Consider the following 72,089-nt stretch of genomic DNA (forward strand, 5'->3'; position numbering starts at 1 on the left):
TCCTCTTCCTGGTGGGAAATGAGCGTTAAATATGCCCGTGCAGACACCTAGAGCTAGTCTCTCATTCGTTCTCCCTATTCCTTTTCATCTTGCGCAGAAATTGCAAACTGTGCCCAACAGGAGGTTAAAGGCACTGACTCTCCAAGTGGGGAGAGTGTTCGTAAAGGGTCTGGAATGGTGAATCCGAGTAAAAGGGGACGAAAACTGAGATGCATTTGAAAACGTTTGCCAGTCACACGGTGCACCATACTGTGGGTTTCCCATGCATGTTTTAGCTGAAGGAAGAATCCCTTAAACTTGGAGAGTTGGGACCCATGGAATGGGTACCATGCTGTATGACTTCAAAGGGTCTGCATTTGCTCATCGAACCTCACCAATGCTATCAGCCCGAAGTGCCCAACCTTATGTCTCACTCAGCTCTGGGTGTAGATGTGGTAAATCCAGGTTGCATCACAAGCCCTGTATGAATTATTTAAGAATTACTCTCTATTTCACTGTCCTTGGGTTTTGTTTGTGTAATTCATTTTGATAATGGGATTTATCGGATTTTCTCTGCTGCATTCATGCCGCTGTACACAAGCTTTATTCTCTTACGGAGACATATAAATCCATGGGTTTGAAGATTCTTACTAGTCAGGTGTATTACTAGGCGTTGAATATGGGGTGTTTAGTCCATTTCGTTGAGCAAGGTGTAGGTCTTGACTATTACATATTTGGCTTATGGAAAGGTATCTGTGCTAATTTCTATCTCTGGTTTTATGCAGCACCCCAACTCACCTTTCCCCTTAAGCAAGCATAAGTTGGTTTTCTAAATTTGAGACCCTGTTCTGTTTTGTAATTCAATTCATGTGTAGCCAAGTTTACATTCCGTGTAGTAGTGATATCTTATGATGTTTCATTTTCTGTGTGACTTATTTCACTTAGAATCATCGTACCTGAATCCACTCATTATGCCGCGACGGGCCTGATGACATAGATTTCATTGGTGAGTGATATTCCATTGTACGTACGTACCACAACTTCTTTATCCATTTTTCACATTCTAGGATATTTAACTTGTACGGTAGACGAGGTTCCTGTAAACAGAGCCGCCCGAGACTTTTGAGTGGCTGTGTGTTTTTCATTTTAATTTTCCTAAGCTATAGGGCCATAAGGGGAAGTGCCGCAGGCTCCGTTGCTTTGTTTTTTAGATGTTCCAGGAAACACCATACACTTCTCCAGAGTGGCTGTTGGCAATTTACATCCCGCCCATCAGCATAACAAGGCTCACTGTTCTCCATGGCCTGTGCTGCCTTTCTGGATTTTACACTTTTTTCAGATGGCCCTTTTGACCGGGGGGCAGTGAGACTTCATTGTAGTGCAGATTTCTTTAACATGCTTGCTTGGTTGGCCAAAAAGGGCGTATGCGTTTTTTCCTGAATATATTCAGGAAAAAACGCATATGCCCTTTTTGGCCAAGTGCATCATTGTCGTCGTTCTGCCTCTTTTCCCATGATTTAAATGCAATTCCAGTCTACCCCCTGAAATCGATTTCCTGCAATTCTGCCCCGCTTTCAAGTCCTCTTCGCAGCCTTCCTTCCATATATTTTTGGACGATACCTGTCATTTATAACTCTGCAGGTTTGTGAATTACAGTGCCCCTGAGCTCCTTTCTTCAAATCGCTTTCTTTTGAGCTGGCCGCAAACCCGCAGGATTGCTTCAGGCCCTAATCTTGTTGCTGCTCGGCATGCTGAGCCTTTGGTTAATTCTTCTTCCTGCTGGGAAATGAGCGTTAAATTTGCCCGTGCAGACACCTACAGCTAGTCTCTCATTGGTTCTCCCTATTCCTGTTCATCTTGTGCAGAATTTGCAAACTGTGCCAAACAGGAGGTTAAAGGCACTGACTCTCCAAGTGGGGAGCGTGTTAGTAAAGGGTCTGGAATAGTGAACCCAAAAAAAAGGGGACGAAAACTGGGATGCATTTGAAAACGTTTCCCAGTCACACGGTGCACCATACTGTGGGATTCCCATGCATGTTTTAGCTGAAGGAAGAATCGCTTAAACCTGGAGAGTTGGGACCCATGGAATGGGTACCATGCAGTATGACTTCAAATGGTCTTCATTTGCTCATCGAACCTCACCAATGCTATCAGCCCGAAGTGCCCAACCTTATGTCTCACTCAGCTCTGGGTGTAGATGAGGTAAATCCAGGTTGCATCACAAGCCCTGAATGAATTATTTAAGAATTGCTCTCTATTTCACTGTCATTGTGTTTTGTTTTTTAATTCATTTTGATAATGGTTTTTATCGGATTTTCTCTGCTGCCTTCATGCAGCTGTACACACGCTTGATTCTCTTTTGGAGACATATAAATCCATTGGTTTGAAGATTCTTACTAGTCAGGTGTATTCCTAGGCGTTGAATATAGGGTGCTTAGCCCATTTTGTTGAGCAAGGGGTAGGTTTGTCTATTACGTATTTGACGTATGGAATGGTATCTGTGCTAATTTCTATCTCTGGTTTTATGCAGCACCCCAACTCACCTTTCCCCTTAAGCAAACATAAGTTGGTTTTCTAAATTTGAGACCCTGTTCTGTTTTGTAATTCAGTTCATGTGTAGCCAAGATTACATTCGGTGTATTAGTGATATCTTATGATGTTTCATTTTCTGTGTGACTTATGTCACTTAGAATCATTGTACCTGAATCCACTCATTATGCCATGACGGGCCAGATGACATAGACTTCATTGGTGAGTGATATACCATTGTACGTACGTACCACAACTTGTTTATCCATTTTTCGCTTTCTGGGATATTTAACTTGTACCGTAGACGAGGTTCTTGTAAACAGAGCCGTCTGAAACTTTGGGGTGGCTGTTTGTTTTTGATTTTAATTTCCCTAAGCTATAGGACCATAAGTGGAAGTGCCGTAGGCTCCGTTGCTTTGTTTCTTAGGTGTTTCAGGAAACACCATACACTTCTCCAGAGTGGCTCTTGGCAATTTATATCCCACCCATCAGCATAACAAGGCTCCCTGTTCTCCATGCCCTGTGCTGCATTTCTGGATTTTACACTTTTTTCAGATGGCCCTTTTGATCGGGGGGCAGTGAGACTTCATTGTAGTGCAGATTTCTTTAACATGCTTGCTTGGTTGGCCAAAAAGGGCGTATGCGTTTTTTCCTGAATATATTCAGGAAAAAACGCATACGCCCTTTTGGCCAAGTGCATCATTGTCGACGTTCTGCCTCTTTTCCTATGCTTTAAATGCAATTCCAGTCTACCCCCTGAAATCGTTTTCCTGAAATTTTGCCCCGCTTTCAAGTCCTCTTCGCAGCCTTCCTTCAATATATTTTTGGACGATAGCTGTCATTTATAACACTGCAGGTTTGTGAATTACAGTGCCCCTGAGCTCCTTTCTTCAAATCGCTTTCTTGTGAGCTTGCCGCAATCCCGCAGGATTGCTTCAGGCCCTAATATGGTTCCGGCACGGCATGCTGAGCCTTTGGTTAATTCCTCTTCCTGGTGGGAAATGAGCGTTAAATTTGCCCCTGCAGACACCTACAGCTAGTCTCTCATTGGTTCTACCTATTCCTGTTCATCATGTGCAGAAATTGCAAACTGTGCCAAACAGCAGGTTAAAGGCACTGACTCTCCAAGTGGGGAGAGTGTTAGTAAAGGGTCTGGAATGGTGAACCCGAGTAAAAGGGGACGAAAACTGAGATTCATTTGAAAACGTTTTCCGGTCACACGGTGCACCATACTGTGGGTTTCCCATGCATGTTTTAGCTGAAGGAAGAATCCCTTAAACCTGGAGAGTTGGGACCCATGGAATGGGTACTATGCAGTATGACTACAAATGGTCTGCATTTGCTCATCGAACCTCATCCATGCTGTCAGCCCGAAGTGTCCAACCTTATGTCTCACTCAGCTCTGGGTGTAGATGAGGTAAATCCAGGTTGCATCACAAGCCCTGAATGAATTATTTAAGAATTGCTCTCTATTTCACTGTCATTTTTTTTGTTTTTGAAATTTATTTTGATAATGGGATTTAGCTGATTTTCACTGCTGCGTTTTTGTCACTGTACACACGCTTGATTCTCTTATGGAGACATATAAATCCATAGGTATTAAGACTCTTACTCATCCTGTATATTCCTAGGCACTGAATATGGGGTGTTGAGTCCATTTCGTTGACCAGGAAGTAGGTTTTTTCTATTACATATTTGGCTTATGGAACGGTATCTGTGCTAATTTCAATCTCTGGTTTTATGCAGCACCCCAACTCTCCTTGATCCTTAAGCAAGCATAAGTTGGTTTTCTAAATTTGAGACCCCGTTCTCTTTTGTTATTCAGTTCATTTGTAGCCACGTTTACATTCCATGTATTAGTAATATCGTATGTCTTTGTCTTTTTGAATTATGTGACTTCAAATGATCATACGTAACTCCTCTGGGGTTGTTACAACTGGCCATGTTTCATTGATTTTCAGGCTGAGTAATATTCCACTCTACATAAGTGCCACACCTCTGTCCATTTTTTCCCTCCAGTGACATATAAATTATAACCTAATCGAGGATATATTAAACAGAGAGGCGGTAAACATTGGGGTGCCTGTGTCCTCTCGATTTTTCTTTTTCCCAAGATATACGTCCATGAGTGCAAGTGCCCTGTGCTCTGTAGCTCATTTTTTAGATGCTTTAGTAATCACAATACACTTTTCCAGAGTGACCGTTGGCAATATACATTTCCACTATAAGCCTCACAGGGCTCCCTTTTCTCCTTGCCCTGTCCTGCATTTCTGGTGTTTACACTTTATGAGGAAGGCTCTTCTGACTGATGCGAAGTGATATGTTTTGTAGTATTGATTTCCAGTGCCCACCTGTTTGGTTGGCTAAAAAAGTGTATGCCCTTTTCTTGAATATATACAGAAAATGATGCATACACCCTTTTTGGCCAACTGCAATGTTGGCAATGTTCAGCCCCTTTTCTTGTGCTTAATGGCGAGTCCTTTCTACCTCATCCAATCCCTTTCCTGCCATTCTCCGTTGCTTACAAGTCCTTTTCTCTGACTTTCCTCAAGACATTTTTCAGTGATAGATATTTTCAACTCTGCAGTTTCGTGAATTTTAGTGTCCCTGAGTTCCATTTTTCAACTTGTGTTTATGGGAACTGGCCACAAAGCAGCGGGATTTCCTCAAGCCCTATTCTGTTTCCATGGGCAACCCTAGCCTTTGGTCAATTCGTCTTCCTGATTGGAAATTAGAGTGACATATGTCTGTCCGAAAACCTAGGACTTGTCTCTCATTGTTCCTCCTCCTTCTGCTTCATCCTTGGACAAATTCCAAACTGTGTGCAACAGGATGTTGACAGTGCTGACATCTCCAAGTGGGGAGACTGTTAGTAAAGACGCCGGAGTGGTGAACCCGAGCACCAGGAGATGAGGAGATGAGATGCCTTTTCCAAACTCTTCCCGATCAGACGATATACCATCCTCTGGGTGTGACAGGCATGTTTTAGCTGTAGGAAGTGTCCCGTTCATGTGAGGAGAACACCAGGGCTTTTTCAAAATCAGTGTCTCTCCGCTACCCAAACTGGGGAATTTTTTAAGCTACGGCTACACATATGTTCATTAAGGGCCTTGGGAAGTAGGCAGAGTCCAAACTTTAGATGATTGAAGTCTTCAGGGTCAGAAGCACTGACCACCGGCTTCCCTTAGGTTCCATTTTAACTGTCATTGATAGATGATGTCAATAAAAATATCTATTCTTTTTCAGATTATTTCCCCTTATAGGTTATTGCAAAATATTGAGTGTAGTTCCCTGTGCTATAGAGTAGTTCCTTGTTGACGATCTATTTTATACATAGCAGTGTGTATGTGTTAATCCCAAACTGTTAATTTATCCCTCCTCCCACCTTTCCACTTTGGTAATAATAAATTATAAGATTTTATACTTCTCAGAAATGGGGGAGCTGAATGAGAGGTATCATTTTCAATGGAAAAGCATTTAAAACAAGATTGAAGATTTAACCAAGATTATTAGATGTACATCCTTGGAAAGAAATCACTTTGCTTCTCTAATATTGACCTGACAAATAAGACAAACCTTTTCACTGAACTTGCTTATAATAAAGTGATGGAAATATCAAATGGAAGTGTTAGAAACATCTTATTTTACCCGAGCCTTATACACTGTTCTATGTTAATTATAGTTTGGCTCACACATCTGTTCATTGAAGTTACAGCGTTCTCAATTTCTGTTACTGATCCTCCAGAGTGGACCCCAACAAGTGTCCCCACGCCCAGTGTCATTGGAGCCAAAAGATCGAGACTGAGTTTGGTTCAGAAGCAAAGGAAACTTTATATTTTGATCAGAGAATGGAGAGGTGAGAGCATGTGCTACCCCGTGGGCTGTGGGCTGGGCTGCTGTGTAGAGATCCTGTCAGATTCAGTGGGAGGGAGGGGGCAGAGCTCTCGAGGGCCCTGTTGGCTGCAGCTCAGGCTCTATATCGCGGAGTCTGCACTGGGCCCCAGGACCTGATGTGTCGACCCAGCCATTCTGTACTAGGAAATCTGGTCTGAAGTGCCGGGTGTGGAACCTCTGTATGCGGGACCCTAGGAGCACATGAAATTAGACAAAGCACAAAGGATAAAAAAGGTTAGACTTTATTTTATTGCCCAGATTCTATTTTTATCTCCCAGGGATTTTTAATGGGCTTTGCCTGGGACAAACCCCTCTTCTGCCTTTTGTCCTCTTCCTCATTCTTGGAGTGCTGAGGGTGCAGACCCTTCTTCTGTAACTGCTGAGTGCTGAGTTAGGAGCCCTTATACCCGTGGGCGAGGGTCAGAACTTCTCCCCAGCAGCCTCTAGGTGACGTTGATTGTCCCCAGGCCTCCAGCCTCCCTGTTCATCTGCCTGAGCACGAGCATTGGAAGTGTTATAGATTCTAATGACCTTTAAGGGTCCGGGAAGGAAATGTGCAGTGACGCTGTGAGGTCCACTTTCACCCCGCCACACATTTGTTCAGACACTTTAGGCTGACCGTTTCTGCCAGCCTAGATGCTCTGACTAGTAGTCTGCACTTTCTTCAATTAGGCCTCTGAATTAACGTAAAAACAGCACCAGGTGTCAGGACCCTGCCTGCTCAACTCCCGGACAGTCCAGGGTCAGTTGTGATGAAGGACCATGATGGCCACTGAGTCAACAGCCTTTTGAAGTAAACAGGAGTCCAGCCGGTCTTACTGGTCACCATCATCACGGTGTCTGTAGGCTTTTCTATGGTGACAGCGTGATATACGGTTCCCCTGCCAAGATTATTACCTCCCCTCTGGGTGCAGTAAGTCCTGCAAGCAGTAGTCTACTCTTTTGTGACACACTCTTGTTGTTTTATGAGAGAAACTCCAGGTCAAGTGATGGTCACATGTGTCGTCATGGTGCCCCGTTGCCCCCGGATATCTCTCTGGATGTTGGAGTAGGAGGGCTTCCTCACTGGAGGTCAGTGTGCCCACGGAGCAAACCCTGCAACTTCAGGGCATGGTTGGGGGTTAGGAACACCACGTGGGGTCCTTTTCCCTTAGGAGGGAGGTGGCCTTTTGGGCTGCTGATTTCCAGGTTTTTAGATACCGCCAGTATGTTGCCCAGATGTTGCAGTGGGCCAAGCCCCTTGGTGACTATAGTTTATCCTACCTGGATGGCATTCTTGCATTGTTCCATTTCAAGTGGTCCCAGGTTTTGCACTAATACTCCAATGGCAATTCACCTTTCACCAGGAATGTAAAGGTCAAAGGGTTTAGCTAAATTAGGGAGTTCCAGGGCAAGGGTCTGAATTGACTGCTCTTTCCATTCTTGAAAGGCCACTTCTGGATTCTATTCAAAAGGATCATCATCTTTTCCTTTCAGTGTTTCATATAGAGGCCCAGCTAGTAGACTGTAGTTAGGGATCCAGAAGCAGCAAACTCTGGCCTCCCCAGGAACCCCTAAGCTGTCTTCTAGTTTTAGAAAGGGGTAAGGCTGTAAATTGTTTCTTCCCTTTCCTGGGATGAGCTTCTCCGACCTTCTGTGAGAATGAAGCCCAGGCAGGTCACCGTAGTCTGTGATATTTGAGCTTTTTCTTGGACAACTTCTATCCTTTATTGGCTTGGTAGTTCAGAGGCCTCCTTAGTAGGGCTGGTGATCAGAATGTCGTCAGCATATTGAAGGAGTGTTTCCTTTTCCAGAGGTAGAACTTTTACGTCTTTAGCTAAGCTTTCCCCAAAGATGGTGTGGGAATTTTTGAACACTTGGGGCAAGACGGCCTGGATGTATTGTTTTAGTTGTATGTTGAGTCCTGCCACTTACAAGCCAAAATTTCTTGTGACTCTGGGACTAATGGCATACAAAAGAAGGCATCATTGAAGACTAATACAGAATACCGTCTCCTGGTGGTTGGTAGAATGACCAGCAGGGTGTAGGAATTAGGAACTACTGGAGGTATATACTCGGTGGCTTCACTGACGATCCTGACATCTTTACCAGGCCCCTGGCAGCCCATGGGGCTCTCGTGGTCAGGCCAATCTAGGATATGGAGCTCACCTGGGCAGGTACCCCACCTCCACACCAGCCCATGGGGCTCTCATGGTCAGGCCCATCCCAGGATATGGGGTTCCCTGGGCAGGTCCCCTGCAGCCCATGGGGCTCTCGTGGTCAGCTCCCTCCCAGGATACAGAGCTACACTTGCAGGTACTGTGGCAGGGCAGGGCACACAGGAACCGTGCACATTGCCCTCATTGCAGAGCACTCTCAGCTCACCTGTCACTCAGATCTGACACAGAGCACCTCAGAGCAGGACTTGAACTAACAAATAGCAACTCCGACAGGTCTGTGACCCTGGGCATCACTCTGTACGGCCTGCCACCACCTGGTCTTCCAGAGACTTCCACTGCACCCGGGGCACCAGGCCTCTGTCTCCACCCACCACCCACCACCCACCACCCACCCCTCCTCTCCCTGACTCCTGGGGTCCTCTTATTAGGCCAGGGTTTTCTTGAAGCTGTCTCCCACTCATGGGCCAGATAAAATGATTAGAATACAAGCCAGAGCTGCAGCCCATTGTCTATCCTGACTCTCAAGAGCCCACACCTGTTCCTTGGACCTGGCCGATTCAGCAAGTTCCATTTTCTGCAACTGTGAGACCCTGAGGGGTGATGATTGGCTGACCTGGGCAGCCTGACCATGCCGGCCAGCCCTCCCCAGGTGTGCCTGTTTTGAGATCAATATAAACACCGCTCCAGGCAGCAAGAACCCCTGCAGCTGTGCCTGACGCCATTTTCTCTGCCCTGTCAGCAGTCTCGGGGCTGGGCTGGTGGGAGGGAGTGACAGGTCACGGCGTTGTGGGTGGCCCAGTGTGAGTGGGGCTCTGCTGGACTTTCTGCAGCAGTTGTCAAGATGCCACCTGCTAAAGAAGAGGATGTGTCACCCATACCTGGCGCTGGAATTTCTCCCTGGGCAGACGTGAGGAAGGAAGAAATCAGTGGGGGCCGGGACAGGAGGGGTATCTCAGGCAGGGAAATGGAAAGCTTCCAGAAGAGCACCCAGGGCCAGGACCATCCTGGCTGGCCTGCAGGCACCAAGTTGGCTGGCATGCAATCACTCGTGTGGCTCCATTGCCCTTCCTCTAGGCTTTCAAGTCCTTGAACATATTCAGGTGTTTTATCTGGGAAGGGTGGGAACATTTCAGCAGCAGCTGGCCTGGGGCTCGGACCACGTTTACTCACAGATGCCTCAGCACGGTCCCCCAGCTTTGCAATGAGGACGCTTGTTGCGTGGGGCCTGCTGGCTGTATGGGAGATGATTCCCCACCACTGACCAACTTCAGAATTGTTTACAACTGGAGCAAGTGTCCTGATACGGTTTTCCTCTGTGTAACTTGTGGATTCTGTTTGTTTTTTTCGTTTTTGGTTCAAGGTAGATTTCATTCCTCTTTTTTGCATTTACAAATATAAGCATAGAAATAATTTATTCATATAAATACATGTATGTGGAGGGAAGAATATTTTTTCTGTTTTACTTTTTAATTTTATTTTTTTTAATTTTTAATCTTATTTTTTATACAGCAGGTTCTTATTGGTTATCTATTTTATACATATAAATGTATACATGTCAATCCCAATCTCTCAACTCTTCACACCACCATCCCCCCAACAGCTTTCTGCCCTTGGTGCAGATTTCCTTTACAGGCTTGCTTGGTTGGCCATCAAGGGTGTATGCGTTTTTTCCTGAATATATTCAGGAAAAAATGCATACGCCCTTTTTGGCAAAGTGCATCATTGTCGACATTCTGCCTCATTTCCTATGCTTTAAGTGCAATTCCAGTCTACCCCCTGAAATAGTTTTCCTCAAATGCTGCCCCCCTTTCCAGTCCTCTTCGCAGACTTACTTCAATATATTTTTGGACGATAGCTGTCATTCATAACTCTGCAGGTTTGTGAATTAGAGTGCCCCTGAGCTCCTTTCTTCAACTCGCTTTCTTGTGAGCTGGCCGAAAACCGCAGGAATGCTTCAGGCGCTAATCTGTTTCTGGCAGGGCACGCTGACCCTTTGGTTAATTCCTCTTCCTGGTGGGAAATGGTCGTTACACTTGCCCGTGCAGGCACCTACAGCTAGTCTCTCATTGGTTCTCCCTATTCCTGTTCATCTTGCTCAGAAATTGCAAACTGTGCTGAACAGGATGTTAAAGGCATTGACTCTCCAAGTGGGGAGAGTGTTAGTAAAGCGTCTGGAATGGTGAACCCGAGTACCAGGGCACAAAAACTGAGATGCATTTGAAAACGTTTCGCAATCACATGGTGGAATATACTCTGCGTTTCTCATGCATGTTTTAGCTGAAGGAAGAATCCCTTAAACCTGGAGAGTTGGGACCCATGGAATGGGTACCATGCAGTATGCCTTCAAACGGTCTGCATTTGCTCACCGAGCCTCACCAATGGTATCAGCGCGAAGGGTCCAGCCTTATGTCTCACCCAGCTCTGGGTGTAGATGTGGTAAATCCAGGTTGCATCACAAGCCCTGAATGAATTATTTAAGAATTGCTCTCTATTTCACTGTCATTGTGTTTTGTTTTTGAAATTTTTTTTGATAAAGGAAGTTATCCGATTTTCACTGCTGCGTTTAGGCCACTGTACACACGCTTGATTCTCTTACGGAGACATATAAATCCATGGGTTTTAAGATTCTTATTGTCAGGTATATTCCGAGGCGTTGAAGATGGGGTGTTGAGTTCATTTCGTTGAGCAAGGAGTAGGTCTTGTCTATTATATATTTGGCTTATGGAAAGATATCTGTGCTAATTTCAATCTCTGGTTTTATGCAGCACGCCAACTCACCTTTCCCCATAAGCAAGCGTAAGTTCGTTTTCTAAATTTGAGACTGTGTTCTGTTTTGTAGATCAGTTCATGTGTAGCCAAGTTTACATTCCATGTATTAGTGATAACTTATGATGTTTCTTTTTCTGTGTGACTTATTTCACGTAAAATCATCATACCTGAATCCATTCATTATGCCACTACTGGCCTGATGACATAGATATCATTGCTGAGTGATATTCCATTGTACATACGTACCACATCTTCTTTATCCATATTTCGATTTCTGGGATATTTAACTTGTATCGTAGACGAGGTTCTTGTAAACAGAGCCGTCCCAAACTTTGGGGTGGCTCTGTGTTTTTCATTTTAATGTCCCTAAACTATAGGACCATAAGTGGAAGTGCCATAGGCTGTGTTGCTTTGTTTCCTACGTATTTCTGGAAACACCATACAGTTCTCCAGAGTGGCTGTTGGTGGTTCACATCCCGCCCATCAGCATAACAATGCTACATGTTCCCCATGGCCTGTCCTGCCTTTCTGGATTTTACACTTTTTTCAGATGGCCCTTTTGACCGGGGGGCAGTGAGGCTTCATTGTAGTGCAGATTTTCTTTACACGCTTGCTTGGTTGGCCAAAAAGGGCGTATGCGTTTTTTCCTGAATATATATATGGGGAGAGTGTTATTGACGGGTCTGGAATATTGAACCCTAGTACCAGGGGAAAAAAACTGAGATGCATTTGAAAACGAATCCAAATCACAAGGTGGACCACACTGTGGGTTTCCCATGCATGTTTTAGCTGAAGGAAGAATCCCTTAAACCTGGAGAGTTGGGACCCATGGAATGGGTACCATGCAGTATGACTTCAAATGGTGTGCATTGGCTCATCGAACCTCACCAATGCTATCAGCCCGAAGTGTCCAACTTTATGTCTCACTCAGCTCTGGGTTTAGATGAGGTAAATCCAGGTTGCATCACAAGTCCTGAATGAATTATTTAAGAATTGCTCTCTATTTCACTGTCATTGTGTTTTGTTTTTGTAATTGATTTTGATAATGGGATTTATCGGATTTTCTCTGCTGCCTTCATGCAGCTGTACACACGTTTGATTCTCTTATGGAGACATATAAATCCATGGGTTTGAAGATTCTTACTAGTCAGGTGTATTCCTAGGCGTTGAATATAGGGTGTTTAGCCCATTTCGTTGAGCAAGGTGTAGGTTTTGACTATTACATATTTGACGTATGGAATGGTATCTGTGCTAATTTCTATCTCTGGTTTTATGCAGCACCCCAACTCACCTTTCCCCTTAAGCAAACATAAGTTGGTTTTCTAAATTTGAGACCCTGTTCTGTTTTGTAATTCAGTTATTGTGTAGCCAAGATTACATTCGGTGTATTAGAGATATCTTATGATGTTTCATTTTCTGTGTGACTTATTTCTCTTAGAATCATCGTACCTGAATCCACTCATTATGCCACGACGGGCCAGGTGACATAGATTTCATTGGTGAGTGATATTCCTCTGTACATACGTACCACAACTTCTTTATCGATTTTTCGCTTTCTGGGATATTTAACTTGTACCGTAGACGGGGTTTTGTAAACAGAGCCGTCTGAAACTTTGAGGTGGCTGTGTGTTTTTCATTTTAATGTCCCTAAACTGTAGGACCATAAGTGGAAATGCCGTAGGCTCCGTTGCTTTGTTTTTTAGGTGTTCCGGAAAACACCATACACTTCTCCAGAGTGGCTGTTGGCAATTTACATCCCGCCCATCAGCATAACAAGGCTCCCTGTTCTCCATTGCCTGTGCTGCCTTTCTGGACTTTACACTTTTTTCATATGGCCCTTTTGCCCGGGGAGCAATGAGACTTCATTGTAGTGCAGATTTCTTTAACATGCTTGCTTGGTTGACCAAAAAGGGCGTACGCGTTTTTTCCTGAATATATTCAGGAAAAAACGCATACGCCCTTTTTGGCCACGAGCATCATTGTTGACGTTCTGCCTCTTTTCCTATGCTTTAAATGCAATTGCCGTCTACCCCCTGAAATCGTTTTCCTGCAAATCTGTCCCGCTTACAAGTCGTCTTTGCAGACCTCCTTCAATATATTTTTGGACGATAGCTGTCATTCATTACTCTGCAGGTTTGTGAGTTACAGTGCCCCTGAGCTCCTTTCTTCAACTCGCTATCTTGTGAGCTGGCTGCAAACCCGCACGATTGTCAGGCCCTAATCTGTTTCAGGCACGGCATGCTGAGCCTTTGGTTAATTCCTCTTCCTGGTGGGAAATGAGCGTTAAATTTGCCCGTGCAGACACCTAGAGCTAGTCTCTCATTGGTTCTCCCTATTCCTTTTCATCTTGCGCAGAAATTGCAAACTGTGCCCAACAGGAGGTTAAAGGCACTGACTCTCCAAGTGGGGAGAGTGTTCGTAAAGGGTCTGGAATGGTGAACCCGAGTAAAAGGGGACGAAAACTGAGATGCATTTGAAAACGTTTGCCAGTCACACGGTGCACCATACTGTGGGTTTCCCATGCATGTTTTAGCTGAAGGAAGAATCCCTTAAACTTGGAGATTTGGGACCCATGGAATGGGTACCATGCTGTATGACTTCAAAGGGTCTGCATTTGCTCATCGAACCTCACCAATGCTATCAGCCCGAAGTGCCCAACCTTATGTCTCACTCAGCTCTGGGTGTAGATGTGGTAAATCCAGGTTGCATCACAAGCCCTGAATGAATTATTTAAGAATTGCTCTCTATTTCACTGTCCTTGGGTTTTGTTTGTGTAATTCATTTTGATAATGGGATTTATCGGATTTTCTCTGCTGCATTCATGCCGCTGTACACACGCTTCATTCTCTTACGGAGACCTATAAATCCATGGGTTTGAAGATTCTTACTAGTCAGGTGTATTCCTAGTCGTTGAATATGGGGTGTTTAGTCCATTTCGTTGAGCAAGGGGTAGGTCTTGACTATTACATATTTGGCTTATGGAAAGGTATCTGTGCTAATTTCTATCTCTGGTTTTATGCAGCACCCCAACTCACCTTTCCCCTTAAGCAAGCATAAGTTGGTTTTCTAAATTTGAGACCCTGTTCTGTTTTGTAATTCAGTTCATGTGTAGCCAAGTTTACATTGCGTGTAGTAGTGATATCTTATGATGTTTCATTTTCTGTGTGACTTATTTCACTTAGAATCATCGTACCTGAATCCACTCATTATGCCGCGACGGGCCTGATGACATAGATTTCATTGCTGAGTGATATTCCATTGTACTACGTACCACAACTTCTTTATGCATTTTTCACATTCTGGGATATTTAACTTGTACCGTAGACGAGGTTCTTGTAAACACAGCCGTCCGACACTTTGGGGTGGCTGTGTGTTTTTCATTTTAATTTCCCTAAGCTATAGTACCATAAGTTGAAGTGCCATAGGCTCCGTAGCTTTGTTTTTTCGGTGTTCCGGGAAACACCATACACTTCTCCAGAGTGGCTGTTGGCAATTTACATCCCGCCCATCAGCATAACAAGGCTCCCTGTTCTCCATGGCCTGTGCTGCCTTTCTGGATTTTACACTTTTTTCAGATGGCCCTTTTGACCGGGGGGCAGTGAGACTTCATTTTAGTGCAGATTTCTTTAACATGCTTGCTTGGTTGGCCAAAAAATGCGTATGCGTTTTTTCCTGAATATATTCAGGAAAAAACGCATACGCCCTTTTTCGCCAAGTGCATCATTATCGTCGTTCTGCCTCTTTTCCTATGCTTTAAATGCAATTCCAGTCTACCCCCTGAAATCGTTTTCCTGCAATTCTGCCGGGCTTTCAAGTCCTCTTCGCAGCCTTCCTTCAATATATTTTTGGACGATAGCTGTCATTTATAACTCTGCAGGTTTGTGAATTACAGTGCCTCTGAGCTCCTTTCTTCAAATCACTTTCTTTTGAGCTGGCCGCAAACCCGCAGGATTGCTTCAGGCCATAATCTTGTTGCGGCACGGCATGCTGAGCCTTTTTTTAATTCCTCTTCCTGGTGGGAAATGAGCGTTAAATTTGCCCGTGCAGACACCTACAGCTAGTCTCTCATTGGTTCTCCCTATTCCTGTTCATCTTGCGCAGAAATTGCAAACTGTGCCAAACAGGAGGTTAAATGCACTGACTCTCCAAGTGGGGAGAGTGTAGGAAAGGGTCTGGAATAGTGAACCCGAATAAAGGGGACGAAAACTGAGATGCATTTAAAAACGTTTCCCGGTCACCCGGTGCACCATACTGTGGGATTCCCATGCATGTTTTAGCTGAAGGAAGAATCGCTTAAACCTGGAGAGTTGGGACCCATGGAATGGGTACCATGCAGTATGACTTCAAAGGGTCTTCATTTGCTCATAGAACCTCACCAATGCTATCAGCCCGAAGTGTCCAACCTTATGTCTCACTCAGCTCTGGGTGTAGATGAGGTAAATCCAGGTTGCATCACAAGCCCTGAATGAATTATTTAAGAATTGCTCTCTATTTCACTGTCATTGTGTTTTGTTTTTCAATTCATTTTGATAATGGGATTTATCGGATTTTCTCTGCTGCATTCATGCAGCTGTACACACGCTTGATTCTCTTATGGAGACATATAAAACCATGGGTTTGAAGATTCTTACTAGTCAGGTGTATTCCTAGGCGTTGAATATAGGGTGTTTAGCCCATTTTGTTGAGCAAAGGGTAGGTCTTCACTATTACGTATTTGACGTATGGAATGGTATCTGTGCTAATTTCTATCTCTGGTTTTATGAAGCACCCCAACTCACCTTTCCCCTTAAGCAAACATAAGTTGGTTTTCTAAATTTGAGACCCTGTTCTGTTTTGTAATTCAGTTCATGTGTAGCCAAGATTACATTCGGTGTATTAGTGATATCTTATGATGTTTCATTTTCTGTGTGACTTATTTCACTTAGAATCATTGTACCTGAATCCACTCATTATGCCATGACAGGCCAGATGACATAGACTTCATTGGTGACTGATATTCCATTGTACGTACGTACCACAACTTCTTTATCCATTTTTCGCTTTCTGGGATATTTAACTTGTACCGTAGACCAGGTTCTTGTAAACAGAGCCGTCTGAAACTTTGGGGTGGCTGTGTGTTTTTCATTTTAATTTCCCTAAGCTATAGGACCATAAGTGGAAGTGCCGTAGGCTCCGTAGCTTTGTTTTTTCGGTGTTCCGGGAAACACCATACACTTCTCCAGAGTGGCTGTTGGCAATTTACATCCCGCCCATCAGCATAACAAGGCTCCCTGTTCTCCATGGCCTGTGCTGCCTTTCTGGATTTTACACTTTTTACAGATGGCCCTTTTGACCGGGGGGCAGTGAGACTTCATTGTAGTGCAGATTTCTTTAACATGCTTGCTTGGTTGGCCAAAAAGGGCGTATGCGTTTTTTCCTGAATATATTCAGGAAAAAACGCATACGCCCTTTTTGGCCAAGAGCATCATTGTCGACGTTCTGCCTCTTTTCCTATGCTTTAAATGCAATTCCCGTCTACCCCCTGAAATCGTTTTCCTGCAAATCTGTCCCGCTTACAAGTCGTCTTCGCAGCCTTCCTTCAATATATTTTTGGACGATAGCTGTCATTTATAACTCTGCAGGTTTGTGAGTTACAGTGCCCCTGAGCTCCTTTCTTCAACTCGCTATCTTGTGAGCTGGCGGCAAACCCACAGGATTGCTTCAGGCCCTAATCTGGTTCCGGCACGGCATGCTGAGCCTTTGGTTAATTCCTCTTCCTGGTGGGAAATGAGCGTTAAATTTGCCCGTGCAGACACCTAGAGCTAGTCTCTCATTCGTTCTCCCTATTCCTTTTCATCTTGCGCAGAAATTGCAAACTGTGCCCCACAGGAGGTTAAAGGCACTGACTCTCCAAGTGGGGAGAGTGTTCGTAAAGGGTCTGGAATGGTGAACCCGAGTAAAAGGGGACGAAAACTGAGATGCATTTGAAAACGTTTGCCAGTCACACGGTGCACCATACTGTGGGTTTCCCATGCATGTTTTAGCTGAAGGAAGAATCCCTTAAACTTGGAGAGTTGGGACCCATGGAATGGGTACCATGCTGTATGACTTCAAAGGGTCTGCATTTGCTCATCGAACCTCACCAATGCTATCAGCCCGAAGTGCCCAACCTTATGTCTCACTCAGCTCTGGGTGTAGATGTGGTAAATCCAGGTTGCATCACAAGCCCTGAATGAATTATTTAAGAATTGCTCTCTATTTCACTGTCCTTGGGTTTTGTTTGTGTAATTCATTTTGATAATGGGATTTATCGGATTTTCTCTGCTGCATTCATGCCGCTGTACACACGCTTCATTCTCTTACGGAGACATAGAAATCCATGGGTTTGAAGATTCTTACTATTCAGGTGTATTCCTAGGCGTTGAATATGGGGTGTTTAGTCCATTTCGTTGAGCAAGGGGTAGGTCTTGACTATTACATATTTGGCTTATGGAAAGGTATCTGTGCAAATTTCTATCTCTGGTTTTATGCAGCACCCCAACTCACCTTTCCCCTTAAGCAAGCATAAGTTGGTTTTCTAAATTTGAGACCCTGTTCTGTTTTGTAATTCAGTTCATGTGTAGCCAAGTTTACATTCCGTGTATTAGTGATATGTTATGATGTTTCATTTTCTGTGTGACTTATTTCACTTAGAATCATCGTACCTGAATCCACTCATTATGCCGCGACGGGCCTGATGACATAGATTTCATTGCTGAGTGATATTCCATTGTACGTACGTACCACAACTTCTTTATCCATTTTTCACATTCTGGGATATTTAACTTGTACCGTAGACGAGGTTCTTGTAAACAGAGCCGTCCGACACTTTGGGGTGGCTGTGTGTTTTTGATTTTAATTTCCCTAAGCTATAGGTCCATAAGTGGAAGTGCCGTAGGCTCCGTAGCTTTGTTTTTTCGGTGTTCCGGGAAACACCATACACTTCTCCAGAGTGGCTGTTGGTAATTTACATCCCGCCCATCAGCATAACAAGGCTCCCTGTTCTCCGTGGCCTGTGTTGCCTTTCTGGATTTTACACTTTTTTCAGATGGCCCTTTTGACCGGGGGGCAGTGAGACTTCATTGTAGTGCAGATTTCTTTAACATGCTTGCTTTGTTGGCCAAAAAGGGCGTATGCGTTTTTTCCTGAATATATTCAGGAAAAAACGCATACGCCCTTTTTGGCCAAGAGCATCATTGTCGACGTTCTGCCTCTTTTCCTATGCTTTAAATGCAATTCCCGTGTACCCCCTGAAATAGTTTTCCTGCAATTCTGCCCGACTTACAAGTCGTCTTCGCAGCCTTCCTTCAATATAATTTTGGACGATAGCTGTCATTTATAACTCTGCAGGTTTGTGAGTTACAGTGCCCCTGAGCTCATTTCTTCAACTCGCTATCTTGTGAGCTGGCCGCAAACCCACAGGATTGCCTCAGGCCCTAATCTGGTTCCGGCACGGCATGCTGAGCCTTTGGTTAATTCCTCTTCCTGGTGGGAAATGAGCGTTAAATTTGCCCGTGCAGACACCTAGAGCTAGTCTCTCATTCGTTCTCCCTATTCCTCTTCATCTTGCGCAGAAATTGCAAACTGTGCCCAACAGGAGGTTAAAGGCACTGACTCTCCAAGTGGGGAGAGTGTTCGTAAAGGGTCTGGAATGGTGAACCCGAGTAAAAGGGGACGAAAACTGAGAATCATTTGAAAACGTTTGCCAGTCACACCGTGCACCGTACTGTGGGTTTCCCATGCATGTTTTAGCTGAAGGAAGAATCCCTTAAACTTGGAGAGTTGGGACCCATGGAATGGGTACCATGCTGTATGACTTCAAAGGGTCTGCATTTGCTCATCGAACCTCACCAATGCTATCAGCCCGAAGTGCCCAACCTTATGTCTCACTCAGCTCTGGGTGTAGATGTGGTAAATCCAGGTTGCATCACAAGCCCTGAATGAATTATTTAAGAATTGCTCTCTATTTCACTGTCCTTGGGTTTTGTTTGTGTAATTCATTTTGTTAATGGGATTTATCGGATTTTCTCTGCTGCATTCATGCCGCTGTACACATGCTTCATTCTCTTACGGAGACATATAAATCCATGGGTTTGAAGATTCTTACTAGTCAGGTGTATTCCTAGGCGTTGAATATGGGGTGTATAGTCCATTTCGTTGAGCAAGGGGTAGGTCTTGACTATTACATATTTGGCTTATGGAAAGGTATCTGTGCTAATTTCTATCTCTGGTTTTATGCAGGACCCCAACTCACATTTCCCCTTAAGCAAGCATAAGTTGGTTTTCTAAATTTGAGACCCTGTTCTGTTTTGTAATTCAGTTCATGTGTAGCCAAGTTTACATTACGTGTATTAGTGATATCTTATGATGTTTCATTTTCTGTGTGACTTATTTCACTTAGAATCATCGTACCTGAATCCACTCATTATGCCGCGACGGGCCTGATGACATAGATTTCATTGCTGAGTGATATTCCAGTGTACGTACGTACCACAACTTCTTTATCCATTTTTCACATTCTGGGATATTTAACTTGTACCGTAGACGAGGTTCTTGTAAACAGAGCCGTCCGACACTTTGGGGTGGCTGTGTGTTTTTTATTTTAATTTCCCTAAGCTATAGGACCATAAGTGGAAATGCCGTAGGCTCCGTAGCTTTGTTTTTTCGGTGTTCCGGGAAACACCATACACTTCTCCAGAGTGGCTGTTGGCAATTTACATCCCGCCCATCAGTATAACAAGGCTCCCTGTTCTCCGTGGCCTGTGCTGCCTTTCTGGATTTTACACTTTTTTCAGATGGCCCTTTTGACCGGGGGGCAGTGAGAATTCATTGTAGTGCAGATTTCTTTAACATGCTTGCTTGGTTGGCCAAAAAGGGCGTATGCGTTTTTTCTTGAATATATTCAGGAAAAAACGCATACGCCCTTTTTGGCCAAGAGCATCATTGTCGACGTTCTGCCTCTTTTCCTATGCTTTAAATGCAATTCCCGTCTACCCCCTGAAATCGTTTTCCTGCAAATCTGTCCCGCTTACAAGTCGTCTTCGCAGCCTTCCTTCAATATATTTTTGGACGATAGCTGTCATTTATAACTCTGCAGGTTTGTAAGTTACAGTGCCCCTGAGCTCCTTTCTTCAACTCGCTATCTTGTGAGCTGGCCGCAAACCCACAGGATTGCTTCAGGCCCTAATCTGCTTTCGCCACGGCATGCTGAGCCTTTGGTTAATTCCTCTTCCTGGTGGGAAAAGAGCGTTAAATTTGCCCGTGCAGACACCTAGAGCTAGTCTCTCATTCGTTCTCCCTATTCCTTTTCATCTTGCGCAGAAATTGCAAACTGTGCCCAACAGGAGGTTAAAGGCACTGACTCTCCAAGTGGGGAGAGTGTTCGTAAAGGGTCTGGAATGGTGAACCCGAGTAACAGGGGACGAAAACTGAGAATCATTTGAAAACGTTTGCCAGTCACACGGTGCACCATACTGTGGGTTTCTCATGCATGTTTTAGCTGAAGGAAGAATCCCTTAAACTTGGAGAGTTGGGACCCATGGAATGGGTACCATGCTGTATGAATGCACAGGGTCTGCATTTGCTCATCGAACCTCACCAATGCTATCAGCTCGAAGTGACCAACCTTATGTCTCACTCAGCTCTGGGTGTAGAGGTGGTAAATCCAGGTTGCATCACAAGCCCTGAATGAATTATTTAAGAATTGCTCTCTATTTCACTGTCCTTGGGTTTTGTTTGTGTAATTCATTTTGATAATGGGATTTATCGGATTTTCTCTGCTGCATTCATGCCGCTGTACACACGCTTCATTCTCTTACGGAGACATATAAATCCATGGCTTTGAAGATTCTTACTAGTCAGGTGTATTCCTAGGCGTTGAATATGGGGTGTTTAGTCCATTTCGTTGAGCAAGTGGTAGGTCTTGACTATTATATATTTGGCTTATGGAAAGGTATCTGTGCTAATTTCTATCTCTGGTTTTATGCAGCACCCCAACTCACCTTTCCCCTTAAGCAAGCATAAGTTGGTTTTCTAAATTTGAGACCCTCTTCTGTTTTGTAATTCAGTTCATGTGTAGCCAAGTTTACATTCCGTGTATTAGTGATATCTTATGATGTTTCATTTTCTGTGTGACTTATTTCACTTAGAATCATCGTACCTGAATCCACTCATTATGCCGCGACGGGCCTGATGACATAGATTTCATTGCTGTGTGATATTCCATTGTACGTACGTACCACAACTTCTTTATCCATTTTTCACATTCTGGGATATTTAACTTGTACCATAGACGAGGTTCTTGTAAACAGAGCCGCCCGAGACTTTTGGGTGGCTGTGTGTTTTTTATTTTAATTTTCCTAAGCTATAGGACCATAAGGGGGAGTGCCATAGGCTCTGTTGCTTTGTTTTTTAGATGTTCCGGGAAACACCACACATTTTTCCAGACTGGCTGTTGGCAATTTACATCCCGCCCATCAGCATAACAAGGCTCGCTGTTCTCCATGGCCTGTGCTGCCTTTCTGGATTTTACACTTTTTTCAGATGGCCCTTTTGACCGGGGGGCAGTGAGACTTCATTGTAGTGCAGATTTCTTTAACATGCTTGCTTGGTTGGCCAAAAAGGGCGTATGCGTTTTTTCCTTAATATGTTCAGGAAAAAACGCATACGCCCTTTTTGGCCAAGTGCATCATTGTCGACGTTCTGCCTCTTTTCCTATGCTTTAAATGCAATTCCAGTCTACCCCCTGAAATCGTTTTCCTGCAATTCTGCCCCACTTTCAAGTCCTCTTCGCAGCCTTCCTTCAATATATTTTTGGACGATAGCTGTCATTTATAACTCTGCAGGTTTCTGAATTACAGTGACCCTGAGCTCCTTTCTTCAAATTACTTTCATTTGATCTGGCCGAAAAGCCGCAGGATTGCTTCAGGCCCTAATCTTGTTCCGGCATGGCATGCTGAGCCTTTGGTTAATTCCTCTTCCTGGTGGGAAATGAGCGTTAAATTTGCCCGTGCAGACACCTACAGGTAGTCTCTCATTGGTTCTCCCTCTTCCTGTTCATCTTGCGTAGAAATTGCACACTGTGCCAAACAGGAGGTTAAAGGCACTGACTCTCCAAGTGGGGAGAGTGTTCGTAAAGATTCTGGAATGGTGAACCCGAGTAAAAGAGGACAAAACCTGAGATGCATTTGAAAACGTTTCCCGGTCACACAGTGCACCATACTGTGGGTTTCCCATGCATGTTTTAGCTGCAGGAAGAATCCCTTAAACTTGGAGAGTTGGGACCCATGGAATGGGTACCATGCTGTATGACTTCAAAGGGTCTGCATTTGCTTATCCAACCTCACCAATGCTATCAGCCCAAAGTGCCCAACCTTATGTCTCACTCAGCTCTGGGTGTAGATGTGGTAAATCCAGGTTGCATCACAAGCCCTGAATGAATTATTTAAGAATTGCTCTCTATTTCACTGTCCTTGGGTTTTGTTTGTGTAATTCATTTTGATAATGGGATTTATCGGATTTTCTCTGCTGCATTCATGCCGCTGTACACACGCTTCATTCTCTTACGGAGACATATAAATCCATGGGTTTGAAGATTCTTACTAGTCAGGTGTATTCCTAGGCGTTGAATATGGGGTGTTTAGTCCATTTCGTTGAGCAAGGGGTAGGTCTTGACTCTTACATATTTGGCTTATGGAAAGGTATCTGTGCTAATTTCTATCTCTGGTTTTATGCAGCACCCCAACTCACCTTTCCCCTTAAGCAAGCATAAGTTGGTTTTCTAAATTTGAGACCCTGTTCTGTTTTGTAATTCAGTTCATGTGTAGCCAAGTTTACATTCCGTGTATTAGTGATATCTTATGATGTTTCATTTTCTGTGTGACTTATTTCACTTAGAATCATCATACCTGAATCCACTCATTATGCCGCGATGGGCCTGATGACATAGATTTCATTGCTGAGTGATATTCCATTGTACGTACGTACCACAACTTCTTTATCCATTTTTCACATTCTGGGATATTTAACTTGTACCGTAGACGAGGTTCTTGTAAACAGAGCCGTCCGACACTTTTGGGTGGCTGTGTGTTTTTGATTTTAATTTCCCTAAGCTATAGGACCATAAGTGGAAGTGCCGTAGGCTCCGTAGCTTTGTTTTTTCGGTGTTCCGGGAAACACCATACACTTCTCCACAGTGGCTGTTGGCAATTTACATCCCGCCCATCAGCATAACAAGGCTCCCTGTTCTCCATGGTCTGTGCTGCCTTTCTGGATTTTACACTTTTTTCAGATGGCCCTTTTGACCGGGGGGCAGTGAGACTTCATTGAAGTGCACATTTCTTTAACATGCATGCTTGGTTGGCCAAAAAGGGCGTATGCGTTTTTTCCTGAATATATTCAAGAAAAAACGCATACGCCCTTTTTGGCCAAGAGCATCATTGTCGATGTTCTGCCTCTTTTCCTATGCTTTAAATGCAATTCCCGTCTACCCCCTGAAATCGTTTTCCTGCAAATCTGTCCCGCTTACACGTCGTCTTCTCAGCCTTCCTTCAATATATTTTTGGACGATAGCTGTCATTTATAACTCTGCAGGTTTGTGAGTTACAGTGCCCCTGAGCTCCTTTCTTCAAATTACTTTCATTTGATCTGGCCGAAAAGCCGCAGGATTGCTTCAGGCCCTAATCTTGTTCCGGCATGGCATGCTGAGCCTTTGGTTAATTCCTCTTCCTGGTGGGAAATGAGCGTTAAATTTGCCCGAGCAGACACCTACAGGTAGTCTCTCATTGGTTCTCCCTCTTCCTGTTCATCTTGCGTAGAAATTGCACACTGTGCCAAACAGGAGGTTAAAGGCACTGACTCTCCAAGTGGGGAGAGTGTTCGTAAAGATTCTGGAATGGTGAACCCGAGTAAAAGAGGACAAAACCTGAGATGCATTTGAAAACGTTTCCCGGTCACACAGTGCACCATACTGTGGGTTTCCCATGCATGTTTTAGCTGAAGGAAGAATCCCTTAAACTTGGAGAGTTGGGACCCATGGAATGGGTACCATGCTGTATGACTTCAAAGGGTCTGCATTTGCTCATCGACCCTCACCAATGCTATCAGCCCAAAGTGCCCAACCTTATGTCTCACTCAGCTCTGGGTGTAGATGTGGTAAATCCAGGTTGCATCACAAGCCCTGAATGAATTATTTAAGAATTGCTCTCTATTTCACTGTCCTTGGGTTTTGTTTGTGTAATTAATTTTGATAATGGGATTTATCGGATTTTTTCTGCTGCATTCATGCCGCTGTACACACGCTTCATTCTCTTACGGAGACATATAAATCCATGGGTTTGAAGATTCTTACTAGTCAGGTGTATTCCTAGGCGTTGAATATGGGGTGTTTAGTCCATTTCGTTGAGCAAGGGGTAGGTCTTGACTATTACATATTTGGCTTATGGAAAGGTATCTGTGCTAATTTCTATCTCTGGTTTTATGCAGCACCCCAACTCACCTTTCCCCTTAAGCAAGCATAAGTTGGTTTTCTAAATTTGAGACCCTGTTCTGTTTTGTAATTCAGTTCATGTGTAGCCAAGTTTACATTCCGTGTATTAGTGATATCTTATGATGTTTCATTTTCTGTGTGACTTATTTCACTTAGAATCATCATACCTGAATCCACTCATTATGCCGCGATGGGCCTGATGACATAGATTTCATTGCTGAGTGATATTCCATTGTACGTACGTACCACAACTTCTTTATCCATTTTTCACATTCTGGGATATTTAACTTGTACCGTAGACGAGGTTCTTGTAAACAGAGCCGTCCGACACTTTGGGGTGGCTGTGTGTTTTTGATTTTAATTTCCCTAAAGTATAGGACCATAAGTGGAAGAGCCGTAGGCTCCGTAGCTTTGTTTTTTCGGTGTTCCGGGAAACACCATACACTTCTCCACAGTGGCTGTTGGCAATTTACATCCCGCCCATCAGCATAACAAGGCTCCCTGTTCTCCATGGTCTGTGCTGCCTTTCTGGATTTTACACTTTTTTCAGATGGCCCTTTTGACCGGGGGGCAGTGAGACTTCATTGAAGTGCACATTTCTTTAACATGCATGCTTGGTTGGCCAAAAAGGGCGTATGCGTTTTTTCCTGAATATATTCAGGAAAAAACGCATACGCCCTTTTTGACCAAGAGCATCATTGTCGACGTTCTGCCTCTTTTCCTATGCTTTAAATGCAATTCCCGTCTACCCCCTGAAATCGTTTTCCTGCAAATCTGTCCCGCTTACACGTCGTCTTCTCAGCCTTCCTTCAATATATTTTTGGACGATAGCTGTCATTTATAACTCTGCAGGTTTGTGAGTTACAGTGCCCCTGAGCTCCTTTCTTCAAATTACTTTCATTTGATCTGGCCGAAAAGCCGCAGGATTGCTTCAGGCCCTAATCTTGTTCCGGCATGACATGCTGAGCCTTTGGTTAATTCCTCTTCCTGGTGGGAAATGAGCGTTAAATTTGCCCGTGCAGACACCTACAGGTAGTCTCTCATTGGTTCTCCCTCTTCCTGTTCATCTTGCGTAGAAATTGCACACTGTGCCAAACAGGAGGTTAAAGGCACTGACTCTCCAAGTGGGGAGAGTGTTCGTAAAGATTCTGGAATGGTGAACCCGAGTAAAAGAGGACAAAACCTGAGATGCATTTGAAAACGTTTCCCGGTCACACAGTGCACCATACTGTGGGTTTCCCATGCATGTTTTAGCTGAAGGAAGAATCCCTTAAACTTGGAGAGTTGGGACCCATGGAATGGGTACCATGCTGTATGACTTCAAAGGGTCTGCATTTGCTCATCGAACCTCACCAATGCTATCAGCCCGAAGTGCCCAACCTTATGTCTCACTCAGCTCTGGGTGTAGATGTGGTAAATCCAGGTTGCATCACAAGCCCTGAATGAATTATTTAAGAATTGCTCTCTATTTCACTGTCCTTGGGTTTTGTTTGTGTAATTCATTTTGATAATGGGATTTATCGGATTTCCTCTGCTGCATTCATGCCGCTGTACACACGCTTCATTCTCTTACGGAGACATATAAATACATGGGTTTGAAGATTCTTACTAGTCAGGTGTATTCTTAGGCGTTGAATATGGGGTGTTTAGTCCATTTCGTTGAGCAAGGGGTAGGTCTTGACTATTACATATTTGGCTTATGGAAAGGTATCTGTGCTAATTTCTATCTCTGATTTTATGCAGCACCCCAACTCACCTTTCCCCTTAAGCAAGCATAAGTTGGTTTTCTAAATTTGAGACCCTGTTCTGTTTTGTAATTCAGTTCATGTGTAGCCAATTTTACATTCCGTGTAGTAGTGATATCTTATGATGTTTCATTTTCTGTGTGACTTAATTCACATAAAATCATCGTACCTGAATGCACTCATTATGCCGCGACGGGCCTGATGACATAGATTTCATTGCTGAGTGATATTCCATTGTACGTACGTACCACAACTTCTTTCTCCATTTTTCACATTCTGGGATATTTAACTTGTACCGTAGACGAGGTTCTTGTAAACAGAGCCGTCCGACACGTTGGGGTGGCTGTGTGTTTTTGATTTTAATTTCCCTAAGCTATAGGACCATAAGTGGAAGTGCCGTAGGCTCCGTACCTTTGTTTTTTCAGTGTTCCGGGAAACACCATACACTTCTCCAGGGTGGCTGTTGGTAATTTACATCCCGCCCATCAGCATAACAAGGCTCCCTGTTCTCCATGGCCTGTGCTGCCTTTCTGGATTTTACACTTTTTTCAGATGGCCCTTTTGACCGGGGGGCACTGAGACTTCATTGTAGTGCAGATTTCTTTAACATGCTTGCTTGGTTGGCCAAAAAGGGCGTATGCGTTTTTTCCTGAATATATTCAGGAAAAAACGCATACGCCCTTTTTGGCCAAGAGCATCATTGTCGACGTTCTGCCTCTTTTCCTATGCTTTAAATGCAATTCCCGTGTACCCCCTGAAATAGTTTTCCTGCAATTCTGCCCCACTTACAAGTCGTCTTCGCAGCCTTCCTTCAATATATTTTTGGACGATAGCTGTCATTTATAACTCTGCAGGTTTGTGAGTTACAGTGCCCCTGAGCTCATTTCTTCAACTCGCTATCTTATGAGCTGGCCGCAAACCCACAGGATTGCCTCAGGCCCTAATCTGGTTCCTGCACGGCATGCTGAGCCTTTGGTTAATTCCTCTTCCTGGTGGGAAATGAGCGTTAAATTTGCCCGTGCAGACACCTAGAGCTAGTCTCTCATTGGTTCTCCCTATTCCTTTTCATCTTGCGCAGAAATTGCAAACTGTGCCCAACAGGAGGTTAAAGGCACTGACTCTCCAAGTGGGGAGAGTGTTCGTAAAGGGTCTGGAATGGTGAACCCGAGTAAAAGGGGACGAAAACTGAGAATCATTTGAAAACGTTTGCCAGTCACATGGTGCACCGTACTGTGGGTTTCCCATGCATGTTTTAGCTGAAGGAAGAATCCCTTAAACTTGGAGAGTTGGGACCCATGGAATGGGTACCATGCTGTATGACTTCAAAGGGTCTGCATTTGCTCATCGAACCTCACCAATGCTATCAGCCCGAAGTGCCCAACCTTATGTCTCACACAGCTCTGGGTGTAGAGGTGGTAAATCCAGGTTGCATCACAAGCCCTGAATGAATTATTTAAGAATTGCTCTCTATTTCACTGTCCTTGGGTTTTGTTTGTGTAATTCATTTTGATAATGGGATTTATCGGATTTTCTCTGCTGCATTCATGCCGCTGTACATACGCTTCATTCTCTTACGGAGACATATAAATCCATGGGTTTGAAGATTCTTACTAGTCAGGTGTATTCCTAGGCGTTGAATATGGGGTGTATAGTCCATTTCGTTGAGCAAGGGGTAGGTCTTGACTATTACATATTTGGCTTATGGAAAGTTATCTGTGCTAATTTCTATCTCTGGTTTTATGCAGGACCCCAACTCACCTTTCCACTTAAGCAAGCATAAGTTGGTTTTCTAAATTTGAGACCCTGTTCTGTTTTGTAATTCAGTTCATGTGTAGCCAAGTTTACATTACGTGTATTAGTGATATCTTATGATGTTTCATTTTCTGTGTGACTTAATTCACATAGAATCATCGTACCTGAATCCACTCATTATGCCGCGACGGGCCTGATGACATAGATTTCATTGCTGAGTGATATTCCATTGTACGTACGTACCACAACTTCTTTATCCATTTTTCACATTCTGGGATATTTAACTTGTACCGTAGACGAGGTTCCTGTAAACAGAGCCGTCCGACACTTTGGGGTGGCTGTGTGTTTTTGATTTTAATTTCCCTAAGCTATAGGACCATAAGTGGAAGTGCCGTAGGCTCCGTAGCTTTGTTTTTTCGGTGTTCCGGGAAACACCATACACTTCTCCAGAGTGGCTGTTGGCAATTTACATCCCGCCCATCAGTATAACAAGGCTCCCTGTTCTCCATGGCCTGTGCTGCCTTTCTGGATTTTACACTTTTTTCAGATGGCCCTTTTGACCGGGGGGCAGTGAGACTTCATTGTAGTGCAGATTTCTTTAACATGCTTGCTTGGTTGGCCAAAAAGGGCGTATGCGTTTTTTCTTGAATATATTCAGGAAAAAACGCATACGCCCTTTTTGGCCAAGAGCATCATTGTCGACGTTCTGCCTCTTTTCCTATGCTTTAAATGCAATTCCCGTCTACCCCCTGAAATCGTTTTCCTGCAAATCTGTCCCGCTTACAAGTCGTCTTCGCAGCCTTCCTTCAATATATTTTTGGACGATAGCTGTCATTTATAACTCTGCAGGTTTGTGAGTTACAGTGCCCCTGAGCTCCTTTCTTCAACTCGCTATCTTGTGAGCTGGCCGCAAACCCACAGGATTGCTTCAGGCCCTAATCTGGTTCGGGCACGGCATGCTGAGCCTTTGGTTAATTCCTCTTCCTGGTGGGAAATGAGCGTTAAATTTGCCCGTGCAGACACCTAGAGCTAGTCTCTCATTGGTTCTCCCTATTCCTTTTCATCTTGCGCAGAAATTGCAAACTGTGCCCAACAGGAGGTTAAAGGCACTGACTCTCCAAGTGGGGAGAGTGTTCGTAAAGGGTCTGGAATGGTGAACCCGAGTAAAAGGGGACGAAAACTGAGAATCATTTGAAAACGTTTGCCAGTCACATGGTGCACCGTACTGTGGGTTTCCCATGCATGTTTTAGCTGAAGGAAGAATCCCTTAAACTTGGAGAGTTGGGACCCATGGAATGGGTACCATGCTCTATGACTTCAAAGGGTCTGCATTTGCTCATCGAACCTCACCAATGCTATCAGCCCGAAGTGCCCAACCTTATGTCTCACACAGCTCTGGGTGTAGAGGTGGTAAATCCAGGTTGCATCACAAGCCCTGAATGAATTATTTAAGAATTGCTCTCTATTTCACTGTCCTTGGGTTTTGTTTGTGTAATTCATTTTGATAATGGGATTTATCGGATTTTCTCTGCTGCCTTCATGCCGCTGTACACACGCTTCATTCTCTTACGGAGACATATAAATCCATGGGTTTGAAGATTCTTACTAGTCAGGTGTATTCCTAGGCGTTGAATATGAGGTGTTTAGTCCATTTCGTTGAGCAAGTGGTAGGTCTTGACTATTATATATTTGGCTTATGGAAAGGTATCTGTGCTAATTTCTATCTCTGGTTTTATGCAGCACCCCAACTCACCTTTCCCCTTAAGCAAGCATAAGTTGGTTTTCTAAATTTGAGACCCTGTTCTGTTTTGTAATTCAGTTCATGTGTAGCCAAGTTTACATTCCGTGTATTAGTGATATCTTATGATGTTTCATTTTCTGTGTGACTTATTTCACTTAGAATCATCGTACCTGAATCCACTCATTATGCCGCGACGGGCCTGATGACATAGATTTCATTGCTGTGTGATATTCCATTGTACGTACGTACCACAACTTCTTTATCCATTTTTCACATTCTGGGATATTTAACTTGTACCGTAGACGAGGTTCTTGTAAACAGAGCCGCCCGAGACTTTTGGGTGGCTGTGTGTTTTTTATTTTAATTTTCCTAAGCTATAGGACCATAAGGGGAAGTGCCATAGGCTCCGTTGCTTTGTTTTTTAGATGTTCCGGGAAACACCATACATTTTTCCAGAGTGGCTGTTGGCAATTTACATCCCGCCCATCAGCATAACAAGGCTCGCTGTTCTCCATGGCCTGTGCTGCCTTTCTGGATTTTACACTTTTTTCAGATGGCCCTTTTGACCGGGGGGCAGTGAGACTTCATTGTAGTGCAGATTTCTTTAACATGCTTGCTTGGTTGGCCAAAAAGGGCGTATGCGTTTTTTCCTTAATATGTTCAGGAAAAAACGCATACGCCCTTTTTGGCCAAGTGCATCATTGTCGACGTTCTGCCTCTTTTCCTATGCTTTAAATGCAATTCCAGTCTACCCCCTGAAATCGTTTTCCTGCAATTCTGCCCCACTTTCAAGTCCTCTTCGCAGCCTTCCTTCAATATATTTTTGGACGATAGCTGTCATTTATAACTCTGCAGGTTTCTGAATTACAGTGACCCTGAGCTCCTTTCTTCAAATTACTTTCATTTGATCTGGCCGAAAAGCCGCAGGATTGCTTCAGGCCCTAATCTTGTTCCGGCATGGCATGCTGAGCCTTTGGTTAATTCCTCTTCCTGGTGGGAAATGAGCGTTAAATTTGCCCGTGCAGACACCTACAGGTAGTCTCTCATTGGTTCTCCCTCTTCCTGTTCATCTTGCGTAGAAATTGCACACTGTGCCAAACAGGAGGTTAAAGGCACTGACTCTCCAAGTGGGGAGAGTGTTCGTAAAGATTCTGGAATGGTGAACCCGAGTAAAAGAGGACAAAACCTGAGATGCATTTGAAAACGTTTCCCGGTCACACAGTGCACCATACTGTGGGTTTCCCATGCATGTTTTAGCTGAAGGAAGAATCCCTTAAACTTGGAGAGTTGGGACCCATGGAATGGGTACCATGCTGTATGACTTCAAAGGGTCTGCATTTGCTCATCGAACCTCACCAATGCTATCAGCCCAAAGTGCCCAACCTTATGTCTCACTCAGCTCTGGGTGTAGATGTGGTAAATCCAGGTTGCATCACAAGCCCTGAATGAATTATTTAAGAATTGCTCTCTATTTCACTGTCCTTGGGTTTTGTTTGTGTAATTAATTTTGATAATGGGATTTATCGGATTTTATCTGCTGCATTCATGCCGCTGTACACACGCTTCATTCTCTTACGGAGACATATAAATCCATGGGTTTGAAGATTCTTACTAGTCAGGTGTATTCCTAGGCGTTGAATATGGGGTGTTTAGTCCATTTCGTTGAGCAAGGGTTAGGTCTTGACTATTACATATTTGGCTTATGGAAAGGTATCTGTGCTAATTTCTATCTCTGGTTTTATGCAGCACCCCAACTCACCTTTCCCCTTAAGCAAGCATAAGTTGGTTTTCTAAATTTGAGACCCTGTTCTGTTTTGTAATTCAGTTCATGTGTAGCCAAGTTTACATTCCGTGTATTAGTGATATCTTATGATGTTTCATTTTCTGTGTGACTTATTTCACTTAGAATCATCATACCTGAATCCACTCATTATGCCGCGATGGGCCTGATGACATAGATTTCATTGCTGAGTGATATTCCATTGTACGTACGTACCACAACTTCTTTATCCATTTTTCACATTCTGGGATATTTAACTTGTACCGTAGACGAGGTTCTTGTAAACAGAGCCGTCCGACACTTTGGGGTGGCTGTGTGTTTTTGATTTTAATTTCCCTAAGCTATAGGACCATAAGTGGAAGTGCCGTAGGCTCCGTAGCTTTGTTTTTTCGGTGTTCCGGGAAACACCATACACTTCTCCACAGTGGCTGTTGGCAATTTACATCCCGCCCATCAGCATAACAAGGCTCCCTGTTCTCCATGGTCTGTGCTGCCTTTCTGGATTTTACACTTTTTTCAGATGGCCCTTTTGATCGGGGGGCAGTGAGACTTCATTGAAGTGCACATTTCTTTAACATGCATGCTTGGTTGGCCAAAAAGGGCGTATGCGTTTTTTCCTGAATATATTCAGGAAAAAACGCATACGCCCTTTTTGGCCAAGAGCATCATTGTCGATGTTCTGCCTCTTTTCCTATGCTTTAAATGCAATTCCCGTCTACCCCCTGAAATCGTTTTCCTGCAAATCTGTCCCGCTTACACGTCGTCTTCTCAGCCTTCCTTCAATATATTTTTGGACGATAGCTGTCATTTATAACTCTGCAGGTTTGTGAGTTACAGTGCCCCTGAGCTCCTTTCTTCAACTCGCTATCTTGTGAGCTGGCCGCAAACCCACAGGATTGCTTCAGGCCCTAATCTGGTTCCGGCACGGCATGCTGAGCCTTTGGTTAATTCCTCTTCCTGGTGGGAAATGAGCGTTAAATTTGCCCGTGCAGACACCTAGAGCTAGTCTCTCATTGGTTCTCCCTATTCCTTTTCATCTTGCGCAGAAATTGCAAACTGTGCCCAACAGGAGGTTAAAGGCACTGACTCTCCAAGTGGGGAGAGTGTTCGTAAAGGGTCTGGAATGGTGAACCCGAGTAAAAGGGGACGAAAACTGAGATGCATTTGAAAACGTTTGCCAGTCACACGGTGCACCGTACTGTGGGTTTCCCATGCATGTTTTAGCTGAAGGAAGAATCCCTTAAACTTGGAGAGTTGGGACCCATGGAATGGGTACCATGCTGTATGACTTCAAAGGGTCTGCATTTGCTCATCGAACCTCACCAATGCTATCAGCCCGAAGTGCCCAACCTTATGTCTCACACAGCTCTGGGTGTAGATGTGGTAAATCCAGGTTGCATCACAAGCCCTGAATGAATTATTTAAGAATTGCTCTCTATTTCACTGTCCTTGGGTTTTGTTTGTGTAATTCATTTTGATAATGGGATTTATCGGATTTTCTCTGCTGCATTCATGCCGCTGTACACACGCTTCATTCTCTTACGGAGACATATAAATCCATGGGTTTGAAGATTCTTACTAGTCAGGTGTATTCCTAGGCGTTGAATATGGGGTGTTTAGTCCATTTCGTTGAGCAAGGGGTAGGTCTTGACTATTACATATTTGGCTTATGGAAAGGTATCTGTGCAAATTTCTATCTCTGGTTTTATGCAGCACCGCAACTCACCTTTCCCCTTAAGCAAGCATAAGTTGGTTTTCTAAATTTGAGACCCTGTTCTGTTTTGTAATTCAGTTCATGTGTAGCCAAGTTTACATTCCGTGTAGTAGTGATATCTTATGATGTTTCATTTTCTGTGTGACTTATTTCACTTAGAATCATCGTACCTCAATCCACTCATTATGCCGCGACGGGCCTGATGACATAGATTTCATTGCTGAGTGATATTCCATTGTACGTACGTACCACAACTTCTTTATCCATTTTTCACATTCTGGGATATTTAACTTGTACCGTAGACGAGGTTCTTGTAAACAGAGCCGTCCGACACTTTGGGGTGGCTGTGTGTTTTTGATTTTAATTTCCCTAAGCTATAGCACCATAAGTGGAAGTGCCGTAGGCTCCGTAGCTTTGTTTTTTCGGTGTTCCGGGAAACACCATACACTTCTCCAGAGTGGCTGTTGGTAATTTACATCCCGCCCATCAGCATAACAAGGCTCCCTGTTCTCCGTGGCCTGTGTTGCCTTTCTGGATTTTACACTTTTTTCAGATGGCCCTTTTGACCGGGGGGCAGTGAGACTTCATTGTAATGCAGATTTCTTTAACATGCTTGCTTTGTTGGCCAAAAAGGGCGTATGCGTTTTTTCCTGAATATATTCAGGAAAAAACGCATACCCCCTTTTTGGCCAAGAGCATCATTGTCGACGTTCTGCCTCTTTTCCTATGCTTTAAATGCAATTCCCGTGTACCCCCTGAAATAGTTTTCCTGCAATTCTGCCCCACTTACAAGTCGTCTTCGCAGCCTTCCTTCAATATAATTTTGGACGATAGCTGTCATTTATAACTCTGCAGGTTTGTGAGTTACAGTGCCCCTGAGCTCATTTCTTCAACTCGCAATCTTGTGAGCTGGCCGCAATCCCACAGGATTGCTTCAGGCCCTAATCTGCTTTCGGCACGGCATGCTGAGCCTTTGGTTAATTCCTCTTCCTGGTGGGAAAAGAGCGTTAAATTTGCCCGTGCAGACACCTAGAGCTAGTCTCTCATTGGTTCTCCCTATTCCTTTTCATCTTGCGCAGAAATTGCAAACTGTGCCCAACAGGAGGTTAAAGGCACTGACTCTCCAAGTGGGGAGAGTGTTCGTAAAGGGTCTGGAATGGTGAACCCGAGTAAAAGGGGACGAAAACTGAGAATCATTTGAAAACGTTTGCCAGTCACACGGTGCACCATACTGTGGGTTTCCCATGCATGTTTTAGCTGAAGGAAGAATCCCTTAAACTTGGAGAGTTGGGACCCATGGAATGGGTACCATGCTGTATGACTGCACAGGGTCTGCATTTGCTCATCGAACCTCACCAATGCTATCAGCTCGAAGTGCCCAACCTTATGTCTCACTCAGCTCTGGGTGTAGAGGTGGTAAATCCAGGTTGCATCACAAGCCCTGAATGAATTATTTAAGAATTGCTCTCTATTTCACTGTCCTTGGGTTTTGTTTGTGTAATTCATTTTGATAATGGGATTTATCGGATTTTCTCTGCTGCATTCATGGCGCTGTACACACGCTTCATTCTCTTACGGAGACATATAAATCCATGGGTTTGAAGATTCTTACTAGTCAGGTGTATTCCTAGGCGTTGAATATGAGGTGTTTAGTCCATTTCGTTGAGCAAGTGGTAGGTCTTGACTATTATATATTTGGCTTATGGAAAGGTATCTGTGCTAATTTCTATCTCTGGTTTTATGCAGCACCCCAACTCACCTTTCCCCTTAAGCAAGCATAAGTTGGTTTTCTAAATTTGAGACCCTGTTCTGTTTTGTAATTCAGTTCATGTGTAGCCAAGTTTACATTCCGTGTATTAGTGATATCTTATGATGTTTCATTTTCTGTGTGACTTATTTCACTTAGAATCATCGTACCTGAATCCACTCATTATGCCGCGACGGGCCTGATGACATAGATTTCATTGCTGTGTGATATTCCATTGTACGTACGTACCACAACTTCTTTATCCATTTTTCACATTCTGGGATATTTAACTTGTACCGTAGACGAGGTTCTTGTAAACAGAGCCGCCCGAGACTTTTGGGTGGCTGTGTGTTTTTTATTTTAATTTTCCTAAGCTATAGGACCATAAGGGGAAGTGCCATAGGCTCCGTTGCTTTGTTTTTTAGATGTTCCGGGAAACACCATACATTTTTCCAGACTGGCTGTTGGCAATTTACATCCCGCCCATCAGCATAACAAGGCTCGCTGTTCTCCATGGCCTGTGCTGCCTTTCTGGATTTTACACTTTTTTCAGATGGCCCTTTTGACCGGGGGGCAGTGAGACTTCATTGTAGTGCAGATTTCTTTAACATGCTTGCTTGGTTGGCCAAAAAGGGCGTATGCGTTTTTTCCTTAATATGTTCAGGAAAAAACGCATACGCCCTTTTTGGCCAAGTGCATCATTGTCGACGTTCTGCCTCTTTTCCTATGCTTTAAATGCAATTCCAGTCTACCCCCTGAAATCGTTTTCCTGCAATTCTGCCCCACTTTCAAGTCCTCTTCGCAGCCTTCCTTCAATATATTTTTGGACGATAGCTGTCATTTATAACTCTGCAGGTTTCTGAATTACAGTGACCCTGAGCTCCTTTCTTCAAATTACTTTCATTTGATCTGGCCGAAAAGCCGCAGGATTGCTTCAGGCCCTAATCTTGTTCCGGCATGGCATGCTGAGCCTTTGGTTAATTCCTCTTCCTGGTGGGAAATGAGCGTTAAATTTGCCCGTGCAGACACCTACAGGTAGTCTCTCATTGGTTCTCCCTCTTCCTGTTCATCTTGCGTAGAAATTGCACACTGTGCCAAACAGGAGGTTAAAGGCACTGACTCTCCAAGTGGGGAGAGTGTTCGTAAAGATTCTGGAATGGTGAACCCGAGTAAAAGAGGACAAAACCTGAGATGCATTTGAAAACGTTTCCCGGTCACACAGTGCACCATACTGTGGGTTTCCCATGCATGTTTTAGCTGAAGGAAGAATCCCTTAAACTTGGAGAGTTGGGACCCATGGAATGGGTACCATGCTGTATGACTTCAAAGGGTCTGCATTTGCTCATCGACCCTCACCAATGCTATCAGCCCAAAGTGCCCAACCTTATGTCTCACTCAGCTCTGGGTGTAGATGTGGTAAATCCAGGTTGCATCACAAGCCCTGAATGAATTATTTAAGAATTGCTCTCTATTTCACTGTCCTTGGGTTTTGTTTGTGTAATTAATTTTGATAATGGGATTTATCGGATTTTCTCTGCTGCATTCATGCCGCTGTACACACGCTTCATTCTCTTACGGAGACATATAAATCCATGGGTTTGAAGATTCTTACTAGTCAGGTGTATTCCTAGGCGTTGAATATGGGGTGTTTAGTCCATTTCGTTGAGCAAGGGGTAGGTCTTGACTATTACATATTTGGCTTATGGAAAGGTATCTGTGCTAATTTCTATCTCTGGTTTTATGCAGCACCCCAACTCACCTTTCCCCTTAAGCAAGCATAAGTTGGTTTTCTAAATTTGAGACCCTGTTCTGTTTTGTAATTCAGTTCATGTGTAGCCAAGTTTACATTCCGTGTATTAGTGATATCTTATGATGTTTCATTTTCTGTGTGACTTATTTCACTTAGAATCATCATACCTGAATCCACTCATTATGCCGCGATGGGCCTGATGACATAGATTTCATTGCTGAGTGATATTCCATTGTACGTACGTACCACAACTTCTTTATCCATTTTTCACATTCTGGGATATTTAACTTGTACCGTAGACGAGGTTCTTGTAAACAGAGCCGTCCGACACTTTGGGGTGGCTGTGTGTTTTTGATTTTAATTTCCCTAAGCTATAGGACCATAAGTGGAAGTGCCGTAGGCTCCGTAGCTTTGTTTTTTCGGTGTTCCGGGAAACACCATACACTTCTCCACAGTGGCTGTTGGCAATTTACATCCCGCCCATCAGCATAACAAGGCTCCCTGTTCTCCATGGTCTGTGCTGCCTTTCTGGATTTTACACTTTTTTCAGATGGCCCTTTTGACCGGGGGGCAGTGAGACTTCATTGAAGTGCACATTTCTTTAACATGCATGCTTGGTTGGCCAAAAAGGGCGTATGCGTTTTTTCCTGAATATATTCAGGAAAAAACGCATACGCCCTTTTTGGCCAAGAGCATCATTGTCGATGTTCTGCCTCTTTTCCTATGCTTTAAATGCAATTCCCGTCTACCCCCTGAAATCGTTTTCCTGCAAATCTGTCCTGCTTACACGTCGTCTTCTCAGCCTTCCTTCAATATATTTTTGGACGATAGCTGTCATTTAAAACTCTGCAGGTTTGTGAGTTACAGTGCCCCTGAGCTCCTTTCTTCATCTCGCTAACTTGTGAGCTGGCCGCAAACCCGCAGGATTGCTTCAGACCCTTATCTGGTTCCAGCAGGGCATGCTGAACCTTTGGTTAATTCCTCTTCCTGGTGGGAAATGAGCGTTAAATTTGCCCGTACAGACACCTACAGCTAGTCTCTTATTGGTTCTCCCTATTCCTGTTCATCTTGCGCAGAAATTGCAAACTGTGCCCAACAGGAGGTTAAAGGCACTGACTCTCCAAGTGGGGAGAGTGTGAGTAAAGGGTCTGGAATGGTGAACCTGTGTAAAAGGGGAGGAAAACTGAGATGCATTTGAAAACGTTTGCCGGTCACACGGTCCACCATACTGTGGGTTTCCCATGCATGTTTTGAGCTGAAGGAAGAAACCCTTATAACTGGAGATTTGGGACCTATGGAATGGGTACCATGCAGTATGTCTTCAAAGGGTCTGCATTTGCTCATCGAACCTCACCAGTGCTATCAGCCCGAAGTGCCCAACCTTATGTCACACTCAGCTCTGGGTGTAGATGTGGTAAATCCAGGTTGCATCACAAGCCTGAATGAATTATTTAAGAATTGCTCTCTATTTCACTGTCCTTGTGTTTGGTTTTTGTAATTCATTTTGATAATGGGATTTATCGGATTTTCTCTGCTGCATTCATGTTGCTGTACACACGCTTCATTCCCTAACGGAGACATATAAATCCATGGGTTTGAAGATTCTTACCAGTCAGGTGTATTCCTAGGCGTTGAATATGGGGTATTTAGTCCATTTCATTGTGCAAAGGGTAGGCCTTGACTATTACATATTTGGCTTATGTGAAGGTATCTGTGCTAATTTCTATCTCTGGTTTTATGCAGCACCCCAACTCACCTTTCCCCTTAAGCAAGCATAAGTTGGTTTTCTAAATTTGAGACCCTGTTCTGTTTTGTAATTCAGTTCATGTGTAGCCAAGTTTACATTCCGTGTAGTAGTGATATCTTATGATGTTTCATTTTCTGTGTGACTTATTTCACTTAGAATCATCGTACCTGAATCCACTCATTATGCCGCGACGGGCCTGATGATATAGATTTCATTGCTGAGTGATATTCCATTGTACGTACGTACCACAACTTCTTTATCCATTTTTCACATTCTGGGATATTTAACTTGTACCGTAGACGAGGTTCTTGTAAACAGAGCCATCCGACACTTTGGGGTGGCTGTGTGTTTTTGATTTTAACTTTCCTAAGCTATAGGACCATAAGGGGAAGTGCCATAGGCTCCGTTGCTTTGTTTTTTAGATGTTCCCGGAAACACCATACATTTTTCCAGACTGGCTGTTGGCAATTTACATCCCGCCCATCAGCATAACAAGGCTCGCTGTTCTCCATGGCCTGTGCTGCCTTTCTGGATTTTACACTTTTTTCAGATGGCCCTTTTGACCGGGGGGCAGTGAGACTTCATTGTAGTGCAGATTTCTTTAACATGCTTGCTTGGTTGGCCAAAAAGCGCATATGCTTTATTTCCTGAATAAATTCAGGAAAAAACGCATACACCCTTTTTCGCCAAGAGCATCATTGTCGACGTTCTGCCTCATTTCCTATGCTTTAAATGCAATTCCCGTCTACCCCCTGAAATCGTTTTCCTGCAATTCTGCCCCGCTTACAAGTCGTCTTCGCAGCCTTCCTTCAATATATTTTTGGACGATAGCTGTCATTTATAACTCTGCATGTTTGTGAGTTACAGTGCCCCTGAGCTCCTTTCTTCAACTCGCAACTTGTGAGCTGGGCGCAAACCCGAAGGATTGCTTCAGGCCCTAATCTGTTTCCGGCACGGCATGCTGATCCTTTGGTTAATTCCTCTTCCTGGTGGGAAATGAGCATTAAATTTGCCCGTGCAGACACTTACTGCTAGTCTCTCATTGGTTCTCCCTATTCCTGTTCATCTTGCGCAGAAATTGCAAACTGTGCCAAACAGGAGGTTAAAGGCACTGACTCTCCAAGTGGGGAGAGTGTTAGTAAACGTTCTGGAATGGTGAACCCGAGTAAACGGGGACGAAAACTGAGATGCATTTGAAAACCTTTCCTGGTCACACGGTGCACCATACTGTGGGTTTCCCATGCATGTTTTAGCTGAAGGAAGAATCGCTTAAACCTGGAGAGTTGGGACCCATGGAATGGGTACCATGCAGTATGACTTCAAAGGGTCTTCATTTGCTCATCGAACCTCACCAATGCTATCAGCCCGAAGTGTCCAACCTTATGTCTCACTCAGCTCTGGGTGTAGATGAGGTAAATCCAGGTTCCATCACAAGCCCTGAATGAATTATTTAAGAATTGCTCTCTATTTCACTGTCATTGTGTTTTGTTTTTCAATTTATTTTGATAATGGGATTTATCGGATTTTCTCTGCTGCCTTCATGCAGCTGTACACACGCTTGATTCTCTTATGGAGACATATAAATCCATGGGTTTGAATATTCTTACTAGTCAGGTGTATTCCTAGGCGTTTAATATGTGTTGTTTGGTCCATTTCGTTGAGCAAGGGGTAGGTCTTGACTATTACATATTTGGCTTATGGAAAGGTATCTGTGCTAATTTCTATCTCTGGTTTTATGCAGCACCCCAACTCACCTTTCCCCTTAAGCAAGCATAAGTTGTTTTTCTAAATTTGAGACCCTGTTCTGTTTTGTAATTCAGTTCATGTGCAGCCAAGTTTACATTCCGTGTATTGGTGATATCTTATGATGTTTCATTTTCTGTGTGACTTATTTCCCTTAGAATCTTTGTACATGAATCCACTCATTATGCCGCGATGGGCCTGATGACATAGATTTCATTGCTGTGTGATTTTCCATTGTATGTAGGTACCACTACTACTTTATCCATTTTTCACATTCTGGGATATTTAACTTGAACCGTAGACGAGGTTCTTGTAAACAGAGCCGTCCGAAACTTTGGGGTGTTTGTGTGTTTTTGATTTTAATTTCCTTAAGCTATAGGACCATAAGTGGAAGTGCCGTAGGCTTCGTTGCTTTGTTTTTTAGTTGTTCCGGGAAACACCATACACTTGTCCAGAGTGGCTGTTGGCAATTGACATCCCGCCCATCAACATAACAAGGCTCCCTGTTCTCCATGGCCTGTGCTGCCTTTCTGGATTTTACACTTTTTTCAGATGGCCCTTTTGACCGGGGGGCAGTGAGACTTCATTGTAGTGCAGATTTCTTTAACATGCTTGCTTGGTTGGCCAAAAAGGGCGTATGCGTTTTTTCCTGAATATATTCAGGAAAAAACGCATACGCCCTTTTTGGCCAAGAGCATCATTGTTGACTTTCTGCCTCTTTTCCTATGCTTTAAATGCAATTGCCGTCTACCCCCTGAAATCGTTTTCCTGCAAATCTGTCCCGCTTACAAGTCGTCTTTGCAGACCTCCTTCAATATATTTTTGGACGATAGCTGTCATTTATTACTCTGCAGGTTTGTGAGTTACAGTGCCCCTGAGCTCCTTTCTTCAACTCGCTATCTTGTGAGCTGGCTGCAAACCCGCACGATTGTCAGGCCCTAATCTGGTTCAGGCACGGCATGCTGAGCCTTTGGTTAATTCCTCCTCCTGGTGGGAAATGAGCACTAAATTTGCCCGTTCAGACACCTACAGCTAGTCTCTCATTGGTTCTCCCTATTCCTGTTCATCTTGCGCAGAAATTGCAAACTGTGCCAAACAGGAAGTTAAAAGCACTGACTCTCCAAGTGGGGAGAGTGTTAGTAAAGGGTCTGGAATGGTGAACCCAAGTAAAATGGTACAAAAACTGAGATGCATTTGAAAACGTTTCTCGGTCACACGGTGCACCATACTGTGGGTTTCCCATGCATGTTTTAGCTGAAGGAAGAATCCATTAAACATGGAGAGTTGGGACTCATGGAATGGGTACCATGCAGTATGACTTCAAAGGGTCTGCATTTGCTCATTGAACCTCACCAATGCTATCAGCCCGAAGTGCCCAACCTTATGTCTCACTCAGCTCTGGGTGTAGATGTGGTAAATCCAGGTTGCATCACAAGCCCTGAATGAATTATTTAAGAATTGCTCTCTATTTCACTGTCCTTGGGTTTTGTTTGTGTAATTCATTTTGATAATGGGATTTATCGGATTTTCTCTGCTGCATTCATGGCGCTGTACACACGCTTCATTCTCTTACGGAGACATATAAATCCATGGGTTTGAAGATTCTTACTAGTCAGGTGTATTCCTAGGCGTTGAATATGGGGTGTTTAGTCCATTTCGTTGAGCAAGGGGTAGGTCTTGACTATTACATATTTGGCTTATGGAAAGGTATCTGTGCTAATTTCTATCTCTGGTTTTATGCAGCACCCCAACTCACCTTTCCCCTTAAGCAAGCATAAGTTGGTTTTCTAAATTTGAGACCCTGTTCTGTTTTGTAATTCAGTTCATGTGTAGCCAAGTTTACATTCCGTGTATTAGTGATATCTTATGATGTTTCATTTTCTGTGTGACTTATTTCTCTTAGAATCATCGTACCTGAATCCACTCATTATGCCGCGATGGGCCTGATGACATAGCTTTCATTGCTGAGTGATATTCCATTGTACGTACGTACCACAACTTCTTTATCCATTTTTCACATTCTGGGATATTTAACTTGTACCGTAGAAGAGGTTCTTGTAAACAGAGCCGTCCGACACTTTGGGGTGGCTGTGTGTTTTTGATTTTAATTTCCCTAAGCTATAGGACCATAAGTGGAAGTGCCGTAGGCTCCGTTGCTTTGTTTTTCAGGGGTTTCAGGAAACACCATACACTTCTCCAGAGTGGCTGTTGGCAATTTACATCCCGACCATCAGCATAACAAGGCTCCCTGTTCTCCTTGGCCTGTCCTGTCTTTGTGGATTTTACACTTGTTTCACATGTCCCTTTTGACCGGGGGGCAGTGAGACTTCATTGTAGTGCAGATTTCTTTAACATGCTTGCTTGGTTGGCCAAAAAGCGCATATGCTTTTTTTCCTCAATAAATTCAGGAAAAAACGCATACACCCTTTTTGCCCAAGAGCATCATTGTCGACGTTCTGCCTCTTTTCCTATGCTTTAAATGCAATTCCCGTCTACCCCCTGAAATCGTTTTCCTGCAATTCTGCCCCACTTACAAGTCGTCTTCGCAGCCTTCCTTCAATATATTTTTGGACGATAGCTGTCATTTATAACTCTGCATGTTTGTGAGTTACAGTGCCCCTGAGCTCCTTTCTTCAACTCGCAACTTGTGAGCTGGGCGCAAACCCGCAGGATTGATTCAGGCCCTAATCTGGTTCTGGCACGGCATGCTGATCCTTTGGTTAATTCCTCTTCCTGGTGGGAAATGAGCACTAAATTTGCCCGTGCAGACACTTACTGCTAGTCTCTCATTGGTTCTCCCTCTTCCTGTTCATCTTGCGCAGAAATTGCAAACTGTGCCAAACAGGAGGTTAAAGGCACTGACTCTCCAAGTGGGGAGAGTGTTAGTAAACGTTCTGGAATGGTGAACCCGAGTAAAAGGGGACGAAAACTGAGATGCATTTGAAAACCTTTCCTGGTCACACGGTGCACCATACTGTGGGTTTCCCATGCATGTTTTAGCTGAAGAAAGAATCCCTTAATCCTGGAGAGTTGGGACCCATGGAATGGGTACCATGCAGTATGACTTCAAAGGGTCTGCATTTGCTCATCGAACCTCAACAATGCTATCAGCCCGAAGTGCCCAACCTTATGTCTCACTCAGCTCTGGGTGTAGATGTGGTAAATCCAGGTTGCATCACAAGCCCTGAATGAATTATTTAAGAATTGCTCTCTATTTCACTCTCATTGTGTTTTGTTTTTGTAATTTATTTTCATAATGGGATTTATCGCATTTTCACTGCTGTGTTCATGCCGCTGTACTCACGCTTGATTCTCTTACGGACACATATAAATCCATGAGTTTGAAGATTCTTACTAGTCAGGTGTATTCGTAGGTGTTGAATATGGCGTGTTGAGTCCATTTCGTTGACCAGGGAGTAGGTTTTTTCTATTACATATTTGGCTTATGGAACGGTATCTGTGCTAATTTCAATCTCTGGTTTTATGCAGCTCCCCAACTCTCCTTTTTCCTTAAGCAAACATAAGTTGGTCTTCTAAATTTGAGACCCCATTCTGTTTTGTAATTCAGGTCATTTGTAGCCACGTTTACATTCCATGTATTAGTAATATTGTTTGTCTTTTTCTTTTTGAATTATGTGACTTTGAATGATCATACGTAACTACTCTGGGGTTGTTACAACTGGCTATATTTCACTGATTTTCAGGCTGAGTAATATTCCACTCTACATAAGTGCCACACCTCTATCCATTTTTTCCCTCCAGAGACATATAAATTATATCCTAGTCGAGGATCTTTTAAACAGAGAGGCGGTAAACATTGGGGTGCCTGTGTCCTCTCCATTTTTGTCTTTCCCAAGATATACGTCCATGAGTGCAAGTGCCCTGTGCTCTGTAGCTCATTTTTTAGATGCTTTAGTAAACACAATACACTTCTCAACAGTGACCATTGGCAATATACATTTCCACTATAAGCCTCACAGGGCTCCCTTTTCTCCTTGCCCTGTCCTGCATTTCTGGTGTTTACACTTTATGAGGAAGGCTCTTCTGACTGATGCGAAGTGATATGTTTTGTAGTACTGATTTCCAGTGCGCACCTGTTTGGTTGGCTAAAAAAGTGTATGCCCTTTTCTTGAATATATACAGAAAAAGACGCATACACCCTTTTTGGCCAACTGCAATGTTGGCAATGTTCAGCCCCTTTTCTTGTGCTTAATGGCGAGTCCTTTCTACCTCTTCCAATCCCTTTCCTGCCATTCTCCGTTGCTTACAAGTCCTTTTCTCTGACTTTCCTCAAGACATTTTTCAGTGAGAGATATTTTCAACTCTGCAGTTTCGTGAATTTTAGCGGCCCTGAGTTCCATTTTTCAACTTGTGTTTATGGGAACTGGCCACAAAGCAGCGGGATTTCCTCAAGCCCTATTCTGTTTCCATGGGCAACCCTAGCTTTTAGTCAATTCGTCTTCCTGATTGGAAATTAGAGTGACATGTGCCTGTCCGAACACCTAGGACTTGTCTCTCATTGTTCCTCCTCCTTCTGCTTCATCCTCTGGACAAATTCCAAACTGTATGCAACAGGATGTTGACAGTGCTGACATCTCCAAGTGGGGAGACTGTTCGTAAAGACGCTGGAGGGGTGAACCCGAGCACCAGGAGATGAGGAGATGAGATGCCTTTTCCAAACTCTTCCCGATCAGACGGTATACCATCTTCTGGGTGTGACAGGCATATTTTAGCTGTAGGAAGTGTCCCATTCATGTGAGGAGAACACCAGGGCTTTTTCAAAATCAGTGTCTCTCCACAACCCAAACTGGGGAATTTTTTAAGCTACGGCTACACATAGGTTCATTAAGGGCCTTGGGAAGTAGGCAGAGTCCAAACTTTAGATGATTGAAGTCTTCAGGGTCAGAAGCACTCACCACCGACTTCCCTTAGGTTCCATTTTAACTGTCATTAATAGATGATGTCAATAAAAATATCTATTCTTTTTTCAGATTATTTCCCCTTATAGGTTATTGCAAAATATTGAGTGTAGTTCCCTGTGCTGTACAGTAGTTCCTTGTTAATGATCGATTTTATACATACCAGTGTGTATGTGTTAATCCCAAACTGTTAATTTATCCCTCCTCCCACCTTTCCCCTTTGGTAATAATAAATTATAAGATTTTATACTTCTCAGAAATGGGGGAGCTGAAAGAGAGGTATAATTTTCAATGGAAAAGCATTTAAAACAAGATTGAAGCTTTAACCAAGATTATTAGATGTACATCCTTGGAAAGAAATCACTTCGTTTCTCTAGTATTGACCTGACAAATAAGACAAACCTTTCACTGAACTTGCTTATAATAAAGTGATGGAAATATCAAATGGAAGTGTTAGAAACATCTTATTTTACCCGAGCCTTATACACTGTTCTATGTTAATTACAGTTTGGCTCACACATCTGTTCATTGAAGTTACAATGTTCTCAATTTCTGTTACTGATCCTCCAGAGTGGACCCCAACAAGTGTCCCCCTGCCCAGTGTCATTGGAGCCAACAGATCGAGACTGAGTTTGGTTCAGAAGCAAAGGAAACTTTATATTTTGATCAGAGAATGCAGAGGTGAGAGCATGTGCTACCCCGTGGGCTGTGGGCTGGGCTGCTGTGTAGAGATCCTGTCAGAGTCAGTGGGAGGGAGGGGGCGGAGCTCTCGAGGGCCCGGTTGGCTGCAGCTCAGGCTCTATATCGCGGAGTCTGCACTGTGCCCCAGGAGCTGAAGTGTCGACCCAGCCATTCTGCACTAGGAAATCTGGTCTGAAGTGCCGGCTGTTGAACCTCTGTATGCGGGACCCTAGGAGCACGTGAAATTAGACAAAGCACAAAGGATAAAAAAGGTTAGACTTTATTTTATTGCCCAGATTCTATTTTTATCTCCCAGGGATTTTTAAGGGGCTTTGCCTGGGACAAACCCCTCTTCTGCATTTTGTCCCCTTCCTCATTCTTAGAGTGCTGAGGGTGCAGACCCTTCATCTGTAACTGCTGAGTGCTGAGTTAGGAGCCCTCATACCCGTGGGAGAGGGTCTGAACTTCTCCCCAGCAGCCTCCAGGTGACGTTGATTGTCCGCAGGCCTCCTGCCTCCCTGCTCCTCCGCCTGAGCACAAGTATTGGTAGTGTTATAGATTCTAATGACCTTTAAGGGTCCAGGAAGGAGATGTGCAGTGACGCTGTGAGGTCCAGTTTCACCCCGCCGCACATTTGTTCAGCCACCTTAGGCTGACCGTTTCTGCCAGCCTAGATGCTCTGACCAGTAGTCTGTGCTTTCTTCAGTTAGGCCCCTGAATTAACGTAGAAACAGCACCAGGTGTCAGCACCCTGACTGCTCAACTCCCAGACAGTCCAGGGTCAGTGGTGATGAAGGACCATGATGGCCACTGAGTCAACAGCCTTTTGAAGTAAACAGGAGTCCAGCCGGTCTTATTGGCCACCATCATCACAGTGTCTGTAGGCTTTTCTATGGTGACAGCGTGATATACGGTTCCCCTGCCAAGATTATTACCTCCCCTCTGGGTGCAGTAAGTCCTGCAAGCAGTAGTCTACTCTTTTGGGACACACTCTTGTTGTTTTATGAGAGAAACTCCAGGTCAAGTGATGGTCACATGAGTCGTCATGGTGCCCCTTTGCCCCAGTTATCTCTCTGGAGGTTGGAGTTGGAGGACCTCCTCACTCAAGGTCAGTGTGCCCACGGAGCAAACCCTGCAACTTCAGGGCATGGTTGGGGGTTAGGATCACCACGTGGGGTCCTTTTCCCTTAGGAGGGAGGTGGCCTTTTGGGCTGCTGATTTCCAGGTTTTCAGATACTGCCAGTATCTTGGCCAGATGTGGCGGTGGGCCAAGCCCCTTGGTGACCGTAGTTTATCCTACCTGGATGGCATTCTTGCATTGTTCCATTTCAAGTGGTCCCAGGTTTTGCACTAATACTCCAATGGCCATTCAAATTTCACTAGGAATGTAAAGGTCAAAGGGTTTAGCTAAATTAGGGAGTTCCAGGGCAAGGGTCTGAATTGACTGCTCTTTCCATTCTTGAAAGGCCACTTCTGGATTCTATTCAAAAGGATCATCATCTTTTTCTTTCAGTGTTTCATATAGAGGCCCAGCTAGTAGACTGTAGTTAGGGATCCAGAAGCAGCAAACCCTGGCCTCCCCAGGAACCCCTAAGCTGTCTTCTAGTTTTAGAAATGGGTAAGGCTGTAAATTGTTTCTTCCCTTTCCTGGGATGGGCTTCTCCGACCTTCTGTGAGAATGCAGCCCACGCAGGTCACCATAGTCTGTGATATTTGAGCTTTTTCTTGGACAACTTGTATCCTTTATTGGCTTGGTAGTTCAGAGGTCTCCTTAGTAGGGCTGGTGATCAGAATGTCGTCTGCATATTGAAGGAGTGTTTCCTTTTCCAGAGGTAGAACTTTTAGGTCTTTAGCTGAGCTTTCCCCAAAGATGGTGTGGGAATTTTTGAACCCTTGGGGCAACACGGCCCGGAAGTATTGTTTTAGTTGTATGTTGAGTCCTGCCACTCACAAGCCAAAATTTCTTGTGACTCTGGGACTAATAGAATACAAAAGAAGGCTTCATTGAAGACTAATACAGAATACCATGTCCTGGTGGTTAGTAGAATGACCAGCAGGGTGTAGGGTTTAGGAACTACTGGAGGTATATCCTCGGTGGCTTCACTGACTGTCCTGACATCTTTTACCAGGACTCCAGCTGCCCATGGGGCTCTCAAGGTCAGGCCAATCCCAGGATATGGAGCTCACCTGGGCAGGTACCCCACCCCCACCCCAGCCCACGGGGCTCTCGTGTTCAGGCCCCTCCCAGGATATGGGGTTCCCTGGGCAGGTTCCCCTGCAGCCCATGGGGCTCTCGTGGTCAGGCGCCTCCCAGGATACAGAGCTACCCTTTCAGGTACCGTGGCAGGGCTGGGCACACAGGAGCCATGCACATCGCCCTCATTGCAGAGCACTCCCAGCTCACCTGTCACTCAGATCTGACACAGAGCACCTCAGAGCAGGACTTGAACTAACAAACAGCAGCTCCGACAGGTCTGTGACCCTGGGCATCACTCTGTGTGGCCTCCCTCCACCTGGTCTTCCAGAGACTTCCACTGCACCCGGGGCACCAGGCCTCTGTCTCCACCCACCACCCACCCCTGCTCTCCCTGACTCCTGGGTACTTCTCATTAGGAGATGGTTTTCTTGAAGTTGTCTCCCACTCATGGGCCAGATAATATAATTAGAAAACAAGCCAGAGCTGCAGCCCCTGGTCTATCCTGACTCTCAGGAGCCCACACCTGTTCCTTGGACCTGGCCGATTCAGCAAGTTCCAGTTTCTGCAACTGTGAGCCCCTGAGGGGTGATTATTGGCTGGCCTGGGAAGCCTGACCATGCAGGCCATCCCTCCCCAGGTGTGCCTGGGTTGAGATCAATATAAACACCGCTCCAGGCAGCAAGAGCACCTGCAGCTGTGCCTGACGCCATTTTCTGCCCTGTCAGCAGTCTCGGGGCTGGACTGGTGGGAGGGAGTGAGAGGCCACGGCTTTGTGGGTTGCCCAGTGTGAGTGGGGCTCTGCTGGACTTTCTGCAGCAGTTGCCAAGATGCCACCTGCTAAAGAAGAGGATGTGCCACCCATACCTGCCGCTGGAATTTCTCCCTGGGCAGAGGTGAGTAAGGAAGAAAGCAGTGGGGGCCGGGACAGGAGGGGTATCACAGGCAGGGAAATGGAAAGCTTCCAGAAGAGCACCCAGGGCCAGGACCATCCTGTCTGGCCTGCAGGCACCAAGTCGGCTGGCATGCTGTCGCTCATGTGGCTCCATGGCCCTTCCTCTAGGCTTTCAAGTCCTTGTACATATTCAGGTGTTTTACCTGGGAAGGGTGGGAACATTTCAGCAGCAGCTGGCCTGGGGCTCGGCCCACGTTTACTCACAGATGCCTCGGCACGGGCCCCCAGCTTTGCAATGAGGACGCTTGTTGTGTGGGGCATGCTGGCTGAATGGGAGATGATTCCCCACCACTGACCAACTTCAGAATTGTTTACAACTGGAGCAAGGGCCCTGATACGGTTTTCCTCTGTGTAACTGGTGGGTTCTGTTTTTTTTTCTTTTTTTCGTTTTTGGTTCAAGGTAGATTTTATTCCTCTTTTTTGTATTTACAGATATAAGCATGGAAATAATTTATTCATATAAATACATGTATATGAAGGGAAGAATATTTTTTCTGTTTTACTTTTTGTAATTTTGAATTTTATTTTATTTTTTTATACAGCAGGTTCTTTTTGGTTACCTATTTATACATAGAAATGTATACATGCCAATCCCAATCTCTCAACTCCTCCCACCACCACCCCCCTAACAGCTTTCCCCCCTTGGTGTCCATACGTTTGTTGTCTACATCTGTTGCTCTATTTCTGCCTTGCAAAACGGTTCATCTGTACAACTTTTCTAGGTTCCACATATATGCATTTATATACAGGATTTGTTTTTCTCTTTCTGACTTACTTCACTCTGTATGACAGTCTCTAGATCCATCAACGTCTCTACAAATGACCCAATTTCATTCCTTTTTATGGCTTAGTAATATTCCATTTTATATATGTACCTTATCTTTATGCATTCGTCTGTCTGTGGGCATTTAGTTTGCTTCCATTACCTGGATATTGTAAATAGTGATGCAATGAACATTGCGGTGAATGTCTCTTTTCGTTTTATGGTTTTGTCTGGGTATATGCCCAGTAGTGGGATTGCTGTATTATATGGTAATTCTATTCTTAGTTTTATAAGAAACTCCATAATGTTCTCCACAGTGACTGCATCAATTTACATTCCCAACAATAGTGGAAGAGGTTTCCTTATCTCCGCACCTTTTCCAGCATTTGTTGTTTGTAGATTTTCTGATGATGCCCATTCTAACAGGTGTGAGGTGATACACCATGGATTAGTCTATTTCGTTGAGCAAAGAGTAGGTCTTGTCTATTACATATTTGGCTTATGGAACGGTATGTGTGCTCATTTCAATCTCTGGTTTTATACAGCACCCCAACTCAACTTTCCCGTTAAGCAAGCATAAGTTTTTATCTAAATGTGAGACTCTGTTCGGTTTTGTAATTCAGTTTATGTGTAGCCAAGTTTACACTCCCTCTATTTGTGATATCTTATGATAATTATGTTTCTCTGTGTGACATATTTCTCTTAGAATCATCATACTTAAATCCACTCAATTTGCTGCTACAGGCCTGATGACATTGATTTCATTGCTGAGTGATATTCCGTTGTACGTAAGTAGGACAACTCCTTTATCCATTTTTTTCTTTCTGGGATATTTAATTTGTACTGGACTCAAGGTTCTTGTAAACACAGCAGCCCTGGATATTGTGTTGGCTGTGTCTTGTTGATTTTAATTTTCCTAAGCTATAGGGCCAAAAGTGGAAGTGCCCTAGGCTCTGTAGCTTTGTTTTTTAGATGTTTCAGCATACACCATAAACATCACCAGAGTGTCTGTTGGCAATTTACATCCCGTCCATCAGCATAACAAGGCTCCCTGTTCTCCATGGCCTGTCCTGTGTTTCTGGGTTTTACACTTTTTTCAGATGACTCTTTTGACGAATGGGAAATGAGAGTTCATTGTAGTGCGGATTTCCATTGCTCGAATTCTTGGTTGGCCACAAAGGGCATATGCGTTTTTTCCTGAATATATTCAGGAAAAAATGTATACGCACTTTTTGTCCAAGTGCATCACTGTCAAAGATCTGCCGCTTTTCACATGCTTTAAATGCAATTCCAATCTACCTCCTGAAATATGATTCCTGCAATTCTGCCTCGTTTTCAAGTCCTCTGTGCAGACTTACTTCAATATATTTTTGCCAATAGCTGTCATTTATAACTCTGCAGGTTTGTGAATTACAGTGCCTGTGGTTTCCTTTCTTAACTCGTTTCCTTGAAAGCTGGCCACAGAACCGCAGGTTTGCTTCAGGCCGTAATCAGGGTCCCGCACGGCACTCTGAGCCTTTGGTTAATTCCTCTTCCTGGTGGGAAATTAGAGTTAAATGTGCCCCTCCAGACACCTGCCTCACTCCCAGCCCCTTGGTGATGTGTGTCCTCTGGTTTGAGGCCACATGTGCTGGGTTCCTCACCTTTCGCAGATGTGGCCCCACTGGTGTGCGGACACTCCTGCCTGGTTCCCATCCCCTTGGTGATGTGAGCCCTCCAGTGAGAGTCTGATCCTGGTTGGGCTCCTCACACTTCTGTGAGGTGGGCCCTCTTCTCTGAGGTCACTCCTGCCTGGCTGACACACCCCGCCTTGGCGACGTCGGCCCTCTGGTGGCAGTTGGAGCCCGCTGGGAGCCTCCTACCCTCAGTGATGAGGCCCTCTGGCATCAGGCCCTAACTGCTGGTTACCCACATTTTCTGATACGTGCTAAGTGGTGTGAGGGCACTCCTGCCAGGTTCCCATCCCCATGTGCCTTCTGCTCTATGGTCCCAACACCTGTGTTGTTCACAGTTTCAGGATGTTGGCTCTCTGGTGTTAGTTCACTCAGGCCTAGATCCCATAGACTCTGTGCTCTGAGCCGCCTGCTGGGAGGTTCCTACTGCTGGATTCCTTACCATTTTTATTCTTTGGGTCCTGTGTTTTCATGCTCCTCCTTCCTGACTCACTCCCAGCCCCTTTGTGATGTGGGTCCTCTGGTTTGAGGCCACATGTGCCGGTTTCCTCACCTTTATTGATGTGGCCCCACTGGTGTGAGGACACTCCTGCCTGGTTCCCATCCCCTTGGTGATGGGGGCCCTCTGGTGAGAGTCTGATCCTGGCTGGATTCCTCACCCTTCTGGGAGGTGGGCCCTCTGCTGTGAGGTCACTCCTGCCTGGCTGGCACACATCACCTTGGCGATGTGGGTCCTCAGTTGGGAGTTGGTGCCTGCTGGGAGTCTCCTCCCCTCGGTAATGAGGGCCCTCTGGCGTCAGGCCCTAACTCATGGGCTCCCAAAATTTTCTGATATGTGCCCTGTCGTGCGAGTACACTCCTGCCACGTTCCCATCCCCATGGGGATGTGGGCCTTCTGCTCTGACGTCCCACCAGCTGGATTGCTCACAGTGTCATGATGTGAGCCCTCTGCTGTGAGTTCACTGTGGCCTGGATCCCATAGACTCCGTACTCTGGGCCACCTGCTGGGGGGTTCCAACTGCTGGATTCCTCACATTTTTTATTCTGTGGGCCCTGTGTTGTTAGGCTACTCCTGCCTGCCTCACTCGGAGCACCTTGGAAATGTGGGTCCTCTGGTTTAGGCCACATGTGCTGGGTTCGTCACCTTTCTATAATGTGGCCACACTGGTGTGAGGACACTCCTGCCTTGTTCTGGTCACCTTGGTGATGTGGGCTCTCTGGTGAGAGTCTTATCCTGGCTGGTTTCCTCACCCTTCTGTGAGGTAGGCCCTCTGCTGTGAGGTCACTCCTGCCTGACTGGCACACGTCACCTTGGCGACGTGGGCCCTCAGGTGGGAGTTGGTGCCTGCTGGGAGTCTCCTCCCCTCGGTAATGAGGGCCCTCTGGCGTCAGGCTCTAACTCCTGGGCTCCCAAAATTTTCTGATGTGCGCCCTGTGGTGTGAGTACACTCCTGCCAGGTTTCCAACCCCATGGGAATATGGGCCTTCTGCTCTGAGGTCCCAACGGTGGGTGGCTCAGTTTCATGATGAGGGCCCTCTGGTGTGAGTTCACTCCGGCCTGGATCCCATAGCCTCGCTGCTCCTGGCCGCCTGCGGGGAGGTTCCAACTGCGGGATTCCTCACCTTTTTTCTTCTATGAGCCCTCTGTTTGGAGACTCCTCCTGCCTGACTCACTCCCAGCCCCTTGGTGATGTGTGTCCTCTGGTTTGAGGCCACGTGTGCTGGGTCCCTCACCTTTCGATGATGTGGCCCCGCTGGTGTGAGGACACTCCTGCCTGGTTTCTATCCCCTTGGTGATGTGGGCCCTCTGGTGAGAGTCTGATCCTGGCTGGGTTCCTCACCCTTCTGTGAGGTGGGCCCTCTGCTGTGAGGTCACTACTGACTGGCTGGCACACCCCGCCTTGGCGACATCGGCCCTCTTGTGGCAGTTGGAGCCTGCTGGGAGCCACCTCCCCTCGGTGATGAGGGCTCTCTAGCGTCAGGCCGTAACTGCTGGGTACCCACTTTTTCTGATACGTGCTAAGTGGTGCGAGGACACTCTTGCCATGTTCCCAAACCCATGGGGATGTGGGCCTTCTGCTGTGAGGTCCCAATGGCTGGGTTGCTCACAGTTTCATGATATGGGCCCTCTGCTGTGAGTTCACTGCAGCCTGGATCGCATAGACTCGGTGCTCTGGGCCGCCTGCTGGGAGGTTCCCACTGCAGGATTCCTCAGCTTTTTTATTCTATGGGCCCTGTGTTGTGAGGCTACTCCTGCATGCCTCACTCCGAGCCCCTTGGAGATGTGGGTCTTCTGGTTTAGGCCACATGTGCTGGGTTCCTCACCTTTCTATGATGTGGTCACCCTGGTGTGAAGACAGTCCTGCCTGGTTCTGATCCTCTTGGTGATGTGGGCCCTCTGGTGAGAGTCTAATCCTCTTTGGGTTCCTCACACTTTTTTGAGGTTGGCCCTCTGCTCTGAGGTCACTCCTGCCTGGCTGGCACACCCCACATTGGCGACGTTGGCCCTCTTGTAGCAGTTGGAGCCTGCTGGGAGCCTCCTCTCCTCGGTGATGAGGGCCCTCTGGTGTCAGGCCCTAACTGCTGGGCTCCCCACATTTTCTGATGTGTGCCCACTGGTGCGATGACACTCCTGCTTGGTTCGCTTCCCCATGGGGATGTGGGCCTTGTGCTCTGAGGTCACAATGGCTAGGTTGCGCACAGTTTCATGATGAGGGCCCTCTGTTGTAAGTTCATCATTGCCTGGATCCCATAGCCTCGGTGCTCTGGGCCGCCTGCTGGGATGTTCCAACTGCTGGATTCCTCACCTTTTTTATACAATGGGCCACGTGTTTTGAGGTTCATCCTGCCTGCCTCGCTCCGAGACCCATGGAGATGTGGGTCCTCTGGTTTGAGGCCACATGTGCTGGGTACCTCAACTTGCGATGATGTGGCCCCACGGGTGTGAAGACACTCCTGCCTGGTTCCCAGCCCCTTGCTGATGTGGGCCCTCTGGTGAGAGTCTGATAATGGCTGGGTCCCTTACCCTTCTGTGAGGTGGGCCCTCTGATGTGAGGTCACTCCTGCCTGGCTGGCTCACGTCACCTTGGCAATGTGGGCCCTCTGTTGGCCACTGAAGCATGCTGGGAGCCCTCTACCCTCTTTAAGGAGGGCCTTGGAAAAAACGCATATGCACTATTTGAACAAGTGCATCATTGTCGAGGTTCTGCCTCTTCTTCTATGCTTTCAGTGCACTTCCCGTCTACCTCCTGAAATCGTTTTCCTGGAATTCTGCCCCGCTTTCAAGTCCTCTTCGCAGCCTTCCTTCAATATATTTTTGGACGATAGCTGTCATTTATAACTCTGCAGGTTTGTGAATTACAGTGCCCCTGAGCTCCTTTGTTCAACTCGCTATCTTGTGAGCTGCCTGCACACCCGCACTATTGCTTCAGGCCCTAATCTGGTTCTGGCACGGCATGCTGAGCCTTTGGTTAATTCCACTTCCTGGTGAGAAATGAGCATTAAATTGCCCGTGCAGACACCTACAGCTAGTCTCTCATTGGTTCTCCCTATTCCTGTTCATCTTGCGCAGAAATTGCAAACTGTGACAAACAGGAGGTTAAAGGCACTGACTCTCCAAGTGGGGAGAGTGTTAGTTAAGCGTCTGGAATGGTGAACCCGAGTATAAAGGGAAGAAAACTGAGATGCATTTGAAAACGTTTCCCAATCACATGGTGGACCATACTCTGGGTTTCCCATACATGATGTAGCGGAAGGAAGAATCCCTTAAACCTGGAGAGTTGGGACCCTTGGAATGGGTACCATGCAGTATGACTTCAAAGGGTCTGCAGTTGCTCACCGAACCTCAAAAATGCTATCAGGGCGAAGTGTCCGGCCTTATGTCTCCCCAGCACTGGGTGTACATGTGGTAAATCCAGGTTGCATCAGAAGCCCTGAGTGAATTATTTAAGAATTGCTCTCTATTTCACTGTCATTGTGTTTTGTTTTTGAAATTTATTTTGATAATGTGATTTATCGGATTTTCACTGTTGCCTTTAGGCCACTGAACACACGCTGGATTCTCTTACGGACACATATAAATCCATGGGTTTTAAGATTCTTGCTAGGCAGGTATATTTCTAGGCGTTGAATATGGGGTGTTGAGCCCATTTCGTTGAGCAAGCAGTAGGTCTTGTCTATTACATATTTGGCTTATGGAACTATATCAGTGCGAATTTCAATCTCTGTTTTTATGCAGCACCCGAACTCACCTTTCCCAAAAAGCAAGCATAAGTTGGTTTTCTAAATTTGAGACACTGTTCTGTTTTGTAATTCAGTTCATGTGTAGCCAACATTACATTCCGTGTATTAGTGATACCTTATGATGTTTCTTTTTCTGTGTGACCTATTGCACGTAGAATCATCGTACCTGAATCCACTCATTATGCCGCTACGGGCCTGATGACATAGATTTCATTGCTGAGTGATATTCCATTGTACGTAAGAACCACAACTTCTTTATCCATTTTTCGCCCTCTGGGATATTTAACTTGTACCGTAGACGAGGTTCTTGTAAACAGAGCCGTTCCAAACTTTGGGGTGCCTGTGTGGTTTTGATTTTAATTTCCCTAAGCTATAGGACCATAAGTGGAAGTGCCATAGGCTGTGTTGCTTTGTTTCTTATGTGTTTCAGGAAATACCATACACTTCTCCAGAGTGGCTGTTGGCAATTCACATCCCGCCCATCAGGATAACAATGCTCCCTCTTCTCCATGGCCTGTCCTGCCTTTCTGGATTTTACACTTTTTTCAGATGGCCCTTTTGACCGGGGGGCAGAGAGACTTCATTGTAGTGCAGATTTCTTTACACGCTTGCTTGGTTGGCCAAAAAGGGCGTATGCGTTTTTTCCTGATTATATTCAGGAAAAAACACATACACCCTTTTTGGCCAAGTGCATCATTGTCGCCGTTCTCCGTCTTTTCCTAGGCGTTAAGTGCAATTCCAGTCTACCCCCGAAATCGTTTTCCTAAATTTCTGCCCAAATTCTAAGTCCTCTTCGCAGACATACTTCAATATATTTTGGACGATAGCTGTCATTTATAACTCTGCAGGTTTGTGAATTAGAGTGCCCCTGAGCTCCTTTCTTCAACACGCTTTCCTGTGAGTTGGCCCCAAAACCACAGGATTGCTTCAGGCCCTAATCTGGTTCCGGCAGGGCATGCTGGGCCTTTGGTTATTTCCTCTTCCTGGTGGGAAATGAGCGTTCCATTTGCCCGTGCAGACACCTACAGCTAGTCTCTCATTGGTTCTCCCTATTTCTGTTCATCTTGCGCAGAAATTGCAAACTGTGACCAACAGGAGGTTAAAGGCACCTACTCTCCAAGTGGTGAGAGTGTTAGTAAAGGGTCTGGAATGGTGAACCCAAGTAAAATGGTACAAAAACTGAGATGCATTTGAAAACGTTTGCCGGTCACACGGTGCACCATACTGTGGGTTTCCCATGCACGTTTTAGCTGAAGGAAGAATCCATTAAACATGGAGAGTTGGGACTCATGGAATGGGTACCATGCAGTATGACTTCAAAGGGTCTGCATTTGCTCATTGAACCTCACCAATGCTATCAGCCCGAAGTGCCCAACCTTATGTCTCACTCAGCTCTGGGTGTAGATGTGGTAAATCCAGGTTGCATCACAAGCCCTGAATGAACTATTTAAGAATTGGTCTCTATTTCACTGTCCTTGGGTTTTGTTTTTGTAATTCATTTTGATAATGGGATTTATCGGATTTTCTCTGCTGCCTTCATGCAGCTGTACACACGCTTGATTCTCTTATGGAGACATATAAATCCATGGGTTTGAAGATTCTTACTAGTCAGGTGTATTCCTAGGCGTTGAATATGTGGTGTTTAGTCCATTTCGTTGAGCAAGGGGTAGGTCTTGACTATTACATATTTGACTTATGGAAAGTTATCTGTGCTAATTTCTATCTCTGGTTTTATGCAGCACCCCAACTCACCTTTCCCCTTAATCAAGCATAAGTTGGTTTTCTAAATTTGAGACCCTGTTCTGTTTTGTAATTCAGTTCATGTGTAGCCAAGATTACATTCCGTGTATTAGAGATATCTTATGATGTTTCATTTTCTGTGTGACTTATTTCACTTAGAATCATCGTACATGAATCCACTCATTATGCCGCGACGGGCCTGATGACATAGATTTCATTGCTGAGTGATATTCCAGTGTACGTACGTACCACAAATTCTTTATCCATTTTTCACATTCTGGGATATTTAACTTGTACCGTAGACGAGGTTCTTGTAAACAGAGCCGTCCGACACTTTGGGGTGGCTGTGTGTTTTTGATTTTAATTTCCCTAAGCTATAGGACCATAAGTGGAAGTGCCGTAGGCTCCGTAGCTTTGTTTTTTCGGTGTTCCAGGAAACACCATACACTTCTCCAGAGTGGCTGTTGGCAATTTACATCCCGCCCATCAGCATAACAAGGCTCCCTGTTCTCCATGGCCTGTGCTGCCTTTCTAGATTTTACATTTTTTCAGATGGCCCTTTTGACCGGGGGGCAGTGAGACTTCATTGTAGTGCAGATTTCTTTAACATGCTTGCTTGGTTGGCCAAAAAGGGCGTATGCGTTTTTTCATGAATATATTCAGGAAAAAACGCATATGCCCTTTTTGGCCAAGAGCATCATTGTCGACGTTCTGCCTCTTTTCCTGTGCTTTAAATGCAATTCCCGTCTACCCCCTGAAATCGTTTTCCTGCAATTCTGCCCCGCTTAAAAGTCGTCTTCGCAGCCTTCCTTCAATATATTTTTGGACGATAGCTGTCATTTATAGCTCTGCAGTTTTGTGAGTTACAGTGCCCCTGAGCTCCTTTCTTCAACTCGCTATCTTGTGAGCTGGCCGCAAACCCGCAGCATTGCTTCAGGCCTTAATCTGGTTCCGGCACGGCATGCTGAGCCTTTGGTTAATTCCTCTTCCTGGTGCGAAATGAGCGTTAAATTTCCCCGTGCAGATACCTAGAGCTAGTCTCTCATTCGTTCTCCCTATTCCTTTTCATCTTGCGCAGAAATTGCAAACTGTGCCCAACAGGAGGTTAAAGGCACTGACACTCCAAATGGGGAGAGTGTTCGTAAAGGGTCTGGAATGGTGAACCCGAGTAAAAGGGGACGAAAACTGAGAATCATTTGAAAACGTTTGCCAGTCACACGGTGCACCATACTGTGGGTTTCCCATGCATGTTTTAGCTGAAGGAAGAATCCCTTAAACTTGGAGAGTTGGGACCCATGGAATGGGTACCATGCTGTATGACTTCAAAGGGTCTGCATTTGCTCATCGAACCTCACCAATGCTATCAGCCCGAAGTGCCCACCCTTATGTCTCACTCAGCTCTGGGTGTAGATGTGGTAAATCCAGGTTGCATCACAAGCCCTGAATGAATTATTTAAGAATTGCTCTCTATTTCACTGTCCTTGGGTTTTGTTTGTGTAATTCATTTTGATAATGGGATTTATCGGATTTTCTCTGCTGCATTCATGCCGCTGTACACACGCTTCATTCTCTTACGGAGACATATAAATCCATGGGTTTGAAGATTCTTACTAGTCAGGTGTATTCCTAGGCGTTGAATATGGGGTGTTTAGTCCATTTCGTTGAGCAAGGGGTAGGTCTTGACTATTACATATTTGGCTTATGGAAAGGTATCTGTGCTAATTTCTATCTCTGGTTTTATGCAGCACCCCAACTCACCTTTCCCCTTAAGCAAGCATAAGTTGGTTTTCTAAATTTGAGACCCTGTTCTGTTTTGTAATTCAGTTCATGTGTAGCCAAGCTTACATTCCATGTATTAGTGATATAGTATGTCTTTTTCTTTTTGAATTCTGTGACTTTGAATGATCATACGTAACTCCTCTGGAGTTGTTACAAGTGGCCATATTGCATTGATTTCCAGGCTGAGTCATATTCCACTCTACATAAGCACCACATCTGTATCCATTTTTTCCCTCCAGAGACATTTAAGTTATATCCTGGTCGAGGATCTTTTAAACAATTAGGCGGTATACATTGGGGTGCCTGTGTCCTCTCGATTTTTGTTTTTCCCAAGATATACGTCCATGAGTGCAAGTGCCCTGTGCTCTGTAGCTCATTTTTCAGATGCTTTATTAAACACAATACACTTCTCCAGAGTGACCGTTGGCAATATACATTTCCACTATAAGCCTCACAGGGCTCCCTTTTCTCCTTGCCCTGTCCTGCATTTCTGGTGTTTACATTTTATGAGGATGGCTCTTCTGACTGATGCGAAGTGATATGTTTTGTAGTATTGATTTCCAGTGCCCACCTGTTTGGTTGGCTAAAAAAGTGTATGCCCTTTTCTTGAATATATACAGAAAAAGACGCATACACCCTTTTTGGCCAACTGCAATGTTGGCAATGTTCAGTCCCTTTTCTTGTGCTTAATGGCGAGTCCTTTCTACCTCTTCCAATCCCTTTCCTGCCATTCTCCGTTGCTTACAAGTCCTTTTCTCTGACTTTCCTCAAGACATTTTTCAGTGATAGATATTTTCAACTCTGCAGTTTCGTGAATTTTAGTGCCACTGAGCTCCATTTTTCAACTTGTGTTTATGGGAACTGGCCACAAAGCAGCGGGATTTCCTCAAGCCCTATTCTGTTTCCATGGGCAACCCTAGCCTTTGGTCAATTCGTCTTCCTGGTTGGAAATTAGAGTGACATGTGCCTGTCCGAACACCTAGGACTTGTCTCTCATTGTTCCTCCTCCTTCTGCTTCATCCTCTGGACAAATTCCAAACTGTATGCAACAGGATGTTGACAGTGCTGACATCTCCAAGTGGGGAGACTGTTAGTAAAGACGCTGGAAGGGTGAACCCGAGCACCAGGAAATGAGGAGATGAGATGCCTTTTCCAAACTCTTCCCGATCAGACGGTATACCATCCTCTGGGTGTGACAGGCATGCTTTAGCTGTAGGAAGGGTCCCATTCATGTGAGGAGAACACCAGGGCTTTTTCAAAATCACTGTCTCTCCGCAACCCAAACTGGGGAATTTTTTAAGCTACGGCTACACATATGTTCATTAAGGACCTTGGGAAGTAGACAGAGTCCAAACTTTAGATGATTGAAGTCTTCCTGGTCAGAAGCACTCACCACCGGCTTCCCTTAGGTTCCATTTTAACTGTCATTGATAGATGATGTCAATAAAAATATCTATTCTTTTTCAGATTATTTCCCCTTATAGGTTATTGCAAAATATTGAGTGTAGTTCCCTGTGCTATACAGCAGTTCCTTGTTGATGATCGATTTTATACATAGCAGTGTGTATGTGTTAATCCCAAACTGTTAATTTATCCCTCCTCTCACCTTTCCCCTTTGGTAATAATAAATTATAAGATTTTATACTTCTCAGAAATGGGGGAGCTGAAAGAGAGGTATCATTTTCAATGGAAAAGCATTTAAAACAAGATTGAAGCCTTAACCAAGATTATTAGATGTACATCCTTGGAAAGAAATCACTTCATTTCTCTAATATTGACCTGACAAATAAGACAAACCTTTTCACTGAACTTGCTTATAATAAAGTGATGGAAATATCAAATGGAAGTGTTAGAAACATCTTATTTTACCCGAGCCTTATACACTGTTCTATGTTAATTACAGTTTGGCTCACACATCTGTTCATTGAAGTTACAATGTTCTCAATTTCTGTTACTGATCCTCCAGAGTGGACCCCAACAAGTGTCCCCCTGCCCAGTGTCATTGGAGCCAACAGATCGAGTCTGAGTTTGGTTCAGAAGCAAAGGAAACTTTATATTTTGATCAGAGAATGCAGAGGTGAGAGCATGTGCTACCCCGTGGGCTGTGGGCTGGGCTGCTGTGTAGAGATCCTGTCAGAGTCAGTCAGAGGGAGGGGGCGGAGCTCTTGAGGGCCCGGTTGGCTGCAGCTCAGGCTCTATATCACGGAGTGTGCACTGTGCCCCAGGAGCTGAGGTGTCGACCCAGCCATTCTGCACTAGAAAATCTGGTCTGAAGTGCCGGGTGTGGAACCTCTGTATGCGGGACCCTAGGAGCACGTGAAATTAGACAAAGCACAAAGGATAAAAAAGGTTAGACTTTATTTTATTGCCCAGATTCTATTTTTATCTCCCAGGGATTTTTAAGGGGCTTTGCCTGGGACAAGCCCCTCTTCTGCCTTTTGTCCCCTTCCTCATTCTTGGAGTGCTGGGGGTGCAGACCCTTCTTCTGTAACTGCTGAGTGCTGAGTTAGGAGCCCTCATACCCGTGGGCGAGGGTCAGAACTTCTCCCCAGCAGCCTCCAGGTGACGTTGATTGTCCCCAGGCCTCCTGCCTTCCTGCTAGTCTGCCTGAGCACCAGTATTGGAAGTGTTATAGATTCTAATGACCTTTAAGGGTCCAGGAAGGAGATGTGCAGTGATGCTGTGAGGTCCAGTTTCACCCCGCCCCGCATTTGTTCGGCCACCTTAGGCTGACCGTTTCTGCCAGCCTAGATGCTCTGACCAGTAGTCTGCACTTTCTTCAATTAGGCCCCTGAATTAACGTAAAAAGAGCACCAGGTGTCAGGACCCTGTCCGCTCAACTCCCAGACAGTCCAGGGTCATGGGTGATGAAGGACCATGATGGCCACTGAGTCAACAGCCTTTTGAAGTAAACAGGAGTCCAGCCGGTCTTATTGGCCAACATTATCACAGTGTCTGTAGGCTTTTCTATGGTGACAGCGTGATATACGGTTCCCCCGCCAGGATTATTAGGTCCGCTCTGGGGGCAGTAAGTCCTGCAAGCAGTAGTCTACTCTTTTGGGACACACTCTTGTTGTTTTATGAGAGAAACTCCAGGTCAAGTGATGGTCACTTGAGTCGTCATGGTGCCCCGTTGGCCCCGGTTATCTCTCTGGAGTTTGGAGTTGGAAGGCCTCCTCACTCGAGGTCAGTGTGCCCACAGAGCAAACCCTGCAACTTCAGGGCATCATTGGGTGTTAGGAACACCACTTGGGGTCCTTTTCCCTTAGGAGGGAGGTGGCCTTTTGGGCTGCTGATTTCCAGGATTTTAGATACCGCCAGTATCTTGGCCAGATGTGGCAGTGGGCCAAGCCCCTTGGTGACCGTAGTTTATCCTACCTGGATGGCATTCTTGCATTGTTCCATTTCAAGTGGTCCCAGTTTTTGCACTAATACTCCAATGGCGATTCACCGTTCACCAGGAATGTAAAGGTCAAAGGGTTTAGCTAAATTAGGGAGTTCCAGGGCAAGGGTCTGAATTGACTGCTCTTTCCATTCTTGAAAGGCCACTTCTGGATTCTATTCAAAAGGATCATCATCTTTTCCTTTCAGTGTTTCATATAGAGGCCCAGCTAGTAGACTGTAGTTAGGGATCCAGAAGCAGCAAACCGTGGCCTCCCCAGGAACCCCTAAGCTGTCTTCTAGTTTTAGATATGGGTAAGGCTGTAAATTGTTTCTTCCCTTTCCTGGGATGGGCTTCTCCGACCTTCTGTGAGAATGAAGCCCAGGCAGGTCACCGTAGTCTGGGATATTTGAGCTTTTTCTTGGACAACTTGTATCCTTTATTGGCTTGGTAGTTCAGAGGTCTCCTTAGTAGGGCTGGTGTTCAGAATGTCGTCTGCATATTGAAGGAGTGTTTCTTTTTCCAGTGGTAGGACTTTTAGGTCTTTAGCTGAGCTTTCCCCAAAGATGGTGTGGGAATTTTTGAACCCTTGGGGCAAGACGGCCCAGAAGTATTGTTTTAGTTGTATGTTGAGACCTACCACTCACAAGCCAAAATTTCTTGTGACTCTGACACTAATGGAATACAAAAGAAGGCATCATTGAAGACTAATACAGAATACCATGTCCTGGTGGTTGGTAGAATGACCAGCAGGGTGTAGGATTTAGGAACTACTGGAGGTCTATCCTCGGTGGCTTCACTGACTGTCCTGACATCTTTTACCAGGATTCCAGCAGCCCATGGGGCTCTCGATATCAGGCCAATCCCAGGATATGGAGATCACCTGAGCAGGGACCCTACCCCCCACTCCAGACCACGGGGCTCTCATGGTCAGGCCCCTCTCAGGATACAGAGCTACCCTTGCAGTTACCGTGGTAGGGCTGGGCACACAGGAACCGTGCACATCGCCCTCATTGCAGAGCACTCCCAGCTCACCTGTCACTCAGATCTGACACAGAGCACCTCAGAGCAGGACTTGAACCAACAAACAGCAGCTCTGACAGGTCTGTGACCCTGGGCATCACTCTGTGTGGCCTCCCTCCACCTGGTCTTCCAGAGACTTCCACTGCACCCGGGGCACCAGGCCTCTGTCTCCACCCACCACACACCCCTCCTCTCCCTGACTCCTGGGTTCCTCTCATTAGGAGAGGGTTTTCTTGAAGTTGTCTCCCACTCATGGGCCAGATAATATAATTAGAAAACAAGCCAGAGCTGCAGTCCCTTGTCTATCCTGACTCTCAGGAGCCCACACCTGTTCCTTGGACCTGGCCGATTCAGCAAGTTCCAGTTTCTGCAACTGTGAGCCCCTGAGGGGTGATTATTGGCTGGCCTGGGAAGCCTGACCGTGCCGGCCAGTCCTCCCCAGGTGTGCCTGGGTTGAGATCAATATAAACACCGCTCCAGGCAGCAAGAACCCCTGCAGCTGTGCCTGACCCCATTTTCTCTGCCCAGTCAGCAGTCTCGGGGCTGGGCTGGTGGGAGGGAGTGAGAGGCCACGGCTTTGTGGGTGGCCCAGTGTGAGTGGGGCTCTGCTGGACTTTCTGCAGCAGTTGCCAAGATGCCACCTGCTAAAGAAGAGGATGTGTCACCCATACCTGCTGCTGGAATTTCTCCCTGGGCAGAGGTGAGGAAGGAAGAAATCAGTGGGGGCCGGGACAGCAGGGGTATCTCAGGCAGGGAAATGGAAAGCTTCCAGAAGAGTACCCAGGGCCAGGACCATCCTGGCTGGCCTGCAGGCACCAAGTCGGCTGGCATGCTGTCGCTCATGTGGCTCCATGGCCCTTCCTCTAGGCTTTCAAATCCTTGTACATATTCAGGTGTTTTACCTGTGAAAGGTGGGAACATTTCTGCAGCAGCTGGCCTGGGGCTCGGCCCACGTTTACTCACAGATGCCTCGGCACGGTCCCCCAACTTTGCAATGAGGATGCTTGTTGCGTGTGGCCTGCTGGCTGAATGGGAGATGATTCCCCACCACTGACCAACTTCAGAATTGTTTACAACTGGAGCAAGTGCCCTGATACGGTTTTCCTCTGTGTAACTTGTGGGTTCTGTATTTTTTTTCTTTTTTTCATTTTTGGTTCAAGGTAGATTTTATTCCTCTTTTTTGTATTTACAGATATAAGCATGGAAATAATTTATTCATATAAATACATGTATGTGAAGGGAAGAATATTTTTTCTGTTTTACTTTTTTTAATTTTGAATTTTATTTTAATTTTTTATACAGCAGGTTCTTGTTGGTTATCTCTTTTATACATATAAATGTATACATGCCAATCCCAATCTCTCAACTCCTCCCACCACCACCCCCTAACAGCTTTCCCCCCTTGGTGTCCATACGTTTGTTGTCTACATCTGTTGCTCTATTTCTGCCTTGCAAAACGGTTCATCTGTACAATTTTTCTAGGTTCCACATATATGCATTAATATACAAGATTTGTTTTTCCATTTCTGACTTACTTCACTCTGTATGACAGTCTCTAGATCCATCAACGTCTCTACAAATGACCCAATTTCATTCCTTTTTATGGCTTAGTAATATTCCATTTTATATATGTACCTCATCTTTATGCATTCGTCTGTCTGTGGGCATTTAGGTTGCTTCCATTACCTGGATATTGTAAATAGTGATGCAATGAACATTGCAGTGAATGTCTCTTTTTGATTTATGGTTTTGTCTGGGTATATGCCCAGTAGTGGGATTGCTGTATCATATGGTAATTCTATTCTTAGTTTTATAAGAAACTCCATAATGTTCTCCACAGTGACTGTATCAATTTACATTCCCAACAATAGTGGAAGAGGGTTCCTTATCTCCACACCCTTTCCAGCATTTGTTGTTTGTAGATTTTCTGATGATGCCCATTCTAACAGGTGTGAGGTGATACATCTTGGATGAGTCTATTTCATTGAGCAAAGAGTAGGTCTTGTCTATTACATATTTGACTTATGGAACGGTATGTGTGCTCATTTCAATCTCTGGTTTTATACAGCACCCCAACTTAACTTTCCCCTTAAGCAAGCATAAGTTTTTATCTAAATGTGAGACTCTGTTCGGTTTTGTAATTCAGTTTATGTGTAGCCAAGTTTACACTCTCTCTATTAGTGATATCTTATGATAATTATCTTACTCTGTGTGACATATTTCTCTTAGAATCATCATACTTAAATCCACTCAATTTGCTGCTACAGTCCTGATGACATTGATTTCATTGCTGAGTGATATTCCGTTGTACGTAAGTAGCACAACTCCTTTATCCATTTTTTTCTTTCTGGGATATTTAATTTGTACTGGACTCGAGGTTCTTGTATACACAGCAGCCCTAAATTTTGTGTTGGCTGTGTCTTCTTGATTTTAATTTTCCAAAGCTATAGGGCCAAAAGTGGAAGTGCCCTAGGGTCTGTAGCTTTGTTTGTCAGATGTTCCAGGATACACCATAAACATCTCCAGAGTGTCTGTTGGCAATTTACATCCCACCCATCAGCATAACAAGGCTCCCTTTATTCCATGGCCTGTCCTGTGTTTCTGGTTTTTACACTTTTTTCAGATGGCCCTTTTGACGAATGGGAAATAAGACTTCATTGTAGTGCGGATTTCCATTGCTCGAGTGCTTGGTTGGCCAAAAAGGGCATATGCGTTTTTTCCTGAATATATTCAGGAAAAAATGTATATGCACTTTTGTCCAAGTGCATCATTGTCGAAGATCTGCCGCATTTCACATGCTTTAAATGCAATTCCAATCTACCTCCTGAAATATGATTCCTGCAATTCTGCCTCGTTTTCAAGTCCTCTTTGCAGACTTACTTCAATATATTTTTGCCAATAGCTGTCATTTATACCTCTGCAGGTTTGTGAATTACAGTGCCCGTGATTTCCTTTCTTAACTCGTTTCCTTGAAAGCTGGCCACAGAACCGCAGGTTTGCTTCAGGCCATAATCAGGGTCCGGCACGGCACTCTGAGCCTTTGGTTAATTCCTCTCCCTGGTGGGAAATTAGAGTTAAATGTGCCCCTCCAGACACCTGCCTCACTCCCAGCCCCTTGGTGATGTGTGTCCTCTGGTTTGAGGCCACATGTGCTGGGTTCCTCACCTTTGGCTGATGTGGCCCCACTGGTGTGAGGACACTCCTGCTTGGTTCCCATCTCCTTGGTGATGTGGGCCCTCCGGTGAGAGTCTGATCCTGGTTGTGTTACTCACACTTCTGTGAGGTAGGCCCTCTTCTCTGAGGTCAGTCCTGCCTAGCTGGCACACCCCGCCTTGGTGACGTTGGCCATCTGGTGGGAGTTGGTGCCTGCTGGGAGTCTCCTCCCCTTGGTAATGAGGGCCCTCTGGCATCAGGCCCTAACTCCTGGGCTCCCAAAATTTTCTGATGTGCGCCCTGTGGTGCGAGTACATTCCTGCCAAGTTCACAACCCCATGGGAATGTGGGCCTTCTGCTCTGAGGTCCCAACGGTGGGTTGCTCAGTTTCATGATGAGGGCCCTCTGGTGTGAGTTCACTCCGGCCTGGATCCCATAGCCATGCTGCTCCTGGCCACCTGCTGGGACGTTACAACTGCGGGATTCCTCACCTTTTTTCTTCTATGGGCCCTCTTTTTTGAGACTCCTCCTGCCTGCCTCACTCCCAGCCCCTTGGTGATGTGTGTCCTCTGGTTTGAGGCCACGTGTGCTGGGTCCCTCACCTTTTGATGATGTGGCCCCAATGGTGTGAGGACACTCCTGCCTGGTTCCTATCCCCTTGATGATGTGGGCCCTCTGGTGAGAGTCTGATCCTGTTTGGGTTCCTCACCCTTCTGTGAGGTGGGTCCTCTGCTGTGAGGTCACTCCTGCCTGGTTGGCATACCCCGCCTGGGCAACATCGGCCCTCTTGTGGCAGTTGTAGCCTGCTGGGAGCTTCCTCCCCTCGGTGATGAGGGCCCTCTTGCGTCAGGCCCTAACTGCTGGGTACCCACATTTTCTGATACGTGCTAAGTGGTGCGAGGGCACTCCTGCGAGGTTCCCATCCCCATGGGGATGTGGGCCTTCTGCTGTGAGGTCCCAATGGCTGGGTTGCTCACAGTTTCATGATGTGGGCCCTCTGCTGTGAGTTCACTGCAGCCTGGATCGCATAGACTTGGTGTTCTGGGCCGCCTGCTGGGAGGTTCACACTGCAAGTTTCCTCAGCTTTTTTATCCTATGGTCCCTGTGTTGTGAGGCTCCTCCTGCCTGCCTCACTCCGAGCCCCTTGGAGATGTGGGTCCTCTGGTTTAGGCCACATGTGCTGGGTTCCTCACCTTTCTATGATGTGGCCACACTGGTGTGAAGACAGTCCTGCCTGTTTCTGATCCCATTGGTGATGTGGGCCCTCTGGTGAGAGTCTTATCCTGGCTGGGTTCCTCACCCTTCTGTGAGGTAGGCCCTCTGCTGTGAGGTCACTCCTGCCTGGCTGTCACACGTCACCTTGGCGACATGGGCCCTCAGTTGGGAGTTGGTGCCTGCTTGGAGTCTCCTCCCCTTGGTAATGAGGGCCCTCTGGCGTCAGGCCCTAACTTCTGGGCTTCCAAAATTCTCTGATGTGTGCCCTGTGGTGCGAGTACACTTATGCCATGTTCCCAGCCACATGGGAATGTGGGCCTTCTGCTCTGAGGTCCCAACGGCTGGGTTGCTCACAGTTTCATGATGAGGGCACTCTGTTTTGAGTTCAGTCAGGTCTGGATCCCATAGCCTCGCTGCTCCTGGCCGCCTGCTAGGAGGTTCCAACTGCGGGATACCTCACCATTTTTATTCTATGGTCCCTATGTTTTGAGGCTCCTCCTGCCTGCCTCACTCCCAGCCCCTTGGTGATATGTGTCCTCTGGTTTGAAGCCACGTGTGCTGGGTCACTCACATTTCGGTGATGAGGCCCCACTGGTGTGAGGACACTCCAGCCTGGTTCCCATTCCCTTGGTGATGTGGGCCCTGTGGTGAGAGTCTGATCCTCTTTGGGTTCCTCACACTTTTGTGTGGTGGGCCCTCTGCTCTGAGGTCACTCCTGCCTGGCTGGCACATCCCGCATTGGCGATGGCGGCCCTCTGGTAGCAGTTGGAGCCTGCTGTGAGCCTCCTCTCCTCGGTGATGAGAGCCCTCTGGCGTCAGGCCCTAACTGCTGGGCTCCCCACATTTTCTGATGTGTGCCCACTGGTGTGATGACACTCCTGCTTGGTTCCCTTCCCCATGGGGATGTGGGCCTTGTGCTCTGAGGTCACAACGGCTGGTTTCCTCACAGTTTCATGATGAGGGACCTCTGTTGTGAGTTCATCACTGCCTGGATCCCATAGCCCTGGTGCTCTGGGACGCCTGCTGGGATGTTCCAACTGCTGGATTCCTCACCTTTTTTATACAATGGGCCATGTGTTGTGAGGTTAATCCTGCCTGCCTCGCTCTGAGACCCATGGTGATGTGGGTCCTCTGGTTTGAGGCCACATTTCCTGGGTACCTCAACCTTTGATGATGTGGCCCCATGGGTGTGATGACACTCCTGTCTGGTTCACAGCCCCTTGCTGATGTGGGCACTCTGGTGAGAGTCTGATCCTGGCTGGGTTCCTTACCCTTCTGTGAGGTGGGCCCTCTGATGTGAGGTCACTCCTGCCTGGCTGGCTCACATCGCCTTGGCGATGTGGGCCCTCTGTTGGCCACGAAAGCATGCTGGGAGCCCCCTACCCTCTTTAATGAGGGCCCTGAAAAAACTCATATGCACTTTTTGACCAAGTGCATCATTGTCGAGAATCTGCCTCTTCTCCTATGCTTTCAGAGCACTTCCCGTCTACCTCCTGAAATCATATTACTGGAATTCTGCCCCACTTTCAAGTCCTCTTCGCAGCCTTACTTCAATATATTTTTGTTTGATACCTGCCATTTATAACTCTGCAGGTTTGTTAATTACAGTGTCCCTGAGCTCCTTTCTTCAACTAGCTTTCTTGTGAGCTGGCCGCAAAACCGCAGGATTGCTTCAGGCCCTAATCTGGTTTCGGCACAGCATGCTGAGCGTTTGGAAAATTCCTTTTTCTGGTGGGAAATGAGCGTTAAATTTGCCCGTGCAGACAACTACAGCTAGTCTCTCATTGGTTCTCCCTATTCCTGTTCATCTTGCGCAGATATTGCAAACTGTGCCCAACAGGAGGTTAAAGGCACTGACTCTCCAAGTGGGGAGAGAGTTAGTAAAGCGTCTGGAATGGTGAACCTGAGTACCAAGGGACGAATCCTGAGAGGCATTTAAAATCGCTTCCCAGTCACATGGTGGACCATACTCTGGGATTCAGGTGCATGATTTAGGTGAAGGAAGAATCCTGTAAACCTGGAAAGTTGGGACCCATGGAATGGGTACCATGCAGTATGACTTCAAAGGGTCTGCGTTTGCTCATCGAACCTCACCAATGCTATCAGCACGAAGTGTCCAACCTTATGTCTCAATCAGCTCTGGGTGTAGATGTGGTAAATCCAGGGTGCATTACAAGCCCTGAATGAATTATTTAAGAATTGCTCTCTATTTCAGTGTCATTGTGTTTTGTTTTTGTAATTCATGTTGATAATGGGATTTATCGGATTTTCTCTGCTGCATTCATGCAGTTGTACACACGCTTGATTCTCTTATGCAGACATATAAATCCATGGGTTTGAAGATTCTTACTAGTCAGGTGTATTCCTAGGCATTGAATATGGGGTGTTTAGTCCATTTCGTTGAGCAAGGTGTAGGTTTTGACTATGACATATTTGGCTTATGGAAAGGTATCTGTGCTAATTTCTATCTCTGGTTTGATGCACCGCCCCAACTCACCTTTCCCCTTAAGCAAGCATAAGTTGGTTTTCTAAATTTGAGACCCTGTTCTGTTTTGTAATTCAGTTCATGTGTAGCCAAGTTTACATTCCGTGTATTAGTGATATCTTATGATGTTTCATTTTCTGTGTGACTTATTTCACTTAGAATCATCGTACCTGAATCCACTCATTATGCCGCGACGGGCCTGATGACCTAGATTTCATTGCTGAGTGATATTACATTGTACGTACGTACCACAACTTCTTTATCCATTTTTAACGTTCTGGGATATTTAACTTGTTCCGCAGACGGTGTTCTTGTAAACAGAGCCGTCCGAAACTTTGGGGTGGCTGTGTGTTTTTGATTTTAATTCTGTAAGCTATAGGACCATAAGTGGAAGTGCCGTAGGCTCCGTTGCTTTGCTTTTTAGGTGTTTCAGGAAACACCATACACTTCTCCAGAGTGGCTGTTGGCAATTTATATCCCGTCCATCAGCATAACAAGTCTCCCTGTTCTCCATGGCCTGTCCTGCCTTTCTGGATTTTACGCTTTTTTCAGAAGGCCCTTTTGACCGGGGGGCAGTGAGACTTCATTGTAGTGCAGATTTCCTTTACACGCTTGCTTGGTTGGCCAAAAAGTGCGTATGCGTTATTTCCTGAATATATTCAGTTAAAAACGCATACGCCCTTTTTGGCCAAGGCATCATTGTCGACGTTATGACTCTTTTCTATGCTTTAAATGCAATTCCAGTCTACCCCCTGAAATCGTTTTCCAGCAATTCTGCCCCGCTGTCAAGTCCTCTTCGCAGCCTTCTTCAATGTATTTCTGGACGATAGTTGGCATTTATAACTCTGCAGGTTTGTGAATGACAGTGCCCCTGAGCTCCTTTCTTCAACTCGTTTCCTTGTGAGCTGGCCGCAAAACCGCAGGATTGCTTCAGGCCCTAATCTGGTTCCGGCCCGGCATGCTGAGCCTTTGGTTAATTCCACTTCCTGGAGGGAAATGAGCATAAATTTGCCCGTGCAGACACCTACAGCTAGTCTCTCATTGTTTCTCCCTATTCCTTTTCATCTTGCGCAGAAATTGCATACTGTGTCAAACAGGAGGTTAAAGGCACTGACTCTCCAAGCGGGGAGAGTGTTATTATACCGTCCGGAATGGTCAACCCGAGTATCAGGGGACGAAAACTTACATGCATTTAAAAATGTTGCGCAGTCACAGGGACCATACTCTGGGTTTCCCATGCATGTTTTAGCTAAAGGAAGAATCCCTTAAACCTGGAGAGTTGGGACCCATGGAATGGGTATCATGCAGTATGACTTCAAAGGGTCTGCATTT

This window comes from Delphinapterus leucas, chromosome 7, assembly GCF_059928025.1.
Source record: "Delphinapterus leucas isolate spDelLeu-1000000601 "Yukka" chromosome 7, BTC_Dleu_Yukka2, whole genome shotgun sequence".
Classification (NCBI taxonomy): domain Eukaryota; kingdom Metazoa; phylum Chordata; class Mammalia; order Artiodactyla; family Monodontidae; genus Delphinapterus; species Delphinapterus leucas.